Consider the following 72089-nt stretch of genomic DNA (forward strand, 5'->3'; position numbering starts at 1 on the left):
AAATTGAGAATCACGATTGTTTAGTTTTGAAGAGAGATCAAGATTCTCCCATGATTCTGACGACAGCTTAACAAAATAACATGTAATTTACTAGAGGTTCTGACAAAGTATTAATGGTAGCACTTTACAATACGGGTGCATTAATATGCATTAATTCATGCTTAACTAATGCACAGATAATCATGTGTTAATGTATGACTCATAAAGAACTAAACCAGTAATTAATGATTACTGCATCAGCAACTAATAAAGATTCTATATGATTAATAGATTAAGTAATATATAAATAGTTTTTAATTAAATGTGTCATAATGTATTAATTCCTTAATAACATATTTTATTAACTAAAAGTGTAAATTAATGTGTTAACTGCCACAATGGGTTGAAGCCATGTACTTCAACTTTCAGTTGTTTGCTTTAATTAATCATTAACTAATGATTTGCAAATGTATCAGTATGTTATGATTTTACTTGTTGAGGCACATGACTATAACTAATTGTTAAGTAATATGTAATGGGATTTGACAGTTGCACATGCAGTGAGTGTAATGTCAGAGAATGTGTTTGAAGGATGGGTAAGTTGGGCTGCACACAAATATCAGCACGCCAGAATCTGGACTACAGATGTTGCACTGTGTTTAAACTGGATGCGATCATTATGACAGACCATTGCAAGTCCGTTTGTCCTTCATAGCAGAAGGTGACGTTTTGATGTGTTGTGTTGCGTCATGCCGCGTTCAGTGTAGAATCACTATCACTGATTATAATGGGTTCTATTCTCTTTGTCCGGTCTTGACACACTGTTACGAAATAGCACTGCCTGGCTGCATGTTCTCAGTGTTCCACCTTTGAACCCTTGACCTCAAGCTTAACCTGACATATTCCTGTGCCATAAGAAACAAGATTCTGGATGTGGCAGTTCATCTGGTACAGTGGAATCACGGTTGTAGATGGTTGGAAATTAGACTGGGTAAACCCAGCCTGATCTGCCGGAGATTTGATTTCGCCCGGCAACTCAGTCTGGAAACCCGTACGTTCATTTCTGCTGCATCTGTTACACTTTTGCGGGAACCAATCACAGACTGGCTTATCCACCTTGCTCGCTATTGGCAGGTACAGAGCTCTTTCTATGGCTCTGGGCGGGTATAACACGATGACGTCTCTCGCACGACCGTCAATCCAATTCCTTTTAACCTCTCAACGATGCTAAATGACTTCTTTAGTTTAGCAAACAAATCGCTCGACTGGGTGTAAATACCACTCACTTTCATTTTTTTTTTTTGCACAACCTGCAAAAATCGCCGATGCCATTGCTGCTTCTCAAATGCTACTCAATCAATGCTACAAACCAATACAAACTAAACCTGTCTGGAGTTTTCGCATCGCTCTGCAAAAGTACGTCACCCGGATCGTTGATCTGATTGGTTGAAGGACTATCCAATTGCGTGAATAATGCTCATTGATCACGCCTCTTGTGCAGTAGGAAATACATAGAAAACTCCCCAGACCAATGTTCAATTTTAAATTGAGCTTGGTCTGGTGATAGCCAGACAAGTTAGAAATTGAAATCCATGGCTTAGTGTAGATGTCAAAACCATAATGACATATTACTTATCAATTAGTTAAGTCATGTGCCTCAACAAGTAAAGTCATAACATAATGATATATTTGCAAATCATTAGATAATGATTAATTAATGCAGATAATTTGAAGTTGAAGTTCTTCATGAGTCATACATTAACACATGATTATCTGTGCATTAGTTAAGTATGAATTCATGCATATTAGTGCACCAATATTGTAAAGTGTTACCGTGTTAATTTCTGCAGTCTATTTAAAATTTGAATTAATGAATGAATCAATGACTCAATACCCAACATTACCCTCATTAGAGCTGCACGATTAATTGCACTATTAGAAAAATAGCATTGAAATTGCACTTGAATGCGATTCTTAGTGCACAAAATTGCGTTTTTTGTTTTTTTTTAATGCGCAGCTTGTCAATGACATATGGCTCCAAATGCTAACCTGGTGGTGTAATTATGTAATTGATACAATAGTTATTTGAAGTGACCATGTTACTTAAAGGTAATTTATGGTATTTTAATCGCTTCTGTAGACATCAGTGTTTATATCCAAACTATAAACCTTTATCCTGGTTCTTCTGTAATAATTTGAATTATTGTAAGATAGAAATAATGATACTGTTAGGTTGAAAAGACTGTTTGTGAAGCTGTTTCATACATGACAATTGCTCTCTCTGGATCATCGGCAGCGCCAACACATATCTGATTGATCCGCTGTGAGGTTTAATAGACACAGGCGAATCATTGTAGTTTAGGAATGAGATCACGTGGGTGTTTGAATCAAGATCTGAACAACTAATCATGCAGCTCTAAAGTAGCGATTAATTAGTGTAATCTGTGTGTACAATTTATATAACATTTTGTTACATACTTTTGACATTTTTTTTTTTTAATTTCTATTTAGCTTTTATTTATTTCAGTTCGCCATTTTAGTACTTCAAGTTAAACTTGCAATATTTCTAAAGGGCTTTTCACACTTTAAAGCTGCAGTCCATAAGTTTTGCCTCTTTGTCGCCATTTCTGTTTGAAACCTGCAATTGCAGTTATTTGCGGAATTATCATCTTTACGTGGGTTGTGTATCGGCACAGCTCCTCAGCGCGGATACTAATGTTTTTTCAATTAGTTAATAGTCATGTGCCAAGAATTTTCACTGGAAAATGTCATCTGAACAAGTAGCTAAGTAACATGTCTGCCACTTTTGTCCTGACCAACAGAAAAAAACATTACAATAGATAGCGCGGCTGCCAATGGTGATTAAATCTAACGATCGCTTAGCTCGGATCATGTCAAACCATGCAAATTATTATTATCGTTATACTTTGTTCTCAAATTGTTAATGTTAACCACATCAGCATTGCATGACTGTGTGTTTAGTGTGTATTAGCAAGCATTAGCTGCAGATTTCAATTTCTGTAACCACTCCGACCTGCAGTCTGAAGTCTTTTGCTTTTGACTATGGGTGAATCTCCAGTTGTCACTGATGATTGTCATTTGGCCCTTTTTGGATTACAATTCGCCATCAAAATGATAAGTTTAATTATTGCAGCTGCTGTGAGAAAAGGCTATAAATGATTTCATAAAACCCTGGGTAAAAAGCGGTGCTAACCCCGCTTCTAAATTACAAATGTGAAACGTTCCTTTATCCGTGGTTAAAAGTGGTGTTCAGAAAGATGATAACCCGGGGATAAGCACAGTGTGAAAAGCCCTTCATTTTAGTTTTTCATTTAATATTTATATTGAAGCTTTATTTTACTTTGACAGATTTACTTTTAGTCATCAATAACAACCCTGTTGTTAATTAACCCTCTGTTGAACTCCCCTGTAGTCCCATGTCCTCCGGGCAACGTGAGGGTGAGAACCCACCTGATGGGCGATGCCACTCTAATTAGAGTCTCCTGGAATTCTGTGGACTGTCCTAACGTCACATACCTGGTGCAAGTGACCGGCCATATCCAAGACAACCCACAGTCCAATATGGACGTGTCATCCTATTGGACAAACGGCAACTACTTTGAATTCCCTGTGCCCTGTAGCACCTCTTACAATGTGACAGTCCTTGCACAAAACTCAGCTGGGACCAGCAGACCATCTCAGACTGTTACTGGTGTCACAGGTACCAGACCACAAGTTTACCTTTGTTAAAACAGTTTAAATAGTCTAAGGCTGACTGATTTCAGAAGAATGGTATCATGTCAGTATCTTTGTCAAGCCAGTGTTTAAAAAAACATCTAGACATACTAAATATAACAGACCTTCTCTGTCAAAGAACAAGCAGCATTTCAAGAATATTCTCTGACATGATCTATTACTATTTTCACCTTCAGTGCCCTGTCCTCCAACGGACGTCACCTTCACGGGTGATCATTCCTCCGCCACAGTGTCCTGGAGCTCGTCAGTTCTGAGCACAGGATACAAGGTTTACCAGTTGAGCTTTGACCGTCAGATGCCCGTCTGTCTCACCTCAGATCTCAGCTGTCAGGTCTCTGGCCTGCTGGCTTCTGATGTTGCTGTGACAGCCTGGAATGGTGCCGGAGAGAGTCTTGCTTCTAGATTCCTTACTGGTAAGAAGAAATTAGGACATGTGGTTCATAACTAAGCCCAGACATATTTTTTGCACTGATTTTGGATGATTCAAATTTTTATGTACTCACTCAGTAATTAAATTTGGTTGAAGATGTATTGACAATATATTTAATTATGTAAGGTATAATCTACAGCCTCGCGAGTACTATTCAAACGGTTTAATGCACAGCTAGCCGTGAATTATCCTGGTTATACCATGATCATTTGCTGGGCCGCATTAATGCAAGGGCTTACCTGGGTTTAAGAAAAAAATATAACCACATTTAATAATGTGTTGACTGTCCTTTTAACATCGCTTTCCTTTTAATACATGTGGGGGTGTTTCAAGTCCTGTGCGTTAAGTGCGTCAAGACCTAGTCAACTCACAGGTATCGCACACTGGTTGTGTTCAGTTCAAAACAGCAGCCCAAAACTCACTTCAATAAAGAACAAAAAAAGAAGTGGCATTGATGAATTTGAAGTTCGGTGTTTAAAAAAAGAAAAAAAAATAGAACACACGGAAAGAGAAAGCACGATTTATATTGTTAGCTCTCTATATGAAGCATAGGCTATAAGTTAGTCAAGCCACAGAAAGACAAACGTTTTGCAAAAAGATGGACAATACACAATCTTCCTGTCTAGGGTAAAGTTATGTACATTAACAACGATCTGGGACAAATTTAATGTAATTTAATGGAAAATTATGTGAGTGGCGCTCTATGGCACAGCAGGATTTTGAACAGTAGCTGGACAACACGGACAGACGCCGAGTGGCGCTGCCTGTGTGCGTACACTCATAGGGCTCGTTCACAGAGAATGCGTTTTTGCTTTGAAAAATGCGAGACACAGGTTTGAGATGTCTTTTTAAAAAAGTTGAACTGATTTTAACTTGGTTGAACTGTTTATGACTTTCGAACGGCATGTCATGCGCTAGACGCTGCAAAAAACGCAAGATGCGAGCGCAACGGTTTTACACATCCGTCTAGTGCGTGTTTACACAATGAAAAAATAGCGCATTGGAATGGAAAAATGCGTTCTGTGTGAACGGCCTCATAGAAAACAACGTGTTTGAATTTGGAGCGGCGCTGCGCTTGTCGACCTATGTGCGACCCTGCAGTCGTCAGTAATGTTCTGTCTGAAGTCCAATAAAAATACAAATCATTGCTTACAGTTTCTGAAAACGTTCAATAGGCATCTTTACACAGAAAAAGCAGCACAGAAACCTTGAAATCTGAAGCAGCATAAAATCACGAAATTTTGTATTTTATTTTCGACTTTTCCAACATCATAAGGGATTTTTTGTCCTGAATAAGCAAACCTTTGTAAGTTAGCCCCCTTGATCTGATTACATTTTCAGCATTATAAAAAAAGTGTTCAGAAAGGAGCATTATTGTATATTTTCATATGAAATTATAAAACCTAGTGAAATGTTTTTATGTTTATTGCATTTATTTCTGCAAAACAAAAGGCTGATTTGTTAGGAAGATGGAGCTGATGTAGGCAGTAGTTCTAAGTACTGTAAGTAGCCTGTGCAAATAGTTCAGACTGTGTGCCAATATGTAGTTCATGCAATGATATTTATATTTTATGACAGACCTATAGGTTCGGATGTTTTGGTAATGGCATTTATTCATGCAAAATAAAAGGCTGATAGCTTGTGCTTTGTGATTAAGAAGATTGAGTGAATGTAGATAATAGTTCTGGTGGATGAAGGGGCCCCTCAAGAGGTAAAGTTAAAGCCCAGGGGCCCCTTATAGTCTTAATGCGGCCCTGGTCATTTGCCAGCATTGACAAGCCGTTAATGATGTTTGCAGTGCAATATGTGACCGAAAGGTTAAATATGGCAGTTATTTTCGTCAGTTACGACTTGTTAGATCAAACATTCTGCCCGCTTTGAATCGGACACAGAGATAAAGTATTGCATAAGATTAAACATTTATTGGAATGAATGAATGAATTATAGCATTTATTTGAATTCCTTATCGAGAGAGAGGGAGAGATGCATGTATGAATTACCGTAATGTTATCTGGGTCTGCGTTACTCAGCGTTGCTAAGTTTCTCTGTGCTCCTGAATGTTTCTGCATGTGTGCTTCACATAGACTGTAAAAAAATAGGTGCTTCAATGAAAACAGCGCATTAACCCTTAAATGCATACCTCGGGTCTTAAGTGACCCGGGACGTCATTCACTACCCTCCTCCCCATTCATTTTTTAAAGTTAGACATCAACCTTCTTGGTATTCCTCAATCAATGTATTATAAAGAATATAACAAGAAAAAAATCATAAAATTTTAAAAGAATGCCTGCTTTTATTAATTTTTTGTAAAAATTGTATAGGGTCACTAACGACCCGAGGTGTGTATAAGTGTACGTATATTTTTTTCTGCACAGCAATTGAATCTTAGATGACGGAATAAGTGCAATTCACCTTTATTCCACAAGGTGGCAATGTCTGATACACAATGCTGAAGTGACGACTCATTCAGACAGAAAATTAAATAATAAGAAAAACATGAAATGGCTCAGCAATTTACTGCAGAGCAAGTACTGAACGCAATCAAATATGACTGTAACTGTCACTGGATGGATCTGGTGAAGCTGTTAGCAATCAAAATATTAATTTTGAAGATGTTGAAAATTATATAGTTTTGAGAATACGTTTGAGATTGCGAATGGGCTCATATTCGTGACCTCAAACAGAAAAATAGCCTACTATTTGCTGAATTTACTGGGAAATGAGCTCTGATGAGGATAGTGATTATGGCATAAAATATCTGCTCAAACCGAGCCCTTTCAAGCTCCAAAAGGTAACAAAATATGATTTATTTTATTCTTCTGTAATTGTCACTCTAATATCAGAGGAGATTTATATTATCGCGACAGGTAGAGATCCTTCCGTGTTAGATATTGATCCAGGTCGATAAAGACCCGAATATGTAAGAATGATTGGCGAAACAGTCATGCATTTAAGGGTTAATATAGAACGGTGATTAAACTGAGTTGGAACTTGGAACTAACTTCCTGTGCATTAAGTAAGCAATAAGGTTCGAGAGGCTGTGCTGTATCGTGAATAAGAGTGTCTGCGGCCCCTTCAGCCGTGACTTATTCTCAATACAGCACTAGTCTTGAGTACCTTATTGCTTTTATAAAATGGGTACCACACAATACTAAAGATTAACAATATTAAAGCCAAAAATATGTATCAATGCAACTTTCATGAAGTAAATCACTAAAAGCCTTCCTTCTGCTGGAAAAAGTAGTCCCTGACCGTGAACAGCAACAAAAGTTACATTATTACGCCATTAGATGGCGGCAAAGACTGTGAGTCAGTCAGTAGCGAAGACTTTTATATTGAAAGAACTGAAACTTGTTGTGAGCAAACACAACTGAAAAATGCTTTGACTAGCGCTAGGACTGACCTGAAGGAAAATGTTTAAATGCAGGTACACTCGCTCACTCCATCTCTCTCACACAATACATAATACAGTGAGATTCAATGAACAATATCAATGAGAACAGACATATGTTTACGTTGCTAAGGGTGTTGTGTAGTGATACACAGAACCGTTGGGTGAAGCGGTCAAAATAATTTTATCATGGATAAAACGCAGCTATTGACCAATCAGAATCAAGGACTGGAACTAACAGTTTTATATATGCTTTAATTGCACACCTTCCATAATTACATACCTTCCTGGAGTATTCAGACAGACCATGGTATAATTATTTTAATGAACTGAGAGAAAAATGTAAACTATTTTTGTGGAACTTGAGCTTAACTATTATTTTAACCATATGTATTACTTTAAGTAAGTGCATATTTGGCAGGTACATCTTTATTTAATCTTGCATGTGCAAAATTAAACAATATTAACTCAAATCTTTCACAGGCCAAACCTTAAACCGTCGGAAGAGAAATCTGAGATATGCAAAGATGAATGCAGCACTGACTCCTGGTGAGATGATCTACAGACACATTCACTGCTCAATAATTAAGAGCACAGCAATATATAAAAAGAATTATATAAAAATATATGGTAACACTTTATTTTACAGTGTCCATGCTACATGTAGGCTACTTTGTTGTACATTTTACATGTACATAGTAATAACAGTAAATTACACATAATTCCATGAAACTAACCCTAAACGAAACCCTATTACATGTTGTTAATTAATATTTCTCAGTACCTAAATGTATAATTAATTAATTATACAGTAAGAAGGACACCTTAAAATAAAGTGTAACCAAATATATACAGATATACAAGACTTTAAAGGTGCCCTTGAATGAAAAATTGAATTTATCTAGGCATAGTTAAATAACAACAACGAGTTCAGTACATGGAAATGACATACAGTGAGTCTCAAACTCCATTGTTTCCTCCTTCTTATATAAATCTCATTTGTTTAAAAGACCTCTGAAGAACAGGCGAATCTCAACATAACACCGGCTGTTACGTAACAGTCGGGGTGTACGCCCCCAATATTTGCATATGCCAGCCTATGTTCCCAACATTATGAAAGGCATTAGACAAGGGCAGGCAGTATTAACGTCTGGATGTGCACAGCTGAATCATCAGACTAGGTAAGCAAGCAAGAACAATAGCGAAAAATGGCAGATGGAGCAATAATAACTGACATGATCCATGATATCATGATATTTTTTGTGATATTTGTAAATTGTCTTTCTAAATGTTTCGTTAGCATGTTGCTAATGTACTGTTAAATGTGGTTAAAGTTACCATCGTTTCTTACTGTATTCACGGACACAAGAGCCGTCACTATTTTCATTTTTAAACACTTGCAGTCTGTATAATTCATAAACACAACTACATTCTTTATAAATCTCTCCAACAGTGTGTAATGTTAGCTTTAGCCACGGAGCACAGCCTCAAATTCATTCAGAATCAAATGTAAACAATATAACAGTATACAATACTCACATAATCCGATGCATGCATGCCGCATGCATGACGAACACTTTGTAAAGATCCATTTGAGGGTTATATTAGCTGTGTAAACTTTGTTTAGGCACTGTTTAAGGCAAGCGCGAGCTCCGTGGGCGGAGAGCACGAGATTTAAAGGGGCCGCACAGCATAAATCGGCTCATATTTAATGATGCCCCAAAATAGGCAGTTAAAAAAAATTAATAAAAAAAATCTATGGGGTATTTTGAGCTGAAACTTCACAGACACATTCAGGGGATACCTTAGACTTAATATTACATCTTGTAAAAAAACGTTCGATGGCACCTTTAAACATCCTTTGAGGATGAGAATTGATTTTTATGACGTTAAAGGTGGGTGGCTTTCACAAAAACACATTCAGGGCAATAAATAAATAAAATATATTTTGCATAAAGAAAATGTTTATTTTAGAACCATTAATAATATTTTTGCATATTTTCATGACAATTAAGCAATTAAAATTCTCATAACTGTTATAAGTCTATATGTTTGTGTTTTCTCATTAGATTCCCTTCATAAAATACTGTAATACAATGTTGTTGTTTTTTTTCATAAAGGCAGTACAATAAATACAGCCATGATACATATACAGTATATACAGTCGTGGTGAAATATTCTCTGTACAGTTCTTATAGCATTATATACAAACTGAAGTCATATCTTAAATCAAACACTGTTGCCTCCGCAGAGCAGCTGTCCGTCCCTGAGGTGAAGGTTGCTCGTGTGACAGGACAGTCACTGCAGGTCGAGTGGTCTCGGGTGACAGGCGCGGATTCCTACACTCTGATCCTAACTGAGGACACCCCGTCTCTGCCTGCGGAGGAGGTTCTGTCCGTGTACAAGACTGAGATCGCCACAGTTACTGACCTAAAACCTGCCACACGTTACTGCGTTATCGTGTCTGCCAAACACGACAGCATCCAGAGCGCCTACTCCGAGCCTGTGTGTGTCACCACTGAGTAAACTGGCTTTCTGCCGGGTGGACTGTACAGGGATGTAGATAAAAGCGTTCAGATCTCTGAACAAGCATCTTCTCTTTCTTATGTTCCATGATCACTATGAAAAAGACAACAAAATCAGCCTATTTGTCCTATCAGAAAATCTAAACAAATATATTTTAAAATCCTTGACTGATTTCCTTTCTAATGAACCCAATCATAATAAAACAAATTATTGAATTTCTGTGATGTAATATCTAATATATAATCATTTCTGTTGATTGAAAAGCAAAGATGAAGAATATATGTGATTGACCATATCTAACATCTAGCTTTTTAAGAAAGTTTTGCATTTATCTTGAAAAGTCATTTTCTGTAACCAGATCATAAAATGATTCAATCTTTATGTAGTTAGATCAAATAAATGGTTAATTTATCAAGCATTATTTTTAAACTATACATTGTATTTTCTATCTGATGTATACAACTTACATAGCTTTGTAGCTTTGTTATCAATCTGCAGAAGTACTTTTTATAAAGCCATATGAAAGAATTAAAGTCTGTGAATGAAAACTTCAAACAGTTTGGTTCGAATGAAGAGCCAAGCGATGTACTAATAACTTGCATCTTCATCTTTTCTTATATTCCCCCATTATAAAGCAACATGCTTTTCTTCTTCTAAATGATTTTTCTTCATCAATCTGAAATCAAGATATTTTTCCCCCCTGTGTGACCTCAGAAAGCCGAAGGAGTACACATGAGTGTGACACAATTGAAATTATCTAAAAACATGATGTTACCATCATTATCTAACATTACTTTCTCAGAGTCCCTTTCATTTGTTGAGGTGAAATGGAGAAAAAAAAAAGAAAAAAAGAAACAGATAGAGGAACTACAACTAAAATGAATCACTTTTGTCACATTCCCCTAGGTGCGCTATTTTTCCCTTTTTATATGCTGTGCTCCGTTCAACCCCATGGAGGTTCTAAAATCCTTGGACCTCTTCATCTTAATCCCAAACTACTTGGCCAATGGTGAAGCAGAAGTCATGTCAAAATGTGACAAATGTGCAGGTCACTTTTGCTAGACTATATACTTTTTTCCAATGTCCAAGACATTTTTCAGTGAGTTGGTTTAAAGCTGGAATACACTACACGACTATTCAAATCTGAACAGATTCATCATACACTTGCCGACTTTGTAAATGGTTACAGAGAAAAACTGAGCATCGCAACACACTCGCTTTTGTTATGCCTTTTTAATAAGATCTGGGGAAAAGGGGATTCTACTGACTACTTGGAAACATGGGATAATTATCCCAGTTGCAAAACCAGGAATGGACCATCCAGTAGCAGCTAGTCACAGGCCCATTACCTTAAAGATGTAATATGTAAGAATTTTGCAGTAAAATATGCAAAAACCACTAGGCCAATGTTATATATTTTGTTTACTTGAGTACTTACAATATCCCAACTATTTTCCAACTATTTGTAAATCGTGAGAAAATTGCAATTTTTACCAAGGCTCCGGGACGTGTGAGGAGTCACCTGTCAATTGTGTCATACCCACGTTAGGCTACCCTCGGTTTCTGGTTTAGCTCTTGTTATGTTTTAATAGACAAGGGAACAACTGTTTGGTTACATTTATAGACAGAAAACTAATTGTTGTTATATAGCTCAACACGTTTAGTCTTATTGTTTAAATAATGTTCTTGATTTTTACCAAGACTATGCTTTACCATGGCTCAGAGAAAAACACTATTTTGTCAAGTAGCTAACATGGCATAATCAGATGAAGCTTTATTTTTAGTAACAGTAATACAGAATTTTCACCATCATACAATATGTTTTAAAATGAATTGCATGCCATTTATCAACACAAGCCATCCAATATTTAATATGATATTCTAAAATCGATCTATCTTACTGCAGTGTGCAACAAGTGTCCACAGCAGCCACCAAGCGAACACACAGAGTAACGTTATAACATAATTTTCAACACTCTCAAGGCCAGAACACACCAAGCCGACGCCGACGAACTAGTGGCGACGAAAGCAGACTGCGGGGTTGGCTCTCGTCGGCAGCGTCTGTGTTCAAAGTTGCCCTGACACACCAAACCGACGCTAAACAGCCGACGGCCAAGTAGCACGTCAATTCTGCGCCTGCGTGAGATGAAATGCCTTTCCAAACCAGCAGGCGGCAGTATCTGAACAGCCAATCAGAATGATCAGATGGCCCGACGGACCGACGAGCTCCATCGCCGATTCAAATCGGCCGACAAAAAGCCGACGAGGACCAACTTCAGCCGACGGTGCAGAACACACTGAGAAAACTTAGTCGGCCGACGAAGAAAAACTGCCCGACGGCCGACCGTCGCCTTGGTGTGTTCCTGCCTTCAAATGTATCTAATATGATAAACAGAGCTGTGTTACCTCATACTTATGACCGGAAGAGCAGAAGCGCCGTCGGCAACTGTGGCGTAATAAAAGTTCCGCTGCTCGTGAGGCGTGTGTTGCACAATCGCTCCAGCGGCCTCGTTCAGCTCCCACAACACTCGGTCCTGCTCTGCTTCATACTACAGTAACATTAATAATCGCATCCATTAACATGATTTCTGCCCGAGTCCGATTCTTTTCAAACGACTGTGAGGTGAAGACCACAAATCCCAAAATTCCTTGCTCAAACTTGACGTCATCAAGCTACGCCTTTGTTTTGAATAGGCCTCTAGCGACCTCTATGAGGTTTTATGTCTAGAGTCTGACATCAAGAAGGTTAACAAGGAAGTTTTAGTTATTGTTGTTTATTGACATGGAGAAAGTCTACTATATGATGTGGAAAGAAGGGCTTCTGATTAAGATGGATATTGAAGGGAGAAAGTTTAACTGGTTTCATAGTTTCCTTTTGGACAGATCTATTCAAGTCAGGATGGGATCATCGTATTCCAAAACATACTATATCGAAAACAGTACTACTCCTCAAGGTAGTATGTGTAGCCCCATCCTATTTAATGTAACGATTAATGACATTTTTTCCCAGGTTGGCGCAGGAGTTGAAAAGTCTCTGTCTGTGGATGATGGAGAACTGTGGAAGAGAGGGAGGAATGATTCTTATGTGACAAAGTATACAGAGTGCAATTAATAAGGTGGAAAAATTAGGCTGTTAAATGGGGATTTTGCTTATCAGTGTAGAAAACACAGGTTATTTGTTTCTCAAAAAAGAGAGAATATCAAAGTGTAAAATTACAACTACGGCAAACCTTTAGATCAAGTGTATGTGATAAGATACTGTATCTGGGGGGATGGCTAGACACAAAACTGATATTTTCACCCCTTAGCTATTCCCTATACCTTTAGTAGATCTAGCTCAAGAAATTACTACTTAATGCTACACAGTTTTCACTGATGGTTCTAAAGATCCTGAAAGAGGTCGAGCTTCAGCAGCTGTATATGTTCCACATTTCCAAGTTAAAATTGGTAAAAGAGTATCTGACCTAGTAGGAGTTTATTCAGCAGAGATGGCAGCAATTTTATTAGCTATAAATCAGGTGGATGGAGGACAATTGGCCAATGAATGTGATGATATGCTCAGATTCATTCTCTGCATTATAAAGCCTAATTAATGTGAGATCCTCAAGACAAGACATCTGTTGTGAAATTATTTTAAGTAGGCTATATAGAGTATATAAATTAGGCAGTGCAGAAGTGGATGGAAATGAGGAAGCTGATCGTTTAGCAAAGAAATTATCACATATAGAGATGAATATTCCACTAAGGAAAGAAGTTAATGCCAAAAGGTGGCGGTAATATCGTTTGTTTGCCAACCTCCTACTGGGCATTACACACTAAACGACGGAGAATCACACACGACCATCAAGTCATTCTTAAAACGACAAATTCACGAAGAAACATGTGGCTCAGTGGTACAAGAACAAATCAAAACAAAACGACTCAAAATATCAATAAATCAGAGTCTGTGCCTATCAGAAATGATTTCCTGTGAAATCTGTCATCTCTGATGAAAGATCAATGTATAATTAATATATTAGTATTTTTATATTTAAAAATGACAAACATTTAGCCATTTTTTTAATTCAAAGAAACAAAATGTAAGAGTTAAATCTGAACACAATCTTGCTGCTCAAACTGTGTATAGAACAATTTTTAATATTTTTTAATATCCATTTATATTTTACATATACTTGTACTTTTACTTTCAATACTTATGTACGTTTAATATATTTTTAAAAAAAATTTACGTATTTAAGTACAAAAAATATCACATACTTTAAAACTTTTACTCAAGTAATATTCTAAACAGTGACTTTAACTTCTACCAAAGTCATTTCCTGGGAAGATATCTATACTTTTACTCAAGTGTGGTTTTCGAGTACTTTATACACCACTGCTTATGGTAGCCTATATTACCTGATCAAATAAATAAATAAATGAATAACATTTGTACGCATAAATACTGAATTAATTTGTAATGTATATCTGGTTTTGACAGTTATAAAAATTCAAGAGTCATAAAAATTCAGGGTGGGAGACAATATGGCAAAATTATAGTAAATAAACCATTTCATTTTATAAAAGAAACAATAAAAATGCCAACACCCACAAATCGTATAGTAGGCCTATACACAATGATAAGAAGAACATGGACAAAATAATGAACAAAAATCACAGAAATAACAAACACAAACATTTCCAGTTGCCTACAAATTTTACCCGGCCAAAATAAACACCAACGTCATGGCGCCTATTTTTTGCGCGATGACGTCATCGACGCGCGTCCCAGCCGGATTGAGTATTTTTGGACAGGACAAACGGTGATGATTGTGTACATTATAATACAGCAGTGTGATAAAGTGTCCCGTTTCACCGTAAAACCGGACAAGTGAAAAAACACTCGAGGGGCGTGAGTGAGTAACGCGGGGAGTTAGTTGACATAGTCTGTGGGAAGGTGAGTGGTTTGTTTATGTTGACTGAAGGCAGAAAGTTGAGCTAGCTAATAGGCTAACCTCAGCAGAAAATAAATAAAGTGAAAGAAAGTTAAACTTCAACAAAATAATGATCAAAATATCATGACTACGGTCACGAGGACACTTCTTAACTTCATTTTGTTATGTATGAAGTGTCATTAAGTTTTTGTGGTTGTTTAAGGTTTTCAGTTCTGTCAAATGTCTGTTTTCCAACTTATTGTTTTGTAAACATTAAAACCAACGCGTGTCGAGAAACTTTATGGTTAAGTTTAATGAAGTTCTAAAGATTGTATCATTTTGGTTTACGGTTTAATGTGGTGTCATTGCTAGAAAGACTTGTAGCACAGCTGCAACACATGAGTCAAGAGGGCCAGTTTTGTTTATGCTAACTGGGAAGACTGTTGAATAAAATCAAGACAGCAATAAAGCTGGAGGGAGTCTGCCAGGATCTCAAGAGAGGTTTTCATTATTGAATTAATGCTTTTTTCAGGGTGCACTACATAGTTCACCAAACTCAATGAGAGAAATGGCTATATTTTAGGATATCTAGTTTTCCAACTTACTTAAGGTGTCATAGGATAAATTGAGGTAAATTTGGGCAACTTATTGATTTTGAAATTATGGTAAAAAATGTCCCTGATTACCTTTTAAATTAGCGCCAATATGTAAGCGTTCCTTTTTATTCACAACATGGGATGACCTATGATAAATTTGAAGATAATTAATTTTTAACCCCTAAATGATTTAATTGTTGGTCTATTTACACATGGGTCAATGACAAGTAAAGCTTCAAAAAAGGCATTAAAAATAAAACTGATTGAAAAACTAAGTGAAATCTTAGCAAAGTTACCTTGTGTCTACAGTGCCTAACACATATTATTTTGTGGTTGTGAATTTTATTTATATTAAATTAGAATTATTGCATCCCAGCCAGAGATTTAGTGTCTTTAGCACCTGATTTTACTTTTAAAGACAGTAAAATACAAGTATACCAGTAAATACATTCAATATAATAACTAATCACAATCTAGTTTTCAGCCATTTGTTCACTTTGACCAATTATTTGTTGGTTTAAATCAAAAATCAAAGTTGTGTCGCCTGACAACATTAATAATGGCAGGGAATATGCTGAATACTGGATTTTCTTTTTTATTTCAATTACAGATAAAAATAAAATAAAAATACAAGTGTTTTATTCAATAGTCTCTATTGAAGTAAAAGTAGTAACTTGATCAAAAACAGAATAAATCACATGACATCACATTCAGCTACAGTGCAGTAGAATAATCTTGGTTAGAGTCACTGTAATTGATTGTTTTTGAAAAACAACACAGTCATGTTTTATATTGATACAAAAACAATCATCAGATTTAGTCAGTTGAGAATTTTAAATTAAAATAAATGCATTCATCAAAATGTTTAAAGCATTAAATGCATAGCAGCTTTAATAGAATACTGTATAATATAATACCTATTAAACAAGATTCATTGTCTCTTTTCTTATGCAAGATGTACATCTCTTGCAGCCGGATCATTTTTAATGCTTTACTTGTCAGTCCCACTTTATATTAAGTGTCTTTAACTACCGTATACTAACATTTAAATTAATCATTTGATAGAATGCACTTATTGTGTATATACACTTTAAAAAAATCCTGCATATTACAGCCGTAACTAATTTCTGTAATGACATCTATAATTACACTGTTGACCTCTTAACCCACCCTTAAACCTACCCATACCACCAAACCTCTCCCTAACCTTACCCATATCCACCTCAATAGCAGCACAAGTGTTTGCAAAACAACATGAACAACATCATACCTGATAATATTTTGATGTAAGTACATAGTAGTTAAAGACACTTTTTATAAAGTGTGACCAATTTTTCTTTACTTGATACGATAGTGGCATCTAAAGTTATTTAAAAGATCATTATAAAAAATAACTGAAAGTGTAAAACATCTTTAACTTAAAACTAACATTTTAGAACAACATTAAAAATATAATAGACAAGCTTAGCTTAAATGTATTATTTATTTATCTTAAATTATGTTTTTATTTCATGTAGGCACATTCATTGCATTTGAACAACCTGACTTACTGGTTTCGCCACTTGACTTTTGCAATTAATTTTACATTGAACAGGCTTTTACTTGGATGCCTGTGTAAGTTTTTGCCTATGCTAGCAAGTTCATACAGATAATTTTTAAATACAATAAGGAGTTTTATGATAAAATAGCATTTTCCTAGTTTTTAGTTGGTTGTACCACCTGTCATGGAAAGTATACCAACCTAACCATACTTAAAAGTAGCTATTTTTATCAGTATTTGAAAGAGATCCACAAACCTTTTTTCTCTGCCGCAAAGATCAGTTGGGGTCCTCTGGATGATGCATTATCATGCTTACTGTTATTTCACCTCATAATAAAAGTGCCATAATTGCAGTTGTGTCACCCTGACATTTAAGAACATACAAATTCCCAGACAAAAGTTTTTCAATGAACTCAACAGCTTTAAATTTACTGATATTTATACTATTTGTTTAAATGAAAGGTTTCAAACATAACATTATGCCGTAGTATTGTATTTTGAATTAATTATTATTAAAACACAATTTTACATAGTTTTCTTAGACTGTTCATTTGTGTGGATGGTTGTGCCACCTGACATTTTGGGGATTTAAGTTACCAAAACACAAAATAATATTTGTTATTTTAATGTACTGAAAATGAATTCAAACTAAATAGGTTTTTAGAATAAAGTGATACATGTCATGAATTTATCAAATAATTTTAAAAGGAAATAATACACATGGACACAAAAATATGCACGTCATGTCACTGACCCACATGCAGAAGATTTTGGCCATTTAAAAAAAAAAAAAAAAAAATCTTATAGAAAAGTTTTTAAAATGTGTCTTAAGGTTCCTGTGCTGTCTCTGTTCCTGTTGGTGTCTACAGGACATTATGTTAAAGGGTTAGTTCACCCAAAAATGAACATTCTGTCATTAATTACTTACCCTCATGTCGTTCCACACCCGTAAGACCTTCGTTCATCTTCAGAACACAAATTAAGATATTTTTGATAAAATCCGATGGCTCAGTGAGGCCTGCATCACCAGCAATAACACTCCCTTTTTCAGTGCCCAGAAAGCTACTAAAAACATATTTAAAACAGTTCATGTGACTGCAGTGGTTCAACTTTAATATTATAAAGCGACAAGAATACTTTTTGTGTGCCAAAAATAACAAAATAGCGACTTTATTCCATAATATCTAGTGATGGGCGATTTCAAAACGCTGCTTCATGAAGCTTCAAAGCTTTACGAATCAAATCAGTGATTCGGAGAGCCAAAATCACATGATTTCATTAAACGAGGCTTTGTTACATCGTAAGTGTTTTGAAAGTGTTTCAATGGTTCATGTGACTTTGGCAGTTTGATACACGCTCCGAACCACTGATTCAAAACAAAAGATTCGTTAAGCTTCGAAGCTTCATGAAGCAGTGTTTTGAAATCGCCCATCACTAGATATTGTGGAATAAAGTCGCTATTTTGTTATTTTTGGTGCACAAAAAGTATTCTCGTCACTTTATAATATTAAAGTTGAACCACTGTAGTCACATGAACTGTTTTAAATATGTTTTTATGGGCATTGTAAAAGGGAGCGTTATTTCTGGAAATGCAGGCCTTACTGAGTCATCAGAATTTTATCAAAAATATCTTAATTTGTGTTCCGAAGATGAACGAAAGTCTTATGGTTATGGAATGACATGAGGTTGAGTAATAAATGACATAATTTTCATTTTTGGGTGAACTAACCCTTTAATGGCAGACTAGTCTACCAGCTGTTCAGACTATGCACCTACTAGTCAAGTTTGATCATATGTAGTTTTGGACATCTCTGATAAAGTGCTCTCTATTTGCCACATAAATCTTCTTAATATGACAATAAAGAGTTAAGATTTACAATATTACATTTATAAGTTGATGCTATCTACTTTGTTAATAACTACAAAGTTTACTTGTTCTACAGCCTGCATGTTGATGAATCTAATCTCAGTTTTTCCTCTACATGTTTTGCAGTGGTTGAGACTGCTCTTTTGCATCTTGCTGCTGTCATCTTAAATAATGGAGGAGCCCCATATTCACTGCATGTCCTGCATAAGCAGGCGATGCATGGTTAAACCTGAGCCAGGCACTTCCTGTGACCTCATCACCTGCCCTCTTGTATGCGGCGCCATCTTCCACAGCTGCAAGGCTATTGAACACAAGCTGCTGTGCCCGCTTGAAAGGGTGCCATGTCTTAACCACAGCATTGGATGCCCTTTTACCCTGGCCCGTGGCCAGATGGCAGAGCACCTTGAGGTGTGTCCTGCAGGTGTGGTGTGCTGCACAATGGAGTGGAATAGGTGGCCAGTGAACGACGAGGATTATCGTTCATATGAGCGGCTGAGTCAAGAAGCAGATGAGGTGGAGCAGCTTGACATGGCGCTCGCCCTTCAGGACCAGCGCACCATGTTAGCGTCACTAAAACTTGTCTCTCTGGCTCCCACTAGTGGCCCAGAGAAAAAGACTAAGGCAGCAGGACAAAGTGAAAAGCCTGGTCTAGACTCAGTTGCTCAGACTCCATGCGTGCAGGTAGAGACCATTGAGATGGAGCCTATGGCTGGCTGTTCAAAAGACAAGATTTCCAATGGAATTAATGGTCTAAAAGAAGAACATTACGGAGAGCTCTACCAAACCACGGTAGAGACAACCAAAAGCCTGGCCGCAGCTCTTAACGTCCTCTTAACCACTAATGCATCGGCTGCACTTCCGGAGCGCAATGGGGAACTGCATGAAAATGTGAGGACGAGAGAAGATGCCGGGTTCAGCTGTGATAAAATAGCCAGTGGAGTCAATGGCCTAAAGGAGGAGCTACAGCCTCAACAGCACCAAAAACTCATGGAACTTGGCAGGAACTTGGCCTGTGCACTGGGTGCATTAGGAGATGTCGTCAAAGGCACTGAGCCAATTAGTGGCTTAATCGTTAACGAGAATGGCAAGCACAACCAGTCAGAATCTTCAGAGTCTCCAGAGTCTCCAGATGTTGATATGAAGGATGTTACATCGGAGGTTGATGGTGAGGCTGGGGCTGTTGGGGGATTTGATGGTCTAGAAACCACTTTAGATGGTCTAGCTTATGAGGCAGCAGGTGAGCATTGCCCAGTCATGTTAGGAGACATAGATGGGCAAGGTTTCTGTAATGGCTCTCATAGTGTTGTAGATCACATAATAGAATCGACCACAGAACACCATCAAAACCAAGAGTCCCAAGGTTCTTGGGAGTTTGTTGGTCCTTTAATTCCCCATAGACCAGAGATCAGACATGACCAACACGCTTTCTTGATCCAGGAGGCCTCTGGATCACAAGCCCCACTGCTGCAGCAGCCTATACATGCTCAGACTTTGACTGTCCAGAGAGACAGCATGATGGCATTAGACTTTGAAGATAGGGCTTTTGAGAGGAAACTCCAGAACCTTCAGTTGCTGCGCAATTTTATGCCACTTGCACTTAATGGACGGAAGGGGTCATTTACCGAAATGTTTCCCCATAGAAATCCACGCTGCAAAATGGAGGACAAAGCTGTGGACACATCAGATTTAGATCAGGAGCCAGTCGACGACCCCATGGGACTTGGCGAAATTGACTTTACGGCAGCAGCTCTTCTGTTCTGCCTGGAGGAGTCGCCTCGAGCTCGGAGGATATCCGACACTGTCTATGCGTTCGGAGGCACACGTGTTGACTTTGGCACCCAGACATTTAGTTTCCCTGCTGCCATCTTGGCAACAAGTACGATGGTCGGAGAGGTCGCATCCGCTTCCGCTTGCGATCGAGCTGCACCTCGCCTCTCGCAGCCAAGTCCGTTTTGCACTCTGCGGCTTGATCTGACGCTGGAGCAGCTTGTGCCTCGCCCAAGCTGGGCTCCACGAGAGGGCTCCATGTTTACCTTTGAGTGCGGCCAGCTCTTCCGTCGAGAAGAGTTCCTCTCGCATTTCCGCAACGTTCATGGAGATATCCACTCTGGACTCAATGGCTGGATGGAGCACCGTTGTCCATTAGCTTATTATGGCTGTACATACTCCCAGCGCAGATTCAGCCCATCCACTCAAGGGTCGAAGGTTGTTCATGACCGCCACCTCAGGTCATTTGGGGTGAAACCCATCTCAGAACCTGTAATAGAGCCTAAGTGTGATCACCTTAGTGGCTTGCCGTTTGAAGTACTGCAACATGTGGCACGATTTCTGGATGGCTTTAGCCTATGTCAGCTGTCAATGGTGTCTCGTACAATGAGGGATGTTTGTGCCAGTCTGCTACAGAGCCGTGGCATGGTGGTGGTTCAATGGGAAAAGAAGCAATATTTGGATGGAAGGCGAACCTGGCAGATAAAAGACAAGGTACAGTATGTCTGAACAGTGGCCACATGCTAATTATTAGGGCTGCTCCCTAATATTCGACAAATTGCAAGTCAACTAGAAGAGGATTCGTCGACCAAATATTTTATTAGTTGGTTAGTCGCAGAAAAAAAAACATCAACCTTGTAGCGAAGTCATGCAGTCCGTGAGAGACAGATCGTTAACGGCGGGTCCTTGTTGTAATTTCAGTATGTTGGGCAGGAAATCCAAATGTTCACCTATCATCCATTGACCTCAAATATGGTTTATCTATTATTTGAAACATTTTAGTAGCAACTTGGCCGCTCGCTCTAACGTTAACCTAGATAAATGTGTGCTATTATTAGACTCATATCAAAGTGTTTGTGCGGAGTGTGGAAGCTGAAGTATAGCGCGCTTTACTGCATGACATGGAGGCACTGGCGCGATTACTGGCATTTTTTCTGATAAACATAAAATATTCCTTTATATTTGGTCATGCAGTTAAGCGTAATACATCAGGGTCTACTTTCATTTGTGTAAACTCTAGGGGTGTGATGAGAAAGTTGGCTCACGAGACAAGACACAAGATTGAGTTCACGAGAACAAGACAAGATTTTCACAGCATTTTTAAGAAATCCTCAATGACGAAATACATGACTAGAAAAATAGTCTACAGGTTTTTTTAACTAATCATCTTATGAATGTCATTTCAGTTATACTTTGAGTATGAACTATCATATACAATAAAAGACAACAGTACTGCACTGTACACAACAAAAACAGCACTGTAAAAGGTTATGCCACAAACTCAACTGACTGGCTTTTCTCCTGTATGAGTCTCTTCAGACCTTAGAACTGTATATGAATTATGAGCTTCTACAACTTTTGACCTCCTAACTGAACTCCTTTCCAAAAATTGATCATAGAAATAAAAACTGTATGTATAAAAGTGAATAACAAAATTTTCTCTTAGTCTTATTAGATTATTAAGTGCAAATAATAAGTCCAACCATAATCAAAATACTCTCAATATTTAAAGTGCAAATAGAGACCAAATTTATTCTTCAAGCATGAAATATTGGGAAATATTTTCATGCATCAGGGAGCCGCTTTTAAAATGTGGGGTATTGAAATCATGTTTGAATGCTCACTCGCGTTCGAGTGACGGTGCTGAACGCACATTCTACAAGATAAGACATTTGTCAGACGCTTAGGCTCTGTTGTGGAACGAATCCTCCGCCATGGTCTTGTCAGTCATCTCGTCACTTACTTCCATCACGTACTTCCGTCACATGATCTGTGAACTCTGATTCCTGCTGCACTATGTACGACTCTGGAGCTCATGTTGAATGAGCTGGATGGGATTGAAGCGACCATTATTCCAACTGAATTAAATGGTTTTTGTTTTTATTTTTATAAAAAGCAAAACAATAGTGGAGGTGTAATGTAAACGTAGCAGTGGCATATTCTATCCTAATTCCACACTCCGTCATGGCAACATCACAAGACTGCTTTTCACCTCGACGAGAAATCTCCGAATCGCACAAGATCTCATCACACCCCTAGTAAATTCACAATAACAAGAAAACATTGTGCCTTTGTGAAGTAAAGAAAACAAACAGGATGCGCTTTCTGTCGTCTCGGTCTTCCTGAACTGGAGCGCATCAGAAAAATAAACCAAATCTAGAAAGCTTGAAATCTCAAACAATTGTCAACCAATTCAAGTGGAAAACAAATATTCTCAGGTTATGTAATCCATGTGAAATGTGCATATAGGCACGCACACTACTGCGGAGTGTCGAGTCAGCATCGTCGACTTCATCTCTGCAGCCGAAAACTCCTTGCTGTTTTTTCAAGACACATTCATAATCATTACGTTTCCCGGTGCGCTGTGGCAAGCTTTATGAGTGTGCTTGAGCGCTGATTGAGTATGTATTATATGTATAGGCAATTAAAGGCTCATTATTATGATTTATATGCCTTTTTAATGTGCGATTTGTCGACTAATCGCTTAAATGAATGACTACTAGTCGACTCGAAAAATCTTTAGTCAAGGGCAGCCCTACTAATTATGTAATGTTAAACAGTTTGCATATATTTATTTCTGACTGTACTCCTTTTCCAAACTCGGTGGAAGAAACAGTCTGAGCAGGTAACAAGTTTTACTATAAAATTGTTGTTAAGTGGTTATGTAAGTAACTGTTTTGTTTTCCTGCAGGTTTGGCGTTTCAGCACAGCCTTTAGCCCGGTTAACAGGTGGGAGTTTGCGGACATCACTAGCATGGCAGACCACCTGAAACGTTGCCCGTACAATGAAGTTCTCCGACAGGTGGAGGCGGTTCCACTGCCCTGCATGTGCACGACGAGAGAGCTCACGCGAGACGGCAGGTCACTCCGATCTGTCCTCAAGCCTGTATCATAACACTACACATAACTAAAACACTACAATACCTAACCTCTTTAATCTACAATATACGATCTCTGTGTAAATAAAAGGAAACAAAATATTTTTTTTGTTTTGATGTTAAGATTATTTTTTTATTAATATGTCAAGGATAATGTGGTCTGATGGTGTGTAGTGCAATGGTTCATCTGCTAAAATCATCTACTCCTTTGAGACACACCCATACTTTCTTATAAAGACCAGTGCTGAGAGAAGACTGGTTTAAGGGAGTGTAAACACTGAGGCTTAATTCGTTGGGATTATATGAGCCCCAGCCTGTCGAATAGCACTTGATTTATTTGTCTTGACACAGCAAGGTAATCTCTCTCAGATAATCAGATAAAATCAGATAATGACTTCTGGTTCCTGTCAATACATATCCACACTATAGAATATTTGCATGGTTTGGTTAAGATATCGTGGCTGTTTTAAAAAAGGACGCTTTCTTGGATCGTCGTGATTATCTCTGGATAGATAAAGTTGTGCTCAGTTTTATGCTGATATTGCAGACAGGCTCACTTCACCCTGATCCAGGAACAGCTGTCATACTTAAGAATTTGAGGGCTTGAATCTATATTGGGTTACAGAGTAAGAGAGCTGCTTTTCTGTTCTTTTTTTTTTTTTTTTTCTGTCACATTGTTATAGAAAAGAGGGATTTCATTTACAGAAATTTAAAATGACCTTAAAAGCTTCATCCAGAAATGGCACCAATGGACCTTAGAATGAACTACAGTTCATTCAATGACTTTGTACTGTGGCATTCATACTAAAACTCCTTAAATTATCAGCATGCCAGGTTAGCATGCCAACCATATATCAACATTTAAAGTCAATATTTGCACTTTACTGAAATTTGTGGCTGTCTGCTGCGCTGTATCTTCACTAACCTGGAGCAAATAGACACTCTGCTATTGCGTTTCCCATTGAGTGAGTGAGGGAAAGCTTAGGTAACACTATATTTGAGTACAAAGAAGAGCTCTATAACTTACATATATGTGATGTGTGACATATTTTAACCTGTCTGCATTTGAATGTGTGCTGTGAGCATTTGTGAAGGCTAATATTTATAGGTGTGATCTGCAGCTAATGAAACCACAGAAGTGTTTATTTTCACCTTTACGTACAGTATAGAAGGTTTATGGAAAGCTATGCAGCGTTTACATGTTAGGAGCTGTTTTAGGCTTCTCAACTTGTGTCGCCCAAGGTTGTGTGTTAATTTCCATGTAATCAAAATGAAGTGAGATTTTTTTTTTTTTTTGTAATGCAGTCCATATTGTATTACTGAAGCCATGTTATATGAATTCTGGTTTTTGGTTATTAGGTTGATTGTTTAAAATCTAAGGAGGAGAAATTGCTAGTACAGCTGTTGGTTGGAGATGCATGTGGTTTTTGACTTATGAATTAAAATATATATATGTATATATATATTTTATTATCTTTATTCTGGCTCAATGTCTTTTTATATTTTTAAAATGTATGCTTACAGACTACATCCAAATCTAACTTTAAACTGGTTTATACTCAAAGAAATTATGTGCTGCTTTCTCTGAGAATGTGTTGGCTCTCAAGTTTGTAATAAAATAATATACAGTTATATACCATTAAAGCTACTCAGATGAACTTGGTATTTCCTGTCCATTACACATTCTTAAGCGTGTATGTACATTTACTAAAGCAAATGAACTGTGAGACGTGGCCTTTTGTTGAAAATGCCAAATATGCTGAATATCTCCCAGTGAGAACAGGGAAAAACAAACTAAAAAAGTGTCAGGGGATTAATAGTTATTTTTACAGAGCAGAGTTATAATCCAGAGATTTTGTTTTGATTAATGACTAATGCAACATACACTTATGAAGGAAAGAGCACTTAATACTGAAAGTGCACCTGAAGTGTACTTAAAATCTTTACAGACGATGCATTTTAAAAACTACTTGATATATCATTGATGACATAAAATGCCACTTAAGTGTGCTTAAAGTACAATTCATTCCTATAAAAAGGGCACTTTGCAATGTCAAATGAAAAGTTTTACTTTAAAGTACACTTTAAATATTTGTTATAATAATCCTTTGTTTTTAAGAAACACATTTTGATGTTGAAGTATTTAAATATAATTTTAACTGTAGTGTGTTACTGTTCATTACATTTAAAGTCCCCCTGTAGACAAGTTTATCCCTTAAAACTCATGTTTGATCACCAAAATTACATATTTAAATGTTTTTTTTTCCTGTGGGGGAAAAAAAAAAAAAAAAAAAAAAAAAAAAAACCTTCATGCCTTAAAATAGCTTGAGTGTAACTACACCTGTCACACTCACTGTGTTAAAGTTCAGTTACAAACATGAGAGAGAGAGAGAGAGAGAATGCAGTCTTTAATAGATCCAAAGGTAAATCTAAACAACAGCTTAACACAAATAACACTGACGATACCCGACAATGGCGAACAGAAACAAGGGAACTTAAATACATGTGCAAACGAGGTGATTAATGACACACAGCTGACAGTGATGACTCAAATCAAAAACCAAGACAACAACCTAGTGGCGGGAAAAGGTGCAAGCAGGAAAACAAAGTCCAAACTGAGTGAAACTGTGACAGTACGCCCCCTCCTGGAAAGGCGCGACCTCGCGCTGGCAGATGAATGGAGGACTAGAGTCCGGGAGAGGGATGGAATGAAAAGTCCAGGGTGGTGCAGGTGGTGTGATCCAGTGGGTGGCTTTGAACAGGGGCAGGCTGATGGTACCCCAGTGCACAACCAGGGCTGCGTCGCTGGAGGGAGGAGCCATGGAGGAAGACAGCTGAATGACGTCATGGTCATGGCAATGGCAGGAGGCGATGTCGACGTAGGAGGTGGAGCCCACCGCGTAGCCAGAGAGCCGATGACGCAACAAGACACTGATGACCTCCACGACCATGACGGGGGACGTCGCTGCGGCTCCAAGGTGGAAGCAGGGATCCAGAGGGCTGAGGATGAGCTGGAGCGACCGAGGGCGGAACTTGCCGCAGCCGAAGGGGTGGAGGGCTGGAGGGCAGTGAACTGCCCGCAAGTCCATGGTGAAGGTGGTGCGATGTCCGACTGAGGCGGAGCCGATGTACCGAGGGAGTCCAGCGAGGCCGAATGCCTGAGGGTCACTGCTGACGTTGAGGGTGGAAGGAGTGCAGACATAGGTGTCAGGGCGTTGGGTCGAAGTGGAGTGGAGTGGAGCACGCAGAGGCCAGAGGCAGAGCCACAGGCTCCCGAAGCCCAGGAAGAGGTGACTCCCAACAGTCCAGCGGTGTAACCGCGCCACTGAGAGGAGGCTGAGGTGGAACATAGGGGCTGATGGGAGAAAGCGATGACTGGGTGGTAGAAATGGTTGGGAACTGAAGAGGATCTTGAAGGGTAATACAAAAACCAACAAGAAATAAAACAGTCTCAATAGTATTTGGGAGAGGTAGTGGGAGAGGGAGGTTGGGTGGGAACAGAGAATTCGGGACATGACTAACAGATTCTGTTGATGGGTCAAAAAGTTCATTTTCTCCAAAATGATAGTTCACCAATCTTGAAACCAGAAACTCACTCTCAGCGGCGGGAGGGGCTCATTTCCATGCCCTCGATATCCACTAGAACTCCCTTGGCGATAGATGGTGCAGCCGGCTCGCACACCTGGTCAGACGTGTTGCTCAGGCTCCGTTGCGTTGTTCAGCTCGGTCACTCCCAAAGGCGCTGGCTCAAACGTTGCAGCGGAGTCACTCATGTGGCCTGCGGTGGGCTCATGCTTTCGATCCTCGTCGTCTAGGTGGTTTAGGTTGTGCACTGGGTTATGAGTGGGGCTGGCGTCATTGTCAACAGGTCCGATGGGGAGCGGCAATCCACAGGACGCCAGCACCCACTCCATGAATTCCATGAGGCTCCTCCAAGGACCCTCCCCGGATAACTGTGCTCTTGTGAGGCGTTGAGTCCGGCGATCAGGAACGAGCATAAGCAGTCATCCGGGAAGGTTGTTTGATGGGCCAGGTTCAGATTGTCCTCTAAAAATATCTCGAGGGAGCGATCTCCCTGTTCAAGGTACGTGAGGCGAACAGCAGGGAGGTCCATGGTGAAGGGGAAAAAACAAAAAGTCCCCAAAAACACACATACAAAATCACTTTTGGTCGGGTATTCTATCACACTCACTGTGTTAAAAATCAGATACGAACACGATAATGAAGAGAGAAGAGAATGCATTCTAAATCTAAACAACAGTTTACATAACACTGACAATACCCGACAATGGTGAACAGAAACCCACAATGGTGATTAATGACACACAGCTGACAGTGATGACTCAAATCAAAAACCATAACAACAACCTAGTGGCGGGAAATGGTGCAAGCAGGAAAACAAAGTCCAAACTGAGTGAAACTGTGACAACACCCTTTCTTCATTTAGTATACGTGGATCTATGAATATGCTAATTAGCCCCACCTCCACTCACTTGCACGAGCTCAGAGATCCACTCGGTCAACTTAATGAGGTAAATGCTGCACAGTGGTATCGCTTTTTACAACATTGGACACATAACGGTAATTAACATGATTAGCGTTTTGCTTGACTGTGTTATAAAACAGATATGTGTTGCTAATGTTACACAGAGCGGTCATAGTTAATTATATGCTAAAGTCCGCCCACACGTTGATGTGATTGGTTGTGATTAGATTGGAACACCATCGATTTCAAACCGCGTTTTTGAAACTGTCTTTAGATCACTACAGTTTTAAAGACAAAATATTTAACAATGGTGTTTGACTTATGAATTTGCGCATGGTTTGTCTTAAAGCATATTAAAAACACCACATAGACAACATTAAAAACTTGATTTTCACCCCAGGGGGACTTTAAAGTTAATTTATTTATTTTAATAATGTACTAAAATAAATGTAATACTTGTAATGATGAAGTTGCAACTTAGTACAACTATATTTTAGGCTACATGACAATAGAAATTCAGCGTTTAATTGGTCATGTAAGATGGGTTTAATAATTTTTTTGTGTGTGTATTTTTTGTTACATGCTTGTTAAACATTCACGTGCAAATTATCTGAATAAGCACGCAAGAAAGCGGTGTCCTGGTCTCAGTTTTTACAGCATTGTTATTCTACTGTGATTATGATAATAAAATTATTGATATAGCTGGAGTGGATTTTTATTTGTATATCAATGTCAGAAAATCAATATTTACGATATTAGTTTACAAATTGTTGGAGAATAGCAAATAATGCTGTGAGATTTGAATGAATCTTAAAAGAGGATTAGCCTCTCTGAGCCGCGGAACGCCCCTGCAGGATCAGTTTGTTTCTCTTCGAAAACCAGTGTCCCCTCTCAGCCACTGTATCGCTTTAAATGTCAAGAATAACGTTTATATTTTTAGCGCAGCCATTTATAATGTCATTGACCGAAGACACATAAAGATCAGTCCTAGTTATAGAGCACCTGTGTGTATTTACAGGACATGGTTTTGTTCAGGTTTGGTGTTATTTTGACACCAGAGTGTTCAGATGTCGAGGTGTTTGTATTGGGCTCTCGGCCGGAGATGGGACACTGGGATCCGAACCGAGCCGTGAAGATGAATCCGAGCAGCTCGGTTCTGTCCAGCTGTGAACCGTGTCTGTGGATCGGAGACGTGCATCTGTCCGAACCGCACACAGATCAGCTGTGGTTCAAGTTTATAAAGCGTGTCGATGGGAACTACATTTGGGAAGGTATGTGAGGATAATGGGCAAGTCGTGAGGACGATACAAACACACTTTCAAATGAATATTAAAACAGCTTTAAAGAGATTTTTTTTTTTTAATGAGACAAATAAACGCTCTAATATCCACGATGTAATACACATTTTTGCTCACTGGATGGCGCTGATGTTCCACAGTCTGACGGTCACGAAGTTATAAACCCTTTCAGTTTAACCTTTGAAGACTACAGTTTACAGTGTCGAACTGTATTAAAATCCATCCTTAGCTTTTAAGAAATTACGACTTCAATTGACATAAAGCTTACAGAAATGAACCATGTAGAGCCTGACATGTGAAATAATAGTCAGAAAATCTATATGGACCTTTATACATTTTTTTTTTCTTTCTAAAATGCATTTGTTTTATGTTTTGTATCATACATCAGGCTTTTAAACTATGATATAGTGAGAATATGGAGCTCATACTAGAGAAGGAAAAACATTCATTTTATTCAGAGGCCCAAACTGAGAAAAAATATGTAATTTGGTACAGATTCTGATATTTATATGGCCAAAAAGTAAAATGAATTTCTGATATCTTGAACTGTAAATCAATGAGATCTTCATATAACAGACTACTACATAAAATGCACACACACACACACACACACACACACATATATATATATATATATATATATATATATATATATATATATATATATATATATATATAAGCAGGAAAAATGGGCAAGCATAAGGATTTAAATGAGTTTGACAAGGGCCAAATTGTGATGGCCAGAGGACTGGGTCAGAGCATCTCCAAAACTGCAGCTCTTGTGGGGTGTTCCCGGTCTGCAGTGGTCAGTATCTATCAAAAGTGGTCCAAGGAAGGAACAGCGGTGAACCGGTGACAGGGTCATGGGCGGGCAAGGCTCATTGATGCACATGGAGCGAAGGCTGGCCCGTGTGGTCCGATCCAACAGACGAGCTACTGTACCTCAAATTGCAGACCAGTCAGGGTGCCCATGCTGACCCCGTCCACCGCCGAAAGCGCCAACAGTGGGCACGTGAGCATCAGAACTGGACCACGGAGCAATGGAAGAAGCCTGGTCTGATGAGTCACGTTTTCTTTTACATCACGTGGATGTCCGGGTGCGTGTGCGTCGCTTACCTGGGGAACACATGGCACCAGGATGCACTATGGGAAGAAGGCAAGCTGGCGGAGGCAGTGTGATGCTTTGAGCAATGTTCTGCTGGGAAACCTTGGGTCCTGCCATCCATGTGGATGTTACTTTGACACGTACCACCTACCTAAGCATTGTTGCAGGCCATGTACATCCTTTCATGGAAACGGTATTCCCTGGTGGCTGTGACCTCTTTCAGCAGGATAATGTGCCCTGACACAAAGCAAAAATGGTTCAGGAATGGTTTGAGGAGCACAATGAGTTTGAGGTGTTGACTTGGCCTCCAAATTCCCCAGATCTCAATCCAATCGAGCATCTGTGGGATGTGCTGAACAAACAAATCCGATACATGGAGGCTCCACCTCGCAACTTACGTAATCTTATGCCTGCTCTGTGTGTGTGTGTGTATATACAGTACAGTCCAAAAGTTTGGAACCACTAAGATTTTTAATGTTTTTAAAAGAAGTTTCGTCTGCTCACCAAGGCTACATTTATTTAATTAAAAATACAGTAAAAAACAGTAATATTGTGAAATATTATTACAATTTAAAATAACTGTGTACTATTTAAATATATTTCACAAAGTAATTTATTCCTGTGATGCAAAGCTGAATTTTCAGCATCGTTACTCCAGTCTTCAGTGTCACATGATCCTTCAGAAATCATTCTAATATGCTGATTTGCTGCTCAAGAAACATTTATGATTATTTTCAATGTTGAAAACAGTTGTGTACTTTTTTTTTTCAGGATTCCTTGATGAATAGAAAGTTCAAAAGAACAGCATTTATCTGAAATACAAAGCTTCTGTAGCATTATACACTACCGTTCAAAAGTTTGGGGTCAGTAAGAATTTTTATTTTTTTGAAAAGAAATTAAAGAAATGAATACTTTTATTCAGCAAGGATGCATTAAATCAATCAAAAGTGGCAGTAAAGACATTTATAATGTTACAAAAGATTAGATTTCAGATAAACACTGTTCTTTTGAACTTTCTATTCATCAAATAATCCTGAAAAAAAATATTGTACACAAATATTTTGTACAATTGTACACATTAAATGTTTCTTGAGCAGCAGATCAGCATATTAGAATGATTTCTGAAGGATCATGTGACACTGAAGACTGGAGTAATGATGCTGAAAATTCAGCTTTGCCATCACAGGAATAAATTACTTTGTGAAATATATTCAAATAGAAAACAGTTATTTTAAATTGTAATAATATTTCACAATATTACTGTTTTTTACTGTATTTTTAATTAAATAAATGTAGTCTTGGTGAGCAGACGAAACTTCTTTTAAAAACATTAAAAATCTTAGTGGTTCCAAACTTTTGAACTGTACTGTATATATACAAAGGAATAATTGACGAAGGGCCGTTGAATTCTTAGAAAATAATGAATAATGAACAACAGAGGTGGTTATTATCTCATTATTTTATAAGAATTCAACAGCCCGGAGTCAATTATTCCTCTTAAACTACAGTTACCACACCACCACCTGCTAATTCCAAAACATCATTTCAGAACTAGTAACGAAGGCTTGAGCTTTGATAGCAGAATAATACCATTGATAAAGTTATTAACGCAGTTGAGAGAGAGAGAGAGAGAGAGAGAGAGAGAGAATAAGCAGCATATGTGAATTAGCCTACCTGATCTGTGTGTCTCTAACGGCAGTAGTGTCTCAATTAATAGCGAGTCACGTATCTTAAGTTGCTAAACTGTTTTACTGATTAATTCATCAGAGCAGTTTTTTTGGCAAAAACCATGACAATAATTTGTCGTTTTCATCCTATTGTTTACTATATTTATTTGTTTGGTCTTTGTGGGTTTTGGTTCTTTTGCGGTTGTAGGCTGTAAGGACCTTTTGAAATAACTGAAAACATTTAGCGAAGTGATGTGGAAGTGATATCAGTTATTATCACTCTATATCTCCCAATAATATTAGTAAGATCTTATCTTAGTAAGATATTTTAGTTTTATGATCGATATTCTGCAGTTTTATTTGTGCAGGGTTGGAGTGAATGTACCTGATATAGTAATATAGAAATGTTGTCCAGTTTATATTTCTGTTAATGTCTTTTGTCACGTTGTCTTATGTTTTTTTTTTTTTTTTTTTTTTTTTTTTTTGCACAGAATGAAACTTGTTGAGAAGTATTTCACTGTCATGAGATCAAACTTTAAACTTTGCTTTGGGAGCCAAGCAGCAAATATTTCAAAAGGATGAAAAATGAAGGAACACTGAAACCTGAACATGATCTGCTTTGTCAGAGAACTCAAGCTGTCGTCCTCAACTGACTCAGTGCAGTTTCATTCTGTCATGTTTCTCATTTGAATGAATACGCCTCTGTGTAACAAATCGACGATCTGCTCCAGTGCTCACGCCGTCTGTTGACTGAGGTTTTGATTGAGCCATTGTTTGCTGGTTTCTTGTCTATTCACACTGTCTCATATGAAAACAGCCGAGATGTTGATTGTGTCGAGATGTGTTTTGCTGATTGAAATGATGCTTGCTGATTGCACACTGTAGCAGGTGAATTGGCTCTGAGTGTGCCTCAGGTAAGCAAGCATGACCTGATAGTCCTCCAGTTGAGATAACAGTACTCTGATCAGTGGGGTGTATCAGTCCAGAGAGGGACAGACTTGGTTTATAGCACATATTGGCCTTTTCACTTCAGTAGGTTCTAATTCTGCACCTTTTTCTGTATTTGACCTAGATGTGAAGCATAAGAGGAAATGTTATATGATCCACTTCTAGTTCAGAGAGGACTGGCTGAGACTGGATGGAATGAGAGTAGCCTAATGCATATTTGTAGATTGCTATATTTTCTCATTTCAAATTATTTACTCACTCTCATGCATCAGAGAAGTAATATAAAACACACTAAGGGGTCGTTCACATAGAACGTATTTTGCATTTCCCATGGACTGCTTTTCCATTGTTCCCTTCTATATAGTAGTAGGAGGAAAACAGTATATGAGCTGAGTGGTATGTCCAAATTCACAGTACTCTTACGAAAAAGAAGTATACTTCAAGTTTATTTTATCAAGTACTTAAGTAATGTTAAAGTATATTTTTTTAAATATACTTAAGTATACTAGTATCAATGTACTAGTAGTAAACTTGTTAGTGTACTATTTTAAAGGTGCCATCGAATTGAAAATTGAATTTACCTCGGCATAGTTGAATAACAAGAGTTCAGTACATGGAAATGACATACAGTGAGTCTCAAACACCATTGTTTCCTCCTTCTTATATAAATCTCATTTTTTTAAAAGACCTCCGAAGAACAGGCGAATCTCAACATAACACCGACTGTTACGTAACAGTCGGGATCATTAATATGTACACCCCCAATATTTGCATATGCCAGCCCATGTTCAAGGCATTACACAAGGGCAGCCAGTATTAACGTCTGGATCTGTGCACAACTGAATCATCAGACTAGGTAAGCAAGCAAGAACAATAGCGAAAAATGGCAGATGAAGTGATAATAACTGACATGATCCATGATAACATGATATTTTTAGTGATATTTGTGAATTGTCTTTCTAAATGTTTTGTTAGCATGTTGCTAATGTACTGTTAAATGTGGTTAAAGTTACCATCGTTTCTTACTGTATTCACGGAGACAAGAGAGAGCCGTCGCTATTTTCATTTTTAAACACTTGCAGTCTGTATAATGCATAAACACAACTTCATTCTTTATAAATCTCTCAACAGTGTAGCATTAGCCGTTAGCCACGGAGCACAGCCTCAAACTCATTCAGAATCAAATGTAAACATCCAAATAAATACCATACTTACGCAATTAGACATGCTGTATGACGAACACTTTGTAAAGATCCATTTTGAGGGTTATATTAGCTGTGTGAACTTTGTTTATAAATGATAGAGTCGAGAGCTTGGGAGAGGGCGGAGAGCATGAGCAATTAAAGGGGCCACAGCCTGAATCGGCGCATTTCTAATTATGCCTCAAAATAGGCAGTTAAAAAAATTAATTAAAAAATCTATGGGGTATTTTGAGTTGCAACTTCACAGACACATTCAAGGGACACCTTAGACTTATATTACATCTTGTAAAAAAAAGTTTCAATGGCACCTTTAATACCGCTTTGGACTAAATTGGCCCAAATGAAGTATACATTTAAGTGTACTATAAGTGTAACAGTTAAGTACACAACTAGTTCACAGCTTTATTTCTCATTTGTACTGCATCTGTACTACAAGTGAACTTAAAAGTATACTAGTAGTTTACTATTTTATACTAATACTAGTAGTACATTTTTAGTATATAAAAGTTCACTTTGAAATATACTATCAGTAAATTACTAGTTTAGTGCAGGTATACTTGTAAGTTTTCTTTATGTGAACATAACATCACACTTATAGTTTACTTTTTATATATTATTTTTGTACTTTAAGTATACTACTATGTTCCTATTTAGGCATTATATTTTATAGTCTTGAAATACCTTTAACTGTACTTGAACTCTTTCAGTTTTAAAAACATTTTATACTAACTTCATGAATCCTTTTTTTATCAACACTTAAATGTGGGTAAGTTTCATTTTTTTTTTAAAAAAGGAAACATTTTAAACAAAAAGCTGAGAAAATTGCATTTTTGTCAAAGACTACATCCGGATGGGATTCAGAACGATGATCAAACACAGGTGGAGTAGATGGAGTCCATATAAGCAACCCCAAAGCTTTGTAGTCCTCATAACCTTTGCCAGTTTTTATTTATATGCTGTTTAATGTTTGATGATCACTTCATTTTATATTTGCATGAGAAATCTTCTATTGCTTGTTTCAGCTTCTTCTTTTCCTGCATTTTGTTCCGGAGATTCTGTACTCTTTCAGAAGATATGTAACAGCGCCCCCTACTGTATTTAGCCTGAAAATTTAATCAATGGCGAGGAAAGAGGGAAGTAGATTTGAAGTAAATTCCTATGTACACTACCAGAGGACTAGCCTACACAAAAATTCAGATACTCGGAATTAGGAATATATCTGTTTTCTTTATAAATAAATATTTTCAAATGATGTACTTTTATACTATACTTTAATAAATATACTTTTAAGTATATCTTGATCAAAGACTGAGTCCAAGTATAGGCCAAATATACTTGACTTTTCTGTCAGTATAAGTCAAGCATACTTAAGTGCAATTTTAAGTATATTTCTCAGAAGTACATAAAGTATATTTCTGAGAAGTATATAAAAAGTAGACTGAAAGTATACTTTCTTATTTTTAGTTTAAAAGAAGTATGCTAATAGCACACTTGAATAAACTTCTTTTTCATAAGGGTACTCATAAAAGAGCAGGCAAAAAGTCCCCGGATGACCTACTACTTCCGGTGAGATTCTGAAGTGTGCATCTGATGGACACTTTACTATCCCATGAGGCCACGGGAGAGGATTATGAATGGCAGTGAAGCGACACAGCTGACGCTAGTAGGTCATGTGATAATGACAACATGGCAAATGTAGTACAGTACATCCGGTTTACATTCATACTACACACACTCATACTATATAGAACACTTTTTTTAGGTCGCAAAGTAATTACTTAATAAATAAGTATGCGATTTCAGACGCAGCCACTGTTCTAAAAACACAGCGCTCAAGTTGAAAGAAGTGCAACATTTAAAAAATGCTCCTTGTTCCTTTTTAAATGCAAAAACACATTCTGAATGAGACTTTGTGTTCGACTTGGCTGCTTTTCCATTGTTTTCTGTATAAACGTGCTCGACAGACGTTTGAACGTTGCACTCTTTTGCAGCATCCTGTGCTTGACATGGTGTTCTAAAAACGTGTAGCTCAAGTTAATGTTGCTGTATGAGCATGAAAAAGCTCTGCAAAGTCGCTCCAGCAGGAGTTATTCTCTACATCAGTGTCACTGTTTCTGAACTCCCTCAAACACCTCCATTGTAGTCTTGAGTTTTCTTCACAATATTCCTTATTTAAATAATTCATACGCAGAATAAAGGGGCGGGGCCTGGTTGAGTTAGTTAGTAGTGTGTTGAAACTGGCAGTTATGGTAAGGTACACCAATCACAACATACTGCTCCAGCTGACCAATCAGAGCACAGTGTGCTTTTCAGAAGGCGGCACTTGCAGATGTCAAGTTATAAGTTCATCTTTTTTTAAAAGGCGTCTTTAGACCTTGCGTTGTTTTTCATTTCACTGCACTGCTTTTCCGTAGTTTTTTCCATGCTTTAAAATGACGTTTAATGTCACGTGTCTTTTGCAGCATGACACAACTTTTAAAAAACGTGCTCTGTGTGAATGGCCCTTAAAATTTAATAAATAGTTACATGTATTAAAGGGATAGTTCACCCAAAAATGAAAATTTGATGTTTATCTGCTTACCCCCAGAGCATCCAAGATGTAGGTGTCTTTGTTTCTTCAGTAGAACACAAATGATGATTTTTAACTGCAACTGCTGCCGTCTGTCAGTGGTATAATGCAAGTCAGCGGGAACTTGGACTATAAGAGTAAATAAAACATGCACAGACAAATCCAAATTAAACCCTACGGCTCGTGATGACACATTGATGTCCTAAGACACGAAACGATCGGTTTGTGCGAGAAACCGAACAGTATTTATATAATTTTTTACCTCTAATACACCACTATGTCCAACGGCATTCATCACTCGATTCGTGAGGTCTGATCGCGCTCTGACAACGGCAGTAATGTCTAGCACTCATTGAAGCAAAGACTATAGAATAACACTTAAAAGTCTTAAGTCACTTAAGTCTTAAAGGGACTTTGATTGAAGTATACGCGAGACATCACTGCCGTTGTCAGAGCGCGATCAGACCTCATGAATCGAGTGATGAATGCAGTTGGACATAGTGGTGTATTAGAGGTAAAAAATGATATAAATACTGTTCGGTTTCTCGCACAAACCAATCGTTTCGTGTCTTAGGACATCAATGTGTCCTCACGAGCCGTAGGGTTTAATTTGGATTTGTCTGTCGTGTTTTATTTACTCTTATAGTCCAAGTTCCCACTGACCTATATTATACCACTGACAGACGGCAACGGTTGCAGTTAAAAATCATCATTTGTGTTTTACTGAAGAAACAGACGCCTACATCTTGGATGCTCTGGGGGTAAGCAGATAAACATCAAATTTTCATTTTTGGGTGAACTATCCCTTTAATATTAGTAATCAAATAAATGTACCTATAGTTGATTATCTTAACTGTAGGCTCTTTATGGTTACCATGAATCATAGTAACATGGCACATTAACATAAATATATTAGCATTTTAATGTTAAACCGTCCAATTAGAAGTAAGAGTCAGAACAATCCATTTTATAAATGAGATTTTAGATCTGAACGTCAAATCCATCAAATTTCAATAAAAATTCATTTCAGTGTTGGCATATCTCCTGCATTTTAGCTTTGTTGGGAAATATTGCTTTAAGACCGCCAAACTCAAGCCTGAACCTATTTCAAAATAGGTTAACCTATTTTTTTTTTATATATATACTCATTAAGTATACAGTGTGTAATGTATGTTTGTGAGCATAATAACTGCTCAGGTTTTGTTCATGCTACATGAGTCGGCGTGAAGAGCGTGTTTTCTGTGTGGGCTGCAGCTGTGAGACTCTCATCAGCCCAGCGGTTGAAAGGGTGACAGCAGCGGGGTGGGATGATAAATGTCGGGCAAATAACAAACCCCCCACGTACTTTCAGGATTAATGTGAGATTGGGATGAAAACGAGTTCAGGAACTCATATGCTCTCCCTCATTACAAGTGCATAACATGTAGGACTGAGGCAGCGCTGAGAGCTCTGCTACACTTTTTATCAGCGCAAGGACTCATTTGAATGTTTATTATATTATGAATCAAGCTTATAGCTTGACCATCAAAATTATGCAGAATTACAGCCATTACAGGAAGTGGCTGAATTAATGACAGGAACCCTTAGCCTTGTGAACTCTCAGAGGTCAGGAACAGGTGACCTCCTGAGTCTGAACAACACTCGCTAATTTAATTGGCTATTGACCTTGCCCCTCAGAAGCGAAAGGCTTACACAAAAAGCACAAAAGGGACAATAATGTGAATTTTAAAAACTTCAAGAGGTCCAGAAACTTTATATGAAGCATAAAACAAATGTGCCTTTCCATTGTTAAAATTCTTATCCAGATCTGTATAATTAAGATGAAAGAAGAGAGTTATTGCATTTACTGCAAGTGTAAATGATTAAGTTAAATAATTCATTGACACATAGTAGATTAGAAATGTGTTTGGGTCAAATATTCATTAATTCATGCATTGAATGTCCTCAAAAATGCATTAAAATGCCATTAATAATGAACCTGAATGAATACTCTATCTCTTTTATCATGAATATGTTTTCAATTTCTGAGATAAAATTATTGTTGAGTATTTGTGGGGCTTACAGTTAAAATGTCAAGGTGATAACTATAAGGGTTATAACTATAAGGATCTTGAGATCATAATGAAGAATGTCTCTTTGAAAAATACTTGAATATTTAACAAATGTTTGTCTGCTCAACCAGTCGGTCAGCAGTCTCTTAAAAATATAAGAAAATTAGATTTTTTTTATAACATGGAACATAACATTTCAAATGAAAAGCTAATGTTACATTTGTGATATTTATTTTAATTTAAAAAAAAAAATTAAAAAATGTATGTGTGAATTTTACACATATTCAAAATGTAACCGATATGTTACTTTATATGATGTTGCATAACATGACATTTTGAAAAGTCATTAAAAGTGTTAGTTCACCCAAAAATGAAAATTACCCTATGATTTACTCACCCTCAAGCCATCCTAGGTGTATATGACTTTCTTCTTTCAGACAAACAAAATCATTGTGTTTTATTTAAAGAGTTATTTGAGTTATATTTAAAAAAATATATATATATCCTGGCTCTTCCAAGCTTTATAATGGGAGTGAATGGTAACCGAATTTTGAAGCCCCAAAAAAACACATCCATCCATCCATCATAAAAGTAATCCATACGGTTTCAGGGGTTTAATAAATGCCTTCTTTAGTGAATTGATGTGTTTCTGTAAGAAAAATAAACTATAATCGCTGGCTTCCTTACGTGTGTCGATTACAGTGGAAGATTGAACTTTGACCTGTCACATGACACAATGACAATCATGGAAGTGCAGAAAGCAAAACAAAACACCGGTCACGAATTAGAAGGCTAAAACGAGAATTTTTAAAGAGAAATGTCGGAGGATTTCCATATAAGAGAAGAGGAGCTTGAGTTTTGTCACATGGATTACTTTTATGATGGATGGATGCTTTTTTTTGAACTTCAAAATCTCAAGCACCATTCACTCACATTATAAAGCTTGGAAGAGCCAGGATATTTTTTAATATACAGTGCACCTGGAAAGTATTCACAGCGCTTCACTTTTTCCACATTTTGTTATGTTACAGCCTTATTCCAAAAGGGATTAAATTCATTATTTTCCTCAAAATTCTACAAACAATACCCCATGAGGACAACATGAAAAGTTTCTTTGAAATCTTCGAAAATGTATTAACAATAAAAAAAAATCACATGTACATAAGTATTCATTGAAGCACCTTTGGCACCAATTAGAGCCTCAAGTCTTTTTAAGTATGATGATACAAGCTTGGCACACCTATTTGGGCAGTTTCTCCCATTCTTCTTTGCAGGACCTCTCAAGCTCCATCAGGTTGGATGGGGAGCGTTGGTGCAGATGTTTTCATTTTCAGATCTCTCCAGAGATGTTCAATCGGGTTCAAGGCTGGACCACTCAAGGACGTTCACAGAGTTGTCCCGTAGCCACTCCTTTGTTATCTTGGCTGTGTGCTTAGAGTCGTTGTAGTTGGAAGATGAACCTTAGCCCCAGTCTAAGGTCCAGAGCACTCTGGCGCAAGTTTTCATTAAGTATATCTCTGTACATTGCTGCATTCATATTTCCCTCGATCCTGACTAGTCTCCCAGTTCCTGCTGCTGAAAAACATCCCCACTGCATGATGCTGCGCCTGCCACCACCATGTTTCACTATAGGGATGGTATCAGGTGATGAGCAGTGCCTGGTTTCTTCCAGACATGACGCTTGCTTTTCAGGCCAAAGAGTTCAATCTTTGTTTCATCAGACCAGAGAATTTTGTTTCTCATGGTCTGAGAGTCCTCCAGGTGGGCTGTCATGTGCCTTTTACCGAGGAGTGGCTTCCGTCTCTCCACTCTACCATACAGGCCTGATTGGTGGAGTGTTGCAGAGATGGTTGTTCTTCTGGAAGGTTCTCCTCTCTCCACAGAGAAACGCTGGAGCTCTGTCAGAGTGATCATCGGGTTCTTGGTCACCTCCCTGACTAAGGCCCTTCTCCCCCGATTGCTCAGTTTGGCCGGGTGGCCCACTCTAGGAAGAGTCCTGGTGGTTCCAAACTTCTTTCATTTACGGATGATGGAGGCCACTGTACTCATTGGATCTTCAGCGCTGCAGAGATGTTTCTGTACAGATCTGTGCCTCAAAACAATCCTGTCTCGGAGGTCTACAGACGATTTCTTGGACTACATGGCTTGGTTTGTGCTCTGACATACACTGTTAACTGTGGGACCTTACATAGACAGGTGTGTGCCTTTCCAAATCATGTCCAATCAACTGACTTTACCACAGGTGGACTTCAGTCAAGTTGTAAAAACATCTCAAGAATGCACCTGAGCTCAATTTTGAGTGTCATGGCAAAGGCTCTGAATACTTATGTACATGTGATTTTTTCTTTCTTTTTTTTTAATAAATTTGCAAAGATTTCAAACAAACTTCTTTCACATTGTCATTGGGGTTTTGTTTGTAGAATTTTGAGGAAAATAATTAATTTAAGCCATTTTGGAATAAGGCTGTAACATAACAATGTGGAAAAAGCGAAGCGCTGTGAATACTTTCCGGATGTGCTGTATCTCTGATTGTGTTCATCTGAAAGATAGTCATATACACCTAATAATAATAATTTTCATTTTTGGGTGAACTGTCCATTTAAATAAAACATTTTGTTGAAATGGAAATCTAAAAACTTTTTACAATATTTTTTTTTTTCATCATCATTTAACCTAGTTTGTCATTGACCCATTAGTGTAATTGTACAAATGTAATTGAGAAGTGTTATGATTGACTTGTGTCTATCTAGGCAGTGGACCCCATCATGACCGGCAGTGTGTGTATGACAGCAGTAACATGGTGGACGGGGTATACTGCCACCCTATTGGTCACTGGATCGAGGAGACGGGCCACACAGATGAGATGAAACACACCACCAACTTCTACTTCAGCGTAGCGGGACAGCAGTCCATCCACTTCTCTCAGTATGTGTGAATGCATTTCCCATCCGTCATGTGTTTTAAGGTGCGGTCACATTCAACGTTGCTCGCGAACGAAAGTCCCCGACTTTCGAAGTCATCCCCATAGAGTGCATTAGTGGCTGCCCACTTTTTCAGCTGCGCTGGTTCTGGAAGTTTTTTTTTTCCAATTCATTTTTCCCATAGGGATTTTGAAAAAGTTAAAGCGTTATAAACAATTAACCAAACCAACCAGCTGCTAGGTGAATCACAACACTACAAACTTTGATTTGAAGCAAAAAAGTATTTGAAAATCAGACAAAAAGACAAAGGTACAAGACATGACACATTGCGAATGATATAATCAAAATAAAAACTATGCAGAAATATAAAAACTTCATTAAAGGTTGTTGATTGTATCTATAGAACCAGTACATTTTAAGTTTTTGCTAAATTTATGTATATAAAATACATTTACAATTATTTATAATATCTTGACAGAATCGCTGTATTATGGCAGATCAAATAAATCGTACAGTAATCAAATGAACCTGCCGTAACTATCAACTCTGCTATGGATATTAAAGGAACACTCCACTTTTTTTGAAAATAGGCTCATTTTCCAACTCCCCTAGAGTTAAACAGTTGAGTTTTACCGTTTTCGAATCCAATCAGCCGATCTCTGGGTCTGGAGGTACCACTTTTAGCATAGCTTAGCATAGTTCATTGAATCTGATTAGACCGTTAGCATCTCGCTCAAAAATGACCAAAGAGTTTCAATATTTTTCCTATTTAAAACTTGACTCTTCTGTAGTTACATCGTGTACTAAGACTGACGGAAAATTAAAAGTTGCAATTTTCTAGGCCGATATGGCTAGGAACTATACTCTCATTATGGCGTAATAAACAATAAATGTTGTATTGTCTTATATATGTTTTATTTTACCAATTGTGGAATCCAACCATTCATCCATCTGAGGTAACGTAGCCTACTTTATTGAGTATTTCCATTTTATGCAACTTTATACATTTATTAATAATTAATAAATTTAAGATCATCATGTTTGCAGCAAACAATATAGATTGAAATAGTATTACTCCACTATATGAATTGAAATATATATTGTATGTTTTAATGGATCACACTACAAACATAATGATCTTATAATACATGATGCATTGCTGTGTCAGTTATCACATAATTCCCACTTTTGGACACTTTTGCTTTAACATACAACACTGCAAAAACACACTGTTATTTTATGTTATATATTTATTGTCCAACATTCCCAATTTTTCTGATGCATGTCCTTAATTTAATTTCATATGTTGGTATTAATTCAGTTTATAATGCTAATACTTCAAAGAATTTTAACCCAAACTGACTGGGTTTCTAGAGAGCAAAGGTTTTGTGAAAAAGTGGAAGGCTTAAACACAAAGTCTGTAAAATAAACTGTTAAAAGGATTTGATGATCACTAGTGATAGTATTTTAGTATTTTATTCTGTGAATTCTGTGAATGATGACATCAGGTTGATTTTAGCTTTAATGTACTTTTTTTTTTTTTTTTTTTTTTTTAACAAAGCAGCTATTATTGTCGATATTGCCATAGAAACTAGTGGATCAATGAGTCGTTTTCACGCCAAAATGGCGGAAGCGCAGGGCTGCCGCTGGGCGCCGGTGTTGCAATGGAACTTTCTATTGAGTTTCGCTTCTTGTTAGCGTATAGTCTTTGGTAGAACTACAACACATGCAAAACGCACACAGAAAAGACACAGAGGCAGATAACCTGGTACACAGATATACAAGTTCTATTAAAAAGGAAAACCTCTGAATCACAGTAAAGTGTCTCAATTAACACCAGGTTAAAGATAAATTTACTCTGTAAATTCAACTTAACTTGAAGCATGTGCCAAGTCTCAAGTCCACAGATAGTAACATCTAATTACCCAGAAGCATTTGATTAGGTTTTTTTTTTTTTTTTTTCGTCTCGGTCTCTTTTTAACTGTGTGTGTGTGTGTGTGGTTTCAACAGCGCTGTGTAATTAGCTCAATGATTCTGAATCTCTGGACTCCTTTGGCAGTGAGCTCTAAGTGCTTGTTTCGTTTGACCTCTGACCTTGTTCTACAGGCAAAAAAGTTGAAAGTGGAGGCGGATAAAAGTAAGACTGGGTCATTGAGTCTGGTGAAGGGGAATCCATTAGAGTAATGACAGATTTACAGTGTCAAAGAGGCTGGTGTATCTCCAAGAGGGCATAGATGCTATGTCTTCCTATGACAGAATGCACCGTCATCTCTAGTAAAGAAAGTAAAAATGGACAAAATAGAGGAAAACACAGAGAGACTTTAATCGGGTAAGGGGCGTCAGCACTTCTTAAAAGAAATAATTCACCTGAAAAAATCATTTACTCACCTGCACTTTCCAAACCTGTATGACTTTCTAAGAAAAAAAAAAGAAGATTGTCCCAACTTTTCTTCTGAAGCAATCTGAGAGCTTGATTGAGGAAAAGACCAAAATTGAAGTCGTTATTCAATGAAAATTTTGTCCTCTGCCATAATTTGAAATAGCACAGAAGTTGTATATCTGTTAAAGTCCTTTTTTTTTTGTCCTTGAGTGAATATACTTTTATATGCACGCATTTTAGGTATTTTAATAACTTTTATTTTGAGATCATATACAGTGATTCCTACAGTATTCTGTGAGATTGGTAGACTTTGGACTGTCTAGTGGGGTCAGGGGTCATGTAGCTACACCCCCCTGCACATCCCACCCCCCAGTTTAGGGATTTTGTCACTAGATTTAGTCATTTCCCCACCTGTTTTGAGAATTTTTTCAAAAGTTTAGAAACAAATCTAGCATCTTCTTGGACAAACCTTATCTAGATTCTTATTTTGCCCACAGATTTATATTGATAAATGATTTTACCATTATGATGTCATCTAGTGACCAGTTTTAGCTTTTGTACATTTTAAAGATAATTTCATTAGTCTGTTGCACTTTTAAATGTTCAAAACTAAGAGCTCCAATCCATGTTCAGTGTGTAAATTGAAGAAAGAAAAAGTCTGTGCATTGACCTGAACTTTAAAGGGGACTCAAGTTTCTCTTTAGTTGTGATATAGTGTCTGTCTACTTTACAGTGTTTTAGAAAGCCAAACATTTACAGTATAATGATAATAATCAGCAGCTCTAATGTCATCTGAATCCACTGTTAAAAAAAACCATCCACCCCCCACCCTACTGAACCTATGGTTTTCTCTGACTCAGATATCCGCACCCGATCATTACATTACAGTTATTCAGAATCTCAGTGTTAAGCGTGATTGTATGGTAACATATGCCTATTACACTGAAGTAGTCTGCTTTTAAATCAACATTTATTTAAAATAAAAGTTCTTCTTTGGCAAATCTACATTTCCTTAATATATACAGGCTTTACTCCCTTCAGACTTAAATTGTTACTGTTTCTGTCACTGCAACTTCCCGAACATACACACAAGAAATACGTTCATCCCAAGCAAAGGCTGGATATAGGCTTTATATGTTTATTGTCATATACAGCACTTAACAGCCCTTTCACATCACATAGCTAGCACTTGATTGGTCCTGGGTAACTATTTCACTAAAACGCCCCCACACGGTACTTTTCTTTCCTTTTTGAAATTTCTCTCGGATCTGTTTTGCCTCCATTGCTGCTTAAACGAGAGAACTGCAACTGCGTAGTTTAATGAGAGTCTGCAAATTAGTGTCTGATGAAAAAATAAGCTTTTAACATGTTAATATTTTGTTGGAAATCTTTCTTATCAGAATAATTAAGTTGGCTTGAAAAAGCCAACTTACTGATCTGCTATATAAACTTATTATTATTCTTCCGTCTTCTTCTTCTTCTGAGCCAAATTTTAGACTGCATCTCCTCCTAGCGCTTTAAAGCTACAACCACCAAACTCGGCTATATCTTTTCAGACTGATCCGACTTACGGTTTTCCTAAAAATGCTGATTAAAACTGGAAAAAACTCCCATTGACTTACATTGAAAATGTAATGTTACATTGAAAACAAACTGAAGCCCATTAAACTCAATGAAGCTTCCATTCTATGTACTATTACTGAGCCATTCAAACTCATTCAAACTCATTCAAACTCATAAACTAACTAACTTTCTAACTAACTATATAACTATCTATCTAACTCAAATTCAAATCAAAACAAACTGAAGCCCATTAAACTAAATGAAGCTTCCATTCTATGTACTATTACTGAGCCATTCAAACTCATTCAAACTCATAAACTAACTTTCTAACGATCTAACTAACTTACTAACCATCTAACTAACTATCTAACTAACTATATCTATCTACACACACTCACTCACAATTACTTACTCATACATTATCTAGCTTTTAAACTACTAAACTAAAACTTCAACTATTTCAAACTAAAAAGCTTCAAACTTCAAGCTTTTCAAAACTAATCCAAACCTTCTGGCTAGGCTTTTTCAAGCCAACTTAAAGTTTGTCTACGAACTTTACTCATCTAGTTTCTGTTAAGCTTGTGTATATTTTTTAGTTAAAGATGTTAAATTTTTAAGCAATATCGTTTTTGTGTTTTATATAATGACCACTAGGAGGTGCTCTAGGCATATGTTTTCCTTGATTGGGTTTCCTTGAAGAGATCAAGGGTGTGTTCCACTCCAATTTTAGACATACAATAGAAAACTTCCCTAAGCACTTCCCCTCGGGGGAATCCCTGCGGCCATTTTGAAGCAATTTCCACTTTGTCAAGTGGACGAGGGAAGTTTATATGGACAGACCCTCGTCCCCTCGATTTTGACAGAGGGAGCGTCTACTCCGATGTACACTTCAAGCAGCTCTTAATCTCATAATCTCAAAACTTGATTGTGATGTCACAGAAGATCGCGCTTAACTGTAGTGTATATTATATTAATTATGTTGAGTTTTAATCAAACAATACTTGTAGCATGTTCACAGTCAAAGTTTATACTAATGATATTTTTTTTTCGTTTGTGTAATTTTATTTTTCTCCAACAGCTCATATACCTATAGGATTTTATATATTTTCTCCAACAACTTATATGCATGTAGAATGGTGCATAAAACGAATTCATAAGTAAAAATGGGGTTTAAATTATAAATCAGCTCCAGAGTGAATTCCAAGTGATCAAGGGCTTAGTGCGTTCCATTTAAAGGTCCCAAATGTGAAAAATTTGGGAGGATCTATTGACAGAACTGCAATATAATATACATAACTTTGTTTTCAGTGGTGTATAAAGACCTTACATAATGAACCGTTAAGATTTTATTACCTTAGAATGAGCCATTTCTATCTCAAACGCCGCGGGTTCCCCCTCCATGTCAAGTCGTCATGTTTCTACAGCAGCCCTAAACGGACAACACTCTATAGAGTGTGTTCTTCTTCTAAATCGTTCATGTTTTTAGAGGCAGCTTGCATCATCACTATGTTGAATACGCACAAAGTAGTAGGAGTAGTAGTAGTAGTCGTCAAAACCGTTCTTTGTTAGAAGTAAGAAGAAACCTTATTGCTTGACTGGCTAACGTACTCTCTGCTGTCACATACGATGACATATTTGTCTTGTGTCGGCCAGACAGCCACCGTAGCTTCTCTATTTTGCTTCGAAAGCAAAATAGAGAACTTAAACCGCACCGCTAGATGCCTCTAAAATGTACACACTGCACCTTTAAACCTTATGCACATGTTCCGCCAATAGTGGGCGTAAGCAATGACACACTCATCGAGTCCACGAGACGGAGGGAAGTTAGCAAGTGAAGGGCAGAAAAAATGTGGAATGCAGCCATAGCCTATGTTGTTGTTGTTGAAAACAAAAGTAAAAGTGTGACGAACGTTTGTTGCGTTTTACCATGGCGTTTTACTATAAGAGTTCTGTGTTTTTATTAAACACATTAACATTTTATCTCTCATCCACACACCTGCAATTTTTGGAATGTTATTTTTCATTACTTGGCCTGCCGGAACTGTGGATTATTCACAGTCTCCACGATATATCCACGATCTGCTCATCACTATCGTGCCCTCTCGCAGAATGTCCTTAGCCCTGGCTCCGTTCGAGACCAGCAAGTATTAGGGCCTGAGTTAAACCGATCTTTCTGGCCCAGAATCGCTTTTTCTGCAGTGGAAATGGGCGGAACGGGTCGAGAATGGGCACAGGCTGAACCGTGTCGGTGGAAATGGGCTATCTGAGAATGTGACTGCCTGTCTGAGTTTTGTCGACATCCGGAGAAGGCACAAAAGGTGGCCGCCTTGTAATTCTCTAAGCAGGAAAAACCCTGATATACAAGCACACTTCTTTTTCACAATGGCTTTTCACAAAGGAAGGGTTCTGTCCCGGCTTAGAACAGAGGAGGAGATGTGGTGGTGGAGGGATGCCAGACAAGCTGTTGCTGGTGCGGTTCAATGACTGACTGAATGATTAGGCTCCCTGTGAACTTACATTAAAACGTAATTTAAAATCTTTGCTTCTAAAGATCTGAAAATATTTTCCAGCCGTCTTCAGGTTATTTTGAGCCCCAGAAGACAGTAAAAACCCACAGAGAAATTAACTGCAAGGACTGTGTTTTTTCTTATGTCAGGTTTTGTCTACATTTACAATACAAGTCAATGTTCCTACGGTGCATGTCAGTGACTCTATAAGAAACTAACAACCATGAAACTCAGGGAAACAGTGTTTGTGTGTATTAATTACAACGTCTAATTCACACCAAATGAAGAGTGTAAAATAAACTCCGGTGGCTGAATGAACAAAGTCCCAAGGAAAAATACAAGGACTTTTTGTCTCAAGAATCAAGTAGACCTTGTTAGGTCTTTGACCACTAATTAAACCCAACCTGTACTTATCACCTCTGCTCATTTAAAATGCACTGCATGTTTCCACTTCTAATTCAGAGCTTAAATGCACACACACACACACAAACGCATCATTTTCAGAAGAGTACATCACACCTCTCACTGTGTACAGTGGCACCAGAAACATTTAGACACTTAAGTCACACAGGAAAAATGTATGAATGTCATTGCCTTAGACATCAAACCAAGCGTCCTGTTCTGGAGAAGGTTAGATCATACTCAGCGCTTCAGACCATTAACCTGCAGCTCACTTTCCCTTCAATCATTTCATTTATGTTTTCCCCTAAAAAAGAGGCATGTGGGTTTCTGAGGTAAAAATACACCTCTCACCTGATGTCTCTGACCTTCATTCCCCTGACTGTCAGTCTGTCTCCTCACACCACTAAACTCATTAGCATTTCCATTATTTGAGTCCTGAACTCTCACATACACGGAAGACAGAGAGACTCTGCGTGTTTGATGAGAAATGATGGAGGTGGAGAAGCTGAAAATGTAAAATGAAAAGAATCTGCTCTCCTCTCTTTCCCTCATATGCTTTCATCCTATCCCTTCCTTTTCTGTCCTGTCCTGTCCTGTCTTTTCCTTTCCTTTCCTCTTATATTCTTTTTTCCTTTCCTCTCTGTTTTTTCCTTTCCTCTTCTTTCCTTTCCTTTGCTTTCCTTTCATGCAAGAGAGGCAATCTACAATTACATTGCATCTTGCAGGTTTCGCTACACTTTCAAAATAAAATTTCCTGTGAGCGGGGCTAAAAGCGTGTTACTTGAAACAGATGAATGTGGCAACGCTTTATCACGCAGGTTGTTGTATGTATCACGTCAGCTCGGGAATAAAATGGTGAGTGGTGCTAAAAGGTTAATGCTCTATCGCATTTGAAAATAATGTACCACCTACACTAAACCCTACCATAAACCTAACCGATATTAACAAAAGCAAACATGAGATAAAAACACTTTAGCTTTCTGCAGTTCTGTGATCTACTGTACTGAGCTATGTCAGAAAAGCCATACATATAGAGCTGGTTATGTGATGCAAACGTCAAAAAAAATGTATTAGTTTACAAATGATGTACTATGGTAAATGTGTTTTGAGCTCATAACATTGTGCAAGGAACCATGTGAAAATAAGTGTTTATTAATTGATAATCTGCCTCTGTAATCATGATGTCCTTTCCTTTCCTTTCCTTTCCTTTCCTTTCCTTTCCTTTCCTTTCCTTTCCTTTCCTTTCCTTTCCTTTCCTTTCCTTTCCTTTCCTTTCCTTTTCTGCTGACCAGAGTGTTTCTTTGCAGTTGCTACAACTGTTACTTTGCCAAAGTCAGGAGGAGTCTCTATTATATTGATATGATATGACAGGATGAATTTGCAGTCCTAAATTTAATGCGTAGGGCTGGAGGCAAAAAAAAAAAACAAACCAAAAAAAAGTGGATGACTGAGTAGTAACATTGTCAGTGCAGCTGATAAAGGAACACTTTTTCATACAGTATATGTTTTATGATCTTTCCTGTCAACCTGCCACATCTGTCAGCACTCCTTGCTCTGGGATCTCATAAAATATCTATTAAGCAATGTGGGGATCGTATGTTACAGCAGTGGTCCATAAGGGAATTTTCCAGGGACATTGATGTATGTACAATATTGATCAAACCAATAAAGGATACTGTAAAAAATAATTTAAAAAATCATTTAAAAAAATCTTATTTAAGTAAATTCATTAAAGTTATTTTGATCTCTTCAGTTGTTATATTCATTTTTGAATACATTTTTGATGGGCCGTCACACAAACCCTCATTCATTCAGCTAAGTTTCCTCTCTCTCTCTTCTCTTCAGGGTGCTGCCTCGTGTCTGGTTAGGCAGCTGCCCTCGACGGGTCGAACATGTAACCCTAAAGCTGAAACAAGAACTGGGTGTTACAGCAGTGATGAACTTTCAGACAGAATGGGATGTCATAAACAACTCACACGGCTGCCGGCGTGACCTCGGTCAACCCATGACCCCAGAGACAATGATGCACCTGTACAAAGACTGTGGTCTTTCTTATATCTGGATCCCTATCCCAGACATGAGCACAGAAGGTCAGTGTTAGCCAATATACCCTTGAATAACAGAAACAAGTGAGCCGTTTCGCTGCCTAGGCAGTTCCTTTTAAAGGAAGAATCTTTAAAATCTAAAAGATTCTAAAAGAATCTGTCATAGAATCTTATGGCAGGAACGCACCAAGCCAAGTTTTCTCAGTGTGTTCCACACCGTCGGCTTGACACTTTTTTCGGCCGATTCCACATGTTGAATTGCACATCGGAGATCGTCGGTCTGTCTAGCCATCTAATCATTCTGATTGGCTGTTCAGATACTGCCACCTACTGGTTCGGAAAGGCATTTCATCTTACGCAGGTGCAGAACGGACGTGCTACTTGGCCTTCGGCTGTCGAGGGTCAGTTTGGTGTGTCAGGGCAACTTTGGACCCAGATGCTGCCGACGTGAGCCAACCCCAGTCTGCTTTCATCGCCGCTAGTTCGTCAGCGTTGCCTTGATGTGTTCCTGCCTTTATACTATGAGTGTTTAACATGTACATAGTACACAGAGGATATACTGTACTGAACTATAAACTTAATGCTTTCTCAGTCAGCTTATTGGTTTTATGTGTAGATTACTAATGTGAGAATCTAAAGAGCTTCTATTTCTGGATATGATTACTGTAATTTTACTCTCTGTAGGTCGCACACGGATGCTGCCCCAGGCAGTGTTCCTGCTCTATGGGCTGCTGAAGAACGGTCACACGGTATATGTTCACTGTAACGCAGGAGTGGGCCGCTCCACTGCAGCAGTGTGTGGACTCCTGATGTACGTGTTAGGCTGGAGACTCAGAAAAGTGCAGTACTACCTCACTGCCAGAAGGGCGGCAGTCTATATTGATGAGGAAGCGCTGGTAAGAGCAGAAAATGACTTTCTCACGAAGTTTGGGCGACTCTGTCCATTTGTCTGCAACCCAGAGACATGAAAACAGTGCCCTCTAATGGATGGGAGGACACCTGTGTTCAATAATGTCAAAGCAATTAACAGACAGAAGATTTTATTCTTGTCACACAGAACTTCTTTGTAAAAATATTGTCATCAGAATCTAAATCTATTGATTATATAATATAAAAATATATTGTTTATATAATATTGAGTTAATTAGAGCATCATGAGACATTAAATGTTCTTCTAGGAATCCACAAAATGAAATGAAGTGTTGGAAATGAAATCTAATCATGAGTAATTCATACTGAAAATGAAATGTATTATTAAAAAAACATTCCCTTGCAATTCTTGTTTGCTGCCTAACTAACATATTATTAGTATTGCACAACCCTGCAAATTATGAAATACAAACATAATAATAGTAATTTAATGAATATAGAACAATTATAAATAAAAATAATAGCTGTTATTTGCCAGGAATCATAATTTTGAATCTGTGATGCAGCACAGATGGTAATGGTTATCACATGAGTGTATTGTTCTGTTTATCCTTTGAAATGTTTTCACAAAACGCCAGTTTCGCCCGGTTATTGTTCATTCATCTTGACATGGTCGTCATTTAAAAAGGCACCTTGAGGCAATTGTCGACCGGACTGCTAATGTGATGGTTATTGTTTGACTATCTGGCCCTTTTCTCCTCTAACATGCCACTTTCATTCATTTATGAATGTAACTCAATATTCTTGTTATATATTTAGCACTGCAATTTCCTTGCCCTTGAAATAAGCTGCCATAATGAAAAGCGCTTTCACCTGACCTTTAAATAAATAGAGACTAGTGTCACCACACTGAGAGACTTTATGTGAAAATTGAAAAAAGTTTTGCTTCAAAAAAGAAAAAGCAGTTCAGTGGTTTGAGCAGAAGGTACCAATAATGAAACTCATTTCGAAAATAGGAATAAATCAGTGAGTGAGAGAGTGCAAGAAGGAAAGGGAGCATAACGCATAATGAAAAAGACTGTAGCACAAAATTTTTTAATTTTCTTTAATATTTTTGTCCTTTTCCAGTAAAAATATTTAAACATCCAAACAACAATAACAATAAGCCTAAATTGGTCCAAATGATTTTTTGTTTCTTTTGTTTTAACCGAAAATATAATAAAATTGATTGATGTTTTTACTTAAATCAAGAAAAAACTATTTGTGTACAGGTATAAAAAAAAATTAAATAAGATTAATTAAAATACACTAACATTCAGATCATTCTAATATGCTGATTTGCTGCTCAAGAAACATTTCTTAGTATTATCAATGTTGAAATTAGTTTCTAATTCATATTTTGAATTAACATGATGCATTTTTTAGGATTCTTTGATGAATATAAAGCTCAAAAGAACCACATTTATTGGAAGCTCAAACATGCTGTGTAACACATGAGAATGAACCTCATTGTTTCTAGCTGAAGCTCAAATGTGCTGCGTAACACATGAGAATGAACCTCATTGTTTCTTGCTGAAGCTCAAACGTACTGCGTAACACATGAGAATGAACCTCATTGGTTCTTGCTGAAGCTCAAACGTACTGCGTAACACATGAGAATGAACCTCATTGGTTCTTGCTGAAGCTCAAACGTGCTGTGTAACACATAAGAATGAACCTCATTGGTTCTTGCTGAAGCTCAAATGTGCTGCGTAACACGAGAATGAACCTCATTGTTTCTAGCTGAAGCTCAAATGTGCTGCGTAACACATGAGAATGAACCTCATTGGTTCTTGCTGAAGCTCAAACGTGCTGCGTAACATGAGAATGAACCTCATTGGTCCTTACGGAAGCTGAAACGTGCTGCGTAACACGAGAATGAACCTCATTGGTTCTTGCTGAAGCTCAAACGTACTGCGTAACACATGAGAATGAACCTCATTGGTTCTTGCTGAAGCTCAAACGTGCTGCGTAACACGAGAATGAACCTCATTGTTTCTAGCTGAAGCTCAAATGTACTGCGTAACACATGAGAATGAACCTCACTGGTTCTAGCTGAAGCTCAAACGTACTGCGTAACACATGAGAATGAACCTCATTGGTTCTTGCTGAAGCTCAAACGTACTGCGTCACACACGAGAATGAACCTCATTGGTTCTTGCTGAAGCTCAAACGTGCTGCGTAACACATGAGAATGAACCTCATTGGTTCTTGCTGAAGCTCAAACGTACTGCATCACACATGAGAATGAACCTCATTGGTTCTTGCTGAAGCTCAAATGTGCTGCGTAACACATGAGAATGAACCTCACTGGTTCTAGCTGAAGCTCAAACGTACTGCGTAACACATGAGAATGAACCTCATTGGTTCTTGCTGAAGCTCAAACGTACTGCGTAACACATGAGAATGAACCTCATTGGTTCTTGCTGAAGCTCAAACGTGCTGCGTAACACATGAGAATGAACCTCATTGGTTCTTGCTGAAGCTCAAACGTACTGCGTCACACACGAGAATGAACCTCATTGGTTCTTGCTGAAGCTCAAACGTGCTGCGTAACACATGAGAATGAACCTCATTGGTTCTTGCTGAAGCTCAAACGTACTGCGTCACACACGAGAATGAACCTCATTGGTTCTTGCTGAAGCTCAAACGTACTGTCACACACAAGAATGAACCTCATTGGTTCTTGCTGAAGCTCAAACGTGCTGCGTAACACACGAGAATGAACCTCATTGGATCTTGCGGAAGCTCAAACATTCTGAGCTCAGAATTTGGCCCGAATGTAATTATCTGAATGTGCTCCTCCAGAACTTTGAAAGTGATAGTTGCATAGACTGTCAGTGGAGGGACAGAAATCTCTCAGATTTCATTTGCCATGAGGGAGGGTAAATGATGATAGAATTTTCATTTTTGGGTGAACTAACCCTTAATGTATCCTTACTGAATAAAGTATGTTTATAAAAAAAATAAATAAATAAATAAAAAAAAACGGTAACACTTTACAATAAGGTTCATTAGATGTAATGTATTAACTAACATGAACTAACCAAGAGCAATACATTTGTTACTGTATTTACTAATCTTCGTTAATGTTATTTAAGGAACATACAGTTGTTCATTGTTTGTTCATGTTAGTTCACAGTGCATTAACTAATGTTAACAAGATTTTAATACTGTATTAATAAATAATAACATTAACAAAGATTAATAAATGCTGTATAAGTGCAGTTCATTAGTAGTTCATGTTAACTAATATAGTTAACTAATGTTAACTAATGAAACTTATTGTGAAGTGTTACCAAAAAAACTATAAAAGAAATCTTACTGACCCCAAACTTTGAATGGCATAATGTTTAGATATTTCTACTGGAGAACACAAGATACATTTAAAGAAAATAATTTTTTGCAGTGTAGTCATCCAGTCCTAGTTAAATGTGTGTTTGCCTTGAGCGCTCACGCTCAAACAGAAGAGAGTCAAGGATGAGTCACCATGAACTATGGGCATTATTTCACTTAACAATACTCACCCTGATCCACGGTTAGCATCTCAACTCATTGATGCTCCACCTTGAAATAAAAACGGCCTCCACACAGCAAATTGACACCACCTCTGAGGTGAATATACACAGTCTATTCCAGGACTGAGATAAAGAGCTTTGGTGTTTTGAGTAGAAAGTTATCATCTCAGTGAAGTATTATACAGTCACATGATCTTTTACAGAGAGACTGAGTTGGTTCAAAAAGCTAATATTATTCATCTTTATTTACGTTATCCTAATGCAGTCCTTTGTCCTGTGTCTCACTGAAAGAATAAAAGTCTTTACTTGGACTGGAAGACAGAGGAAGAATAAAGATAAAAGAAAGTATCCTTGTGGTTTTGCTTAAAAGCAGAATTTATTAAATACAATGTAAATACAAAGTAAAAAAGTAAATACAATGCAAAGAATGTGTGTGTGTGTGTGTGCGCGTGTGCATGTGTGTGTGTGTGTGTGTGTAAGAAGGTGACCTGTCACAGATATTTAGGTCTGTCTTTAATAATTCCACTGTGTGTGTGTCATTCAGAGGCCATGATTTGTCATTATCAGAAGTGTAAAATCCAATCTTTTCCAGCTCCTCACACTCTTTCCCCATTTACAGAGCCGATGCCCAGTTGGGCCTGTTCCATAAACTTCCACTACAGAAAAGGCAGATCTGGGTCTGGCCTTGCACAATATTCTCATCAAGTAGAAACATTTTCAAAACAGCAACAACTTGTAAATGTGTGACGATTTTGACCAATGTTTAGTTCAGTTGGTAACACTTTAAAATGTAATGCATTAATTAACATGAACTTACAATGAGAAATATATTTTTAAGGCATTTTTTAAAGATTTGTTCGTGTTATTCACAGTGCATTAACAAATACAACTTCGGGTATTAAAAATGTATTTGTAAATATTGAAATTAACATTGACTAAGATTAATAAATGCTGTAGAAGTACTGTTCATTGTTAGTTCGTGTTAACTAACATTATTAACTAATTTTAATGTCACAGGTTGGTTCAAACCAGGAAAGTAGAAGAAAAGATCTATTTGCAGCAATTTTTTTTTAAGAAATAAACAAAACACTAGAGCGCTGGAGAAATGTGACTCTGTCCCAATTTATCCAGTAAACCCTTATTTTCCTCATACTCTTCTGTTTTCTCTTTAATGAGTGGTGGTTGTTTGCTTGTGACAGAAAATAAATGACTTGCAGCAAATAAACAGTTTAATGAAGATCTCTGGAGGACATATTTACTTTGTACACCCATGTCACAGTGTTGTGAGAAGCTGTAAAACTGTCAAATAACATAATCCAGCAGGTGTCTCTGTGTTTTATCAATGCACATTTAAAAGTCAAATGATGGCCTAAATATTTCATGTATGGAAATATTATAAATATAAAAAAATTCACACAAGAGGCCATTTATATCCAAGTCAGTCAGAGGTCCAGAAATGAGCTCATTGTGTGTTTGAAAGCTGCTGTAAAACAGCCCATGATTAAGCCGCTGGACTTCACACACTGTGCACCATATCTTTACAAAAAAAAACAGGGTATAAATCAGAAAATTGGTTTTACTGCTGACTAATTGTGCAATTTAGCATTAAATGAAGTCTTAAATTCAGCCTGCAAACCACAGTTTTATTCTAATCTGTAATCATTTACACCTTTTTCAATATTAATGTGTTTGACTGTATTATGAGAGCACTCATACCCCACGGCATGTCCAAAAATTCTGTTATCGTTTACTCACCGTCATGTTATTCCCACTATTACAAGCTGTCTGGCACATTTATATTAGCTACACATCTTTGAAATAAGAGAACAGATTCATTTCAGTTGATTGGTGTTTTCCTCCTTCATTCCATTCTGTAAATTCATCCCGTATAGCAGTGAAATTTCCCATAAATCTTTGGGCGAGTCTATTAGCCCACTAGCCATTGAACTAAACGGCCATTGATCATAAAGACAAACTTCTGGACTCAACCTGCCTACCCGTATTTTCATTTTCCTCTCATGGTGTATTAACCCTTTTTCTCTTTTTGTGTTTGCTCAGACTGCAGACATATTTTATCCACCCATCTCTAATATACTGCAGTCACATAAATGATATTCATGTTAAAGGGTTAGTTCACCCAAAAATGAAAATAATGTCATTAATTACTCACCCTCGTGTCGTTCCACACCCGTAAGACCTTCGTTAATCTTTGGAACACAAATTAAGATATTTTTGTTGAAATCCGATGGCTCAGTGAGGCCTGCATGGGGAGCAATGACATTTCCTCTCTCAAGATCCATAAAGGTACTAAAAACACATCTATATTAGTTCAGTGTTTCAATATTAATATTATAAAGCGACAAGAATATTTTTGGTGCGCCAAAAAAACAAAATAACTTTTATAATGATGGCCGATTTCAAAACACTGCTTCAGGAAGCTTCAGAGCGTTGTGAATCTTCATATCGAATCATGATTCGGATCGCGTGTCAAACCACCAAACTGCTGAAATCATGTGACTTTGGCGCTCCGAACCGCTGATTCGACACAAAAGATTCATAACGCTCCAAAGCTTCATGAAGTATGTCACGTCACTGTAAAGAAGAGCAAATCAACCATTGTGACATTAAACTTTTGAATGTCACCGTTGTTGAGATTCATATGCTATTTGTTGATGTCTGTGTGTGTCTAAGTTACGCAAAATGTTTGATGCACTATATGACGTCAATATTTTTCAAAATGACTGATTACTGACTGATTAATGACTGAATGATTACTGAAACATTGCTGGTTCTGATCCTGTTGAACCACAGACATAGTATAATCAATAAATATAAAATACCCATGAAATCAAAGATTAGACACAGAAAGAGATTAGTGAATTAGACAAGATTAGACAAGATGATTACAGCAGCATCACAACAGCCAAAACACCTGGTTAAGTTCTACTTGGCTTTTTTTCTTTTTTGCCATAATAAATGTGCTTTATAAACACCCAGTCACTGCAGCTAGATAAAAACTAATGTTAAAGAGTCAAGAGCCCAACTAAAGCAAACACCGGTCACCATGATGGTGATTATAAACATTATTTTCAATAAATCATCAATATAGACCAAAACCACTTTTTGTACCAGGCTGTAAACTATGTTTTTCTGCTTGTAAAGTTGGGCATTTTAACATGGGGGGTCTATGGGATTGACTCCCTTTTAGAGCCTGTCTCTAGCAGCCAGTCAATTAATTGCAGTTCCTTCACTTCCGTGTTGGTTTCAAGAGAGAACGGAAGGATTGCCACTTGGTTGTGATTGGTCTGCCATATACAGCGTGCGTCGGAAACAAAACGCCCAGTTTCTGATGTCACTTGCACCAGTCCAAATAACTTTCCACATTCGTGCACAGTAATTTTAACTTATAAATGTGAGAGACATGCACACATTGTGAGCCCAATTATCAGTCCAACTGGAAATAAAGTTGTTTACAAAGGTGCCAGGTTTATAATGAGCACTTTTGAGGAAGAACTGAAGAGTTCATTTGCAAAAACAGTTAACTCCATTTTTATTAATTCTCACAAATCATGTTTTTTTTTTATTGTGCATTCCAAGTAATCAAACTGCAGTTGGGTTGTTTTGATTAAGTAATAATAACTCTAAAAAATACAGCGTAAATTAAAAAATTGTAATTTCATTGAAAGTATGTTTTTTATATATATTAAAAGTTTGTTTTTTTAGCAAAAGCAGATAACTCCAACACTCGTTTTTTTTTGGCAAAAGCAGATAACTCCATATTTCATGTTTCAGAGTTAAACAAAACCCAAGTAATTGCTTTGTAATTGCATTTAAAACACACTCAAATACACGTGTGCACACAAACGCGCACACACACTAACAGATCGACACACACACACACACCTATCCACTCACTGTGCGCGCACACACACACTAACAGATCGGCACACAAGTACACTCACACACACACACACACACACACACACTAACAGATCGGCACACAAGTACACTCACACACACACACACACACACACACACACACACATCCACGCACCTGCGCGCACACACACGCAAAAGAACAACCAAGGTTTCAGCATGTAAGTAGTGTATGGTGTACAAGGACTTACAGGAGTCGAAATTATAAATCCTCGATCACTTTTAGTCAGCTTTGACAAAACTTCCCTCAGCTAGCGCGTCTTTTTGAAGTGACTAGAAGCCTTGTCACCTGACCTGAATACTGCGCGCTAAATCGCTAAAACGGACTTATCGGTTTCTGTAGGCAACAAGGGCGCTTGTCGGCTTCTGCTGTAAAACGTGAACTTGCGATGCCTGAAAGTGGACAATACCGGCTTTTCTGACAAAATGGATTTAGGGTAGCCTACAGAACGTGCTATTTATGGAGAATAATGCACAGCACTTAGTTCATTTTTTTTTAAATGGCGTTTATCGGTTTTTGCAAATGAACTCTTCAACTAGTCACTGGATTTGCTAAGATTTTATTTTTTGCAGATGCTATTGTGAAGTATATTCCTTTTCCTCCACCAAATTCTGGCATAGCAGATCTTGATCTTCAAGCAAGAGCTGGATGTTTGAATAATATCACAAATCTGACTTGTGATGCTGCCTGAATCATAATCACACCATGTTCGTTCACTGGCCCCCAACTGAGCCTGGTTTCTCGCAAGGTTTATTTCTCTGTTTCTGTCACCTGATGGAGATTATGTTCCTTGCCACTGCCACCTCTGGCTTGCTCAGTTTAGGTTTAAAAGACACTTAATATTATTGATTTGAATGCACTGACTGTTGGATGAGAACAAAACTTGAACTGAATTGAGTTGAACAATGACACTTCTCTTCTGTGGAGCTTCTTATAGCTAAATCAAATTTGTTTTATAATTGACGCATTTTGCAACATCGATACTGTTATTGAACTGAATTTAATCCATAGTGAACAACGCTATTGTCTTCTGTACACTCTAAAAAATGCTGGGTTAAAAACAACCCAAGTTGGGTTGAAAATGGACAAACCCAGCAATTGGGTTGTTTTAACCCAGCGGTAGGGTTAAATGTTTGCCCAACCTGCTGGGTAGTTTTATTTAACTCAACTATTATTTAAAAATTACTGTATTGCTTAATTAAAATTAACCCAAAGTATGTTGGAAATGAACATGTATAAATGTTCAATAAATAATTATTAAACAATAAACATTTATTAAATTGCTTATTAATACATTTATATTAATAAACTATTAAACTATTAAATTTATATTAATAAAATATTAAAGCTTATTAATAAACATTCACCTTTTGTCTATTATTGTTGCCTCTAATTGCATCTGGTTTTTAATTTCCCAACTATTTTGGGTTCATTTTAAGCTAGCCATATAGCAATTTTTAAACAATAGGGTAACACTTTAGAATAACTCACGCTATGAAGCATTAGTTAAGCATTAGTAAATAGTCAATTCATCATTTATAAAACATTAATAGACATTAGTAAGCCATTTATAAATACAGCTATAAATGCTTTGTTCTTGATTTATAAGCATATCTATAATGAGTTTAATAATTGTATTTTCATACTTTATTAATGATCAATTTATCATTTCTAAATTATGTATTACATTATTCACAAACCAGTAATTTAGGAGTTGTCAGTGGTTCATAAGATCATTTAGGAAGTGTAAGTAAATGATTAATAAAATATTTAAATGTACATTTATGCATCTTATTATCTTCATCTTAATATTTACTGAGTGTGTTAATAAATGCTTTATTAACATATTCCTAGTGTCAAAACTACCTCGGTACTAACTTTAAAACATTAGAGAACAGCAGTGCAGAAGATCACTGAACCTTTAAATCTCATTTATAAAAGCTTTACAAAGCATAAATAGTCCTCACTTTAGATGAGCTCACAAACATAGTTAACTGACAACTTCTAAATGTTTTATAACTACCTGAATTAATCATGAATTGCAGTAGGAATATGTGTTAATAAAACATTTACTAACACACTAAGTAACTATTACTATGTGTCTAAGTAATAAGATGTATAAATGAATGTTTAAATAGTTTATTAATCATTTACTTACACTTCCTAAATGAACTACTGACAACTCCTAAATAACTGGTTTGTAAATAATGTAATACTTAATTTAGAAATGATAAATTGATTATTAATAAAGTATGAAAATACAATTATTAAACACATTATAGATATGCTTATAAATCAAGAATAAAGCAATTATAGCTGTATTTATAAACTACTTACTAATGTCTATTAATGCTTTATAAGTGATGAATTAACTATTAACTAATGCTTAACTAATGCTTCATAGTGTGCAGTTATTATAAAGTGTTACCAACAATGGTTGGTTTAAATAAAACTACCCAGCAGGTTGGGCAAACATTTAACCCAACCGCTGGGTTTGTCCATTTTCAACCCAACTTGGGTTGTTTTTAACCCAGCATTTTGCTGCTTTACAGCAGAATTTGAATTTGTCTCATATTTGATGAAGTTTGTATCATTGATTTTGTTATTTTTCTATTTGTCAAGTCTGGTTCACACCAAGGACTTGACTCCATAGGATAATAACACACTAGAATGTTAATACTGATGCCACACTGTCATACTGAGCTCTACACTGCAAATGTTTATAAAAGCATATCACACATTTATAGTGCATGAATATCAGAGAGATAATCTGATGAAACTCTGCATTTGATCAGATAAAGGCCACTGAAATCACTTCACACACACACAGCAATAAAATGTGAGTGTTGCGCGTGTGTGTTTGTGTCTGAGAGAGATAAGTGTGGACTTGCACAATGGTGGCTGAATTGACAGAGCAGAACTTTGAATAAATGAATGTGAATGAACCACAACAATAACAAAGAAACAAACTCCTGTTTGAAATGCCTGGCTGATAATTAAAATTAGAATTACAAATCAAAAATGTTCTCATAAATTGAGTGAACTAGTCAATAGTGAAATAAACGGTAATGCTTTAGATTACAGCCCGGAAAGTACTGCGTAATTACAACAAATTTACAGCATAACTTTCTATAATTATAGTGTACCTATAAAGTAAGTACATGTAAGTATAGGGTGAACAATATGTAAAGTCTTGGGAATAAAGGGGTAACAACCAGGAAAATAACAAATTATTTTTACTTTAAGTATTTTAGAACTAAGGGGTACTTATACTATTATGATAGACAACAGTCGTACGTTTGGGAGCAATTTAGCGAGAAAGTGCACTGATTAAGTTGTTTCAAGGCTAGAAAGAACTATTGCAATCTTTTTTAATACGTGCGGCACGCTTATGTCACGCTTCAAGTTATATCAAGCATGCCATGAACTCTCAATCCTCTCATGCACGCGCAGGTGACAGTTGGTCGAAAGTTTAACATTTTAAAATAGTTGGTATTTTTCTTACAAATACGTATCGTTCACATCAAGACATTGATTCATCTATTGGGGTCGTATGGATTACTGTAGTTATTGCTGTATGTGCTGTTTGATGCTTCGACTTATAAAGTGTTCCCAGATATTATTTATTTTTCTAAAAACCTTTGTTTGTGTTCATCTTAAGAAGGAAAGTCGTATACATCTCAGATAGCATGAGGGTAAAAGATGAATAAATGGTGAGCACATTTCCGGGTGTACTGTATTTTCTTTTAATACAGAATAGCAAATGACATGGGATTCCCTCTTAAGAGTCATCAGTGGAAAGAAAGAAAAAGAAGAAGAGGAACAAGAGGAGAAGGAAGCCAAGAAAGAAAAACGAATAAGAAGTGTTGTAACTTTAAATCTGTTTTGAAATAGGTTGTTTTTCAAATAAAGTTTTCCAAGTGATATCAGATTGTTTGCGTCTTTTATTATTACTTACACTGTAACTACATGAAATGTATCAACCACCACTTTAATTTACAGCCTGCAATGTCATACTTACCCTGTAACTACATGAAACAAAAGTATATTTCCTCACGTATTAAAAAAAGATTGCAATAGTTCTTTCTACTTGCCTTGAAACAACTTAATCAGTGCACTTTCTCGCTAAATTGCTCCCAAACGTGAGATTGTTGTCTATCATAATAGTATGTACCCCTTACAGTATAAATAATTTGTTATTTTCCTGGTTGTTACCTCTTTATTCCCAAGACTTTACATATTGTTCCCCTATACTTGCATGTACTACTTTATAGGTACACTATAATTACCGAAAGTTACGCTGTAAATTTGTTGTAATTACGCAGTACTTTCCGGGCTGTAATCTAAAGCGTTACTTCAGTCAATGGATTAAAACTTGCAATCAAATTAATTACATGATATGCTGGTAAATTTAATACATTTATATCACAATTAAGTGCAATATTTGATGAAGAAATACCCCAAATGATCATTCAAAATTTATGCTATTGTAGCAGACAAAAGCACTAAACTCAAGGTAGATTTAGACAAGATTTAGACATTCACACAAGACTGTCACATAAGACTGGTTGCAATGAGGGCATGACGAATGGAGTACAACAAACAGTCTTTAAACAAAATCCAACTAGGAAACACACAGTAGGATAACTAGGAGTAAAGAAACACAACCATGCCATGTATAACACAAACAAGAGTAAACAATGACAGGGGAAACTTAGGACTTAAATACACAAGGGAGGCTAATCAACAGAAACATGTGTAACTAATGCTGCCTTCACTTGCAATCGAAATTAACGTAAATACGAGTTTCCTAGTTAAAAACTGGACATGAACGCCCTCTCAAGTTGTATTTACCATTGGAAAGTTTGGGGATAATTTTTATACCCAAGTTCCAGAGTTGGGTAGCCCATAGCCTTTAAATATGCCGGAGAGGAGAACGATTGCTGCCGTGACAGCTATTCTTTATTAGTTTTCTCTGCAACAGATACATTGCCTTGTCTTGTCATTAAATTAGTGCATACAGTAGGCTACATGGCTATATGAATAATCATATTTTTATACAAAGCGAAAAGCCTATTCCAGAAATTCCAGAATGGTCTGTAAGCGATCTAGATAGTGCAGTGAATGTTTATGTAGTTGTTAATGAACGGGACGCTAAATATAATTTTGGATTTAATAACATTTTCCCCCCCAAAAAAATATAATAAACCTGATGTTCTCCATGATTCCTGTTCTTTCCTACAATAAAGCACTTGAATGCAACAAGCTCGTAATCATGACTTCAGAAGTGAGAAGTTGGAAATTTCCAGCAGCACATGAAGGCAGCATTAATCAGTAACCAAGGAAACTAACTAGTGTCAGGAAAATGAGAACAAAGGAAACAGGTACAGGAACTAGAACTAAACCAAAACAGAACATACATGACACATTCTTACTTTCTGTCTGTGATATTTTTTAAATGTTGATCTATGTAAACATGCAGGCAGGTGTCTTTTGTTATTGTGTCACATCTACTTTTGCTATCTTAACCATTTAAATTGACAGCCCTAAATAGGGGGAAAGTACTGTCAGACTCCTGATTACATGCAATTAAGATCCAGCAGGTGTTAGAGCTAAGCAAGAACATGCCATCTAGATGTTCAACTGTAAAAGTGTTTCTTAAGCTAGGTTTTGAAATATTGCCAGTGACTGAATTGCTCATCGTGTGTGTGTGTATCAATAGTCAATACCTTGCATTTCTCTTAAAGCTCTCCAGATTGTTCAGTAAATGAACCATTAGCAAAACAACAAACTTATAAATTGTACCATTGAATTGAATAGTTTTATGTTACTGTTCAATTCAATGGTACATTCCATTTTTGTCTTCAAAGAGAACATTTGCAATGACATAAAACAAAAACACAACAACAGCATAAAATAAAGTCTCAAACTGCAAAACAAAAAGCCAATAACTCTATAATTTATTCAGGCTGCAATGCATTCTCGCAATTTGCAAATCAGCAACATTATTAAATATGAAGCTCTGTTCATGTTACACAAATATTCAGCTAAAGGACAAAACATTTCAGTAAATTTAGCAGTAAAATCAACAGGTTGGCCCATTTAAGAGCTAATTTTTCTGCATCTGAGAGGACCCAGACGCAGAATGAATGGGGGTTGATATTTATTAATAACAGAAGATACAGCAAGCGCCATCCCAAGCAGTGAGGTACATTTTAGATTTATATTTCAGGTACATTTAGAGGTAGAACTAAGGATATAAACAAATGATATAAAAACAAGACTGCAACCTTGCAGTGAACTAGAGAGAAAAATAAATAAAAGACCTAAAGCATAAAAATAAGACTTACTAACAAACTAACAAACACAGGAATAAAGAAAAAATAGAATTATCAAAAGGAAATAAATATAAGACTAGACTGGCAAATAAGACTAAATGTAGCAGTGTATAATAAGGCCTGTATACACAGGCGAACTAACATGCACACAAATAAAGTACACACACAATTCACACAATGAACCAGCAAATACCTGATGGAAGGGAACACAATAAACAGGGAGCAGAGCACATGAGGATCAAACAAATGAGGACTAAACAAGGGGGCATGGTAATGGGAGACATAAGCTGCTTTTCCACCACAGGAACTTTCCCCAGGAACTAGGAACTTTGGGGTGGTTCTCGGTGTGTTTCGAGTACAGGAACTAGGGTCTAAATGAAGTTTTGGGTAAAAATGTCCCACTCAGAAAGTCCCTGCTCGTGAGGTAGTACTTTTTCAAAGTTCAGGAACTTTTGGGGGTGGGACTTGGGTGCTGAACATGCTGATTGGTTGACTCCACACAGCATTTTATTTCAACCACCATTTTTAAAAGTCTGTTGCGGTGTGTGCAGTAAGAGTTGTTTGCTATTCTAATCAACAGTGGAGTTTAAATATTACGACCGATGGACCGTTCACAAGGTCCAAGCTTTAACCCTTTCGCACATAAGTTTAAAATATTCTGGCTGACCCCCCAGCGTGAGTTTTTTTAAGGCGACCGTTATTTAGAACGTATCGCTTTATGGTTTCCATGGTGACGCGTCATTGCTTGTTACGTGACACACCGCAGCGCTGAATGACTGATTATCTGCTTTCATTTAATTTTTCCTTTTTTATTCAAAATATTCACAAATTTGTTAACTATAGCATGAAATATCTAATATTCCGATTGCCAAATATGTGCACGTGGATGTGTTTTGCTGTTTAAACACCTTTATAACGATCATGTTAGTTGAGCTGCATGCGCGATGGGCGCCGCCATGTTAGTTTGCACCGCACAGAGAATCGGATCTGTTGGATTTACAACACGTTAATTCATCCACTTCTCCCGAAATACATGAAAGTAAGTGAGTCGATGAACTGGGGAAGAATAAAGTAAGCTTTAAAGTTACTTTCACAATGTGTATCTGTTATGAATAAAAGGTGTCGTCTAATTATAATGGAAAGGGTTATTTCCGCTTCTATAGACATCATTGTGTGTTTTACAAACTCTAAATATATTGTTTTGTTAGTACTCATGTGTATTTAAATGTCTGAAACCTAAAAAAAAAAAAAAAAAATATTTATTATAATTAATTAATAATTTATTTATTATTTATTATATTTATTATTTGGTTGAAAACACTGCATATATGTGATATATGAAAAGCGCTACGCGCGTCCGTCTCTAGGTTAGCGCCAGCCAAAGCGAGCACGCACATTTGAATTTGGCAGTTGATCACGTGTTGCACTGAACGTTCTAATCACACCGGTGTGATCGTACGCTCCTGGGACCAGCCAAGACTGATCACACCGGTGTGATCGTACTCGTCAAAGGGTTAATAAGCTTATGCGGAGGACGAAATCCAGCGGGAACTGGAGTCACGTCCAGTCCTACATCACCGGACTAATCTTCATGGTACTTTAGACCACGATGGAAACGTAACAACAGCAACAGGTCTGGGGGGAAAAGTTTCCTGAGACAAATTGTTCTGGGTAATTTCGTTGGAAACGTGGCTAAAGAGGTGGCTGAGAGGAGCACATGGCCAACACAAACAAAGAAAAAGCCATGTGCTCAAGACAAACAAAGAAATATTAAACAAAGACAAAACAAGACTGTCAGAGCAGGACCCAGAAAATATCAGGCAATAGTCCATATTTTATATGGTAAGACAGAGTAAGAGCAAATGTTTTTATTTAGAAAATGTTTGAATTTTATGTTGACTTAATAACGCAAAGAGGTTTGTGTTTCCTCTCACTACATGATCACTCAGAACAGGGTTTCTCTCACCAGTAATTGGAGAGTAAGAAATGGAAAACTTAAAGTGTGATTTGTGCAAATATTCTTTATAAATTGCATTCATAAAGCACATCTGTGATTTGTTAGGTTACACAAAAAAAATTTGAATCCGTCTTTTGAATCTTAGTTGCAATATTTCATAGTATTTCATAGGCTGAATAAACAGGAAAAAAGGGAGCAACTCTTGACAAATTACAGAACAGTTCATTTAAAAGATTAGTTCACTTTCAAATGAAAATTAGCCCAAGCTTTACTCACCCTCAAGCCATAGGTGTATATGACTTTCTTCTTTCTGTTGAACACAATCAGAGATAACATCCATCCATCATAAACGCACTCCACATGGAATCTCCGATTGTGTTCATCATATGAGGGTGAGTAAAGCTTGGGGTAATTTTCATTTGAAAGTGAACTAATCCTTTAATTTACACTAGAGGCACAGCAAGTTTAAAATTAAATTAGAAACAACATGTACTTGGCTCAATGAAATGTGTAAAACTGGGTGTGGTAGCAATATTAAATTAATGTAGTCACTTCAAGTTACCATGAAAGAAACTTATTTAAAGCCATTCTTTCCCTTATGACAAGGTAAGGGCAGACTGATGAGAAATGCTGAGCTAAATGTTCTTTAGCTGACTGCTTATTGAAAACAAATTAAAAACCATCTGTGTTTCATTGCAAGTAAATAACTGGTCGCTGTAATGTAGTTAATTATTCATTGTGCTACATATAAAAAATGGAAGTGTGTTTTTGAAAAAGAGAAAATTAGGTTTTGTTTGGGAACACAGTGTTCAGATAACATTGTGAAGCAATAATCACAATAATGAAATTAAAAGCTATTTATTTTCCAAGAACTCATAAACCAAGTTTCACAGTGAACAAAACCGCAACCCAAATTTGCTTTGTTTCCCTTTCCCTTTTCCATTTTAATCAAACTAAGAGCTTTGCTTTAAACTGAAGCAGTATTAATCAAAGCAAGCCACTCCAAAGACATTCAGCTGAATTAGTGCTGTGTATTTGAAGCTTGAACAGCCTGCTTCATCAAAGCATATTTACAACAAAATAAATCCAAGTGCCTGAGTGTACCACAGGCCTGTCATTTAAAACATTATTGCTATCAACAGACATTTTTCAGCCAAACCTGGAAAACAATTAAGAGGATTTGTTAAAATACGTCTGTCATCATTGTTGAGTCTCAAAAACATGTCCAGGTCACATTTCACTGCGATCGATAGATAGATAGATAGATAGATAGATAGATAGATAGATAGATAGATAGATAGATAGATAGATAGATAGATAGATAGATAGATAGATAGATAGATAGATAGATAGATAGATAGATAGATAGATAGATAGATAGATAGATAGAAAACTGTAATAATTTAGTACAAATAAGTCGTATTTCTCTGTAATAAACACGCTATTATAGTGTTATAACATGGTAATAACATGCTATGTCTGTTTCTCTAACAGGATTTCACTTTTGCATGGAAATATCTAGTTGTTACAATTTTGTGTAGACGTTTAATGAAGCTATTGAGAATTTTGTCACTTGTCTGTCCTCATGTGGATGGGAGGTCTGTTCAGAGATCTGACCCATCACTGCACTGCGATGATTAAGATGTTTCACTCTGTCATATTTTCATTCCCACTGCTCATAAACAAACTAATTAATATATTGTAAATGAATAACAGATGCTGGGTATGACAAGACGCTTAATTAAGAGATCAGAATATGACAAGTAAATTAGCTGTCAGTCAAACTGTGTTGTGTGTGTATCATGCTGAGAAGCTGAGTTCCTACCTCATTCATTGCTTAAACCTGCAGATTAATGGTTTGGAAATGTTCTAATGAATGACGTTGATGGCTCATCGAGGACATCCTAATTTTAGAACAGGGGTTCTCAACTCTGGTCCTCGAGGTCTACTTTCTGATCAAACCTTGATCAAACTCACCTTCCTGTAGCTTTCTAGTAATCCTGAAGTGTGCACGGATCTGCACTCCAGATTTTAACCGAAAAAGTAGACCATCCGGGTACTTTTGGAATACTCATTTCAACATACTATGATTTGGGACACACAAATACTAGTTTGGAATACCATTTAGGATGGATAGTATGCAAATTGGGACGCAGCATAAGAGATATGGACTAAAAGTTATCTTTTAAAAAAGGCACCTCTAATAAAAATATTAAATGAATAGAATGGGTTTTGATATCCAGTGAAGTAAATTTGTAGCATCTACTCTTCTGGGTGGACAGATCTGAAGAAACAAGTCTTCAGAAGCAGACACAAAATTAAAATGTAAAAATAATTCATGAATCTTTTAAACTTTTCCTCAGTTTTGTAAGAAAATATAGGACATTCACAATTCAGGAGCCCCCTATTGAGAACTAACCTCAATGTGCTGCCAGACATCAAACATTTATTTGTTATGATAACAACTACATTTTCTTTGTGATTTTACACAGAAGACACATCTTAGTTGAGAATAAAAATCATCATGAATATAGTTCGCAAGCTTTGATTTGTGCAGATGGTTTTGAGTTCAGATCTTCTAAAGATCTTTCAGTTTCAGTTCTTTTGAGTTCAGATCTTTTAAAGGAATTTTTTGGGTTAAACTCCATCAGCAGTAGTTGTGGCATAATGTTGAATACCACTGACAATTATTTTAAAATAAAAACAAACAAGCAAAAAGCATTAATTGGAGTTGTGCCGTAGACTTCCGTAGATCACGACCATGTTGACAACTTTGGCACAATACCCATGAGGAAACCAGAAATGGACTGCTATGTAACTTCATTTAATCGCTTGACAGGTGTGGTGATTGAGGCAATCGTCTGACGGTTCTGCATCTACCATCAGGTCCTTGAATAATGTTTCGGATGAGTTATTGTTTGAATGAGTTTAAATAAGTTTTTAGCATTTACAAGTTCAGTAACCCTAAAAACAGGGAAAATACGCTAATATAATATAAATATAGCCCATAGAAGCACAACACCTCAAAAAAATATATAAAATATATCTTTTGTCTGTAGATTAAATTCTCATATTTTCACTCTGTGACTTCTTTGCATCTCATCAGCTGTGTTTGATTTTCTTCCCTATGTTACTTTTGATAAAGTTGCGCATTCAACATTAAACAGTGAGTACACCAATGACTCAAATATCATCTTAGTAAGCTTTTTTGTTACTTATTTTCTACATTTCTGCCGAACGTGAGTCATTTTTTGAGCAGGCTGCATAAAAATACTGTAATAAATGCAGCTCCCAGCAATGCAACATGGCATGAATTGATTATGCAGATTACTCTCTAACTGTTTATTTTTTTACAGTTTCACTGCTTTTACTTATGCTGCTGTTGCTGCATGAAAGGTCATTTCAATTATTTGCCATGTGGTGATTGTTCAGAGCTCATCTTTAACTTAAACTTATATTGAGGTCTATGTAAGAAAGAAAGAAAGAAAGAAAGAAAGAAAGTCACACAAGTTTGGAATAACAAGAAGAATGTGTAAATGTTGAGAGAATTTTCATTTTTAGGTCAACTATTCCTCTGGATGTCTGGAGTCTTGCCAGTTTTGTTCTCTGCAGTTTGAGTGCAGTTTTCTTGCTTTTTGACTCACTGCCTATTTTCTTTCATTTTGTGATTGTTTTCTGACTTGCTTCTCAATTTGATTGCTTGCTATTTTTATTGCTCTGACTGTTTGTTTTTTTTTTGCTTGTTTTGCCAAAGTTTGATTTAAGGAAAGCATATCATACTTTTTTTGAAAAATATTTCCCCTAATGCGAACCTTATAAAGTTTTTCTATGCGAAAACATTCATAATGTTGTTTTTTATAGGACCATATCTGACCCTTTTTCTCACATGGCGTCAAAAACTAAAGCATACACTTAAGTATACTTCGCTTATACTGATAGAAAAGTTTATTTGTCCTATGCTTGTAAGCAATCTTTTATTGAGGTATTACTTAAAAGTATAATGAAGTATTCTAAGTATACTTGGCTTGCTTAAACTTTTGATTGAGTAGCCTATTAGATACTTTTTTCACATAGTTTTACTGTCTTATAAACTTACATTGTTTGAAAATATTGATTTCCATTGATGTGTGGTTTGCTAGGACAGGACAGTATTTGGTCGAGATACAACTATTTGAAAATCTGGAATCTGAGGGTGCAAAAAAATCTAAATATTGAGAAAATCACCTTTAAAGTCCTGAAGGCATTTTTAGAGTTGCTTTTTCTGAGTGACAAACACAAAAGTAAAGACTCATAACTCCAAAATTCTAGCAAGGAGAGTCAAAAGGTAGGTATCGTTTGATAGAACACTTGTTAAGTTTTTAGAAAATATAAATTACATTACAATTGGACATTCTCATGCTGAGAATCTGCTGATGAAAACAAA

General features: G+C 37.0%; 2 protein-coding genes across 3 annotated transcripts; both read left to right on the forward strand.

The window, feature by feature from the left end:
* The first annotated feature begins 14821 nt into the window (after nucleotides 1-14821).
* Nucleotides 14822-25318, forward strand: fbxo30b (F-box protein 30b). Of its 2 annotated transcripts, XM_048178067.1 has the most exons (4): nucleotides 14822-15018; nucleotides 15368-15496; nucleotides 19125-21479; nucleotides 23677-25318. In XM_048178067.1, the coding sequence occupies exons 3-4, from the start codon at nucleotides 19170-19172 to the stop codon at nucleotides 23878-23880; spliced, it is 2514 nt and encodes an 837-aa protein (XP_048034024.1). In that variant the 5' UTR covers nucleotides 14822-15018; nucleotides 15368-15496; nucleotides 19125-19169; the 3' UTR covers nucleotides 23881-25318. The 2 variants fall into 2 exon arrangements, with proteins under 2 accessions (XP_048034024.1, XP_048034023.1); XM_048178066.1 differs by lacking the exon at nucleotides 15368-15496 and having other exon boundaries at nucleotides 14823-15018.
* A 2853-nt stretch (nucleotides 25319-28171) lies between these two features.
* Nucleotides 28172-52283, forward strand: epm2a (EPM2A glucan phosphatase, laforin). Its single transcript, XM_048178927.1, has 4 exons — nucleotides 28172-29620; nucleotides 41940-42114; nucleotides 50808-51052; nucleotides 51692-52283. The coding sequence occupies exons 1-4, from the start codon at nucleotides 29371-29373 to the stop codon at nucleotides 51973-51975; spliced, it is 954 nt and encodes a 317-aa protein (XP_048034884.1). The 5' UTR covers nucleotides 28172-29370; the 3' UTR covers nucleotides 51976-52283.
* The last annotated feature ends 19806 nt before the right edge of the window (nucleotides 52284-72089 follow it).

This window comes from Megalobrama amblycephala, linkage group LG24, assembly GCF_018812025.1.
Source record: "Megalobrama amblycephala isolate DHTTF-2021 linkage group LG24, ASM1881202v1, whole genome shotgun sequence".
NCBI lineage: Eukaryota > Metazoa > Chordata > Actinopteri > Cypriniformes > Xenocyprididae > Megalobrama > Megalobrama amblycephala.

Bases quoted from the DNA above. Each gene is read 5' to 3' on its own strand.
- fbxo30b (XM_048178067.1), top strand. From the start codon at position 19,170: ATGGAGGAGCCCCATATTCACTGCATGTCCTGCATAAGCAGGCGATGC. The intron at 21,480-23,676 runs GTACAGTATGTC...GTTTTCCTGCAG, and splicing joins CCTGGCAGATAAAAGACAAG to GTTTGGCGTTTCAGCACAGC.
- epm2a (XM_048178927.1), top strand. From the start codon at position 29,371: ATGGTTTTGTTCAGGTTTGGTGTTATTTTGACACCAGAGTGTTCAGAT. The intron at 29,621-41,939 runs GTATGTGAGGAT...GTGTCTATCTAG, and splicing joins TGGGAACTACATTTGGGAAG to GCAGTGGACCCCATCATGAC. The intron at 51,053-51,691 runs GTCAGTGTTAGC...TACTCTCTGTAG, and splicing joins CCCAGACATGAGCACAGAAG to GTCGCACACGGATGCTGCCC.